At 40.5% G+C, this 53,456-nt stretch overlaps 1 protein-coding gene across 1 annotated transcript; it reads right to left on the bottom strand.

The window, feature by feature from the left end:
- Positions 1-16,324: 16,324 nt before the first annotated feature.
- LOC308050960 (cell surface glycoprotein CD200 receptor 1-A-like) lies at positions 16,325-34,969 on the bottom strand (the record flags this gene model as incomplete). Its single annotated transcript, XM_080361195.1, has 6 exons — positions 16,325-17,530; positions 18,830-18,881; positions 19,825-19,921; positions 20,732-20,983; positions 21,749-22,057; positions 34,882-34,969. 6 exons carry the CDS (start codon positions 34,967-34,969, stop codon positions 17,408-17,410), a joined length of 921 nt encoding a protein of 306 aa, XP_080217321.1. The 3' UTR covers positions 16,325-17,407.
- Between the last annotated feature and the right edge of the window lie 18,487 nt (positions 34,970-53,456).

Here is a 53,456-nt window from a genome sequence, read left to right as displayed (position 1 = left end):
GACTCTGCATGTTAATTTACTAATGTCACACTAACAAACATTGTTTGAGTTTTGTGAAAAACAGCTGAAGGCTGTATATTTATGGGTCTTATCTTTTCTCCTAAAAAAAAAGAAACACGTCCTTAAGTCAAGCCTAGCCCAAATTTACTGATGTCAAAGAAAACCTGACAACAATAATGTTGTGTTAAAGCAGCTGCATTAAAGGGAGGAATTTTTTAGCTATCGGAGTGTTTTCAAACTCAGACCTGCTATTTTAATAGGACCTTGTACATGCCATTTTGACTGAACCATACTAAAAAGCTCCACCAGTTAGCACTACCCTCTTTGGTCTGGCACTGCTCAGTGTTTCCATGATCTCTTTCATTAGAATAAATGTATCTGACCTGTAGTGGCACTTCTAAATATATTTTCAGACACTTCCTCTGCACATTACCAGACAGCCACTTCAAGATACAGCCACCTGTAGTTCTTTTGATGACCTTCAATGAGGGCAACTCAGAGCAGACAACAATTTTAAAGAATATTTAGTCAAAGATATAATGGGTGAGTGACAATGTGCATATTGCTGTCATGAGCACTGAGCTGGCCTTTTGGCAGAAAATAACTGAGGTATGTCAGAGTTTGTCTCCAGGAGGTCCCTCTAGCAATTTCAATGATGCCACCTCTCATGAAAATGGTTCTATTTCGTTGCATCTACAGGAGCAAATGTAGTGACGGGTTTCAGCAGCGATGTAGGAATCAGCTCTTTTCCATCCTAGCTTAAAACCAGCACTTTGTATGCTATTCTACCAAATGAAAATACAGCTATTTTGTCCATGCAAAGATGTGAGGAAATGAAAAACAATTGAAAAATATTCAAAAGCCATTCATTTTCACTTTTATAATGTAAATCCTACAATGGTCTCTTCTAAAACACAAAGAGTTATTTACTGAGACCGATTTCAAATTGGGAAATCCATTTGAGGCTTGTGATCAGATGTAAGCACATGAAAATCTACCTGAATTAAGATGTAAACGTAAGGTTCTTTGTATAAATCAGGCTCACAGGATTATGGTAAGATTTCCTATTATGACTTTGTTACTTTTATGAAGTAAAGAATGTTTGCTGTAAATTTAGAGTATTATAATAACTTAGCAGCGATTGCCAAAGTTCTTTTTTTTTGTAAGGAGTGAGCTTGACTTATATTCTTCTCTATTTTTTATGTAGTGTATATTTTTTTAAAATCACTCTTTTGACCTTTATCTTCCTGTCAATGTGTATTAATGAAGCTCTGCTGTATCGTGGGGATTGTTATGTAGATTGTCATGGAGCTTCTGTTACAGGTATAAATGGAACAGTTAACCTCTACCTCTGAAAAATACTCTGCAAAGGGTTTTACTCATGTACTTATATTCCTTCCTCAAGGAGGACTTCTACTGGGAATCGGTGGCTTTAACAGAACATGCCAAGTACAGATGAAATACAGGACTGTCACCCCCAATGAAATTGAATTCTACAGCAGTATCAGGCATTTGGGTTTTATTCACTGTGTTAAGCAGTTTCTATAGAGAGTCTCCATCCTGAATGTGACAAAACAAAATACTAAATGGAGAAGCATAAAGGTTTGTGAAGTGTTGGAATGATGTTTCGGCTGCCTTGAGCTGAACCAAGTTCCTAACAGATGAAAAGCATTTTTGTTCACTTGAGATAAGTGCAAGGCAGCCAAATGATTACATTCAGACTTTCCAAAGCTTGCAAAGATTTGCTCCGGAGTCAAAGCCAAACATCAGTAACTGTTGCCCAGAAGGGATATGGTTGTTTGGAAAGGGAGAGACAGCTATAACTGATCGCAGTGCTGAGCCTGGAAATTCCATCTCAACCTTATCTTCAGCATCATGCTTTTGCAGCGCTCTCATGAGCTCCGCCACTGCTGAAGCAGCAATCCAGGAGCAGCAGACCCACCTTTCTCACGAAACAAACTGCCCCAACTAAAAAATATGTTGAGTCTCTACCTCAAGAAAGATGCAGCCTAGGAAGCAGGTAGCCTGGAGAACAGAAAGCAGTCATCGATGTTCCTTCCAAAAAAACATACATGTACTGCATAACACTCAGAAACTAATTTTTTTATTTTTTTTTTTTTAATTTGAAACACCGTGTGGCCAAACAAGATGTTCTGCCAGAATTAAATACAGGTTAGCCTTTATCAAAAGGCTGTGAATAGTTGGCTACTAACAGAGAATTTGGGCCTTCAAATCTTGGCCTACAGCAATGTATTTTTGTGTGTAATGTTGTTAATGAGATTTCATCTGTTCTTTTAAAAACAGTTGCTCTTGGAGTCAGAACTAAACTTTCCAAGGAGCTGTCGTAAATTAAAAAGAAACAGGTAGAATCTCTGCAGAAACAAGTCAGCATAGGAAATGCCTTCATAACAGTTTGGTATTGGACTGAAAGGAGATACTGATTCCAGGATACTTGTGGAGAATCAAAAATGACAAACACACAATATTCAGTTCTTAACCTTACTTAAAGGCACCAACATGTCTCTACCCAATCTTCCCCAGGAGACTTTTCTGAAGACCATAGTATAATCTTCCTTTCTCAAGCATCCTGCCATTTTTAATGGGAGAAGGAATTAACATTATAAAATAGACCAAAAAAACAGTCCCACACTGAAAACAGAGCTTTTTCTGTGGTGCTTCTAGTACACATACAGATTCCACTTACCACCAACCAAAATAGTCCTTTTCTAAGAGGAAGAGGACTGACTCTTGTAAAGGACTAAGATGATTCTGGGCATCTGGAGTCGCTCCTTGCTGCCAGCTTTTCAGTCAAATACAGTTGCAGGCTCTCCGCTGTGCGTAGGGGGATAAAAAGCAGATGTCTTTCAGATCCTATGTGAAGTTTCTGTAACTGTCATTTAAAAGAAAATGCCTTTGACTTGTGCACCAGGCAAGTCTGAACTGAAACTCCAGGGAGAGAGTAAATATGATCCTCCTGGTGTCATTTTTAGAGCCTCTTTTCTGTCCGTAACTGCTCTTTAAAAGTAAATAAACACTGTTCTCTTAATATGTGAATTTGTGCCCTAAGAACACTATTAGGGGTTTGCACAAATATTACCTCAGTGTATATCCAGACATTATTAAAACAAATTACTCTGTTGCAGTACAGCTAAGGCCCATTCATTCATTCATAATGGTGGAGGACTGTGCAATGTCCCTGAGGTATGCCAGAAACAACCGCTCTGCTGTAAGCTTACACACTGAGTTATTTAAAATTGATTTATTTTCTTAATATCATATAATGGCTCCCAGGAGGAGATAAAAACAAATAGATCAGAGCTGATTATGCCTCCAGGTTATTCCCTGAGACAAGGCAGTAACTCTTGGGTCTAGAACTCACAGCTACAGAAAGATACTGCTTTGTGTGTTTTATTTTCTCCCTGCATCCCTTTGAACCTCCCTGTATTCATGTGCCTCGGGCCTCAAACCACCACAGGCCTGCATTGTACAGCTTGGCCCGCGGTCTCCAGATTGCTTGATTTGTACCTGGCAGAAGTCCAAAGGAGTCTTGTACACACAGCTAGAGTTAGTTTTAAATCACCCGTATTAACTCCCCTGTTCTTGGGTTCCTTTAGTCCTGAGCCACCCATTGGCAGGGGAGGAAACTGTCCAAAGAAAAAATCTCCAATAGCTGGGGATCCCCGGTGGACAGAGGCAACCAGTTTGCTCCCCTCAGCTTTATATTATGTGTATTGGATACATAAAAGACATGACCTATAACACAAAGATCTGTACTGGCTTTGGCTCAGCCTAGAGGTTCATGCCAGCTAGGAAATTTTCAGCCATGTTCCGATTGGGCTCCCAAGGGGAGTTTTAAGATCCAGATATGTCTCTCTTCCTCTCAAAACCATTGTTCATGTGTTGCATGTTCCCAACCCTCCCTTTTTTTCCATTTTCCTGTCAGATGCGAGTTTCTGTAGAATTTAATCTGCATGTCAGCAGTATGATTGTGCAGTAGGTTTCTCTTTAAGTGGGAGATTCATTCCTAACCTTGCTTCTGTGAGGGAGGTAGTAAACAGCCCATGAATTATTTTTGCAGGAACACAGGAAAACAGTGGAAACAGGATGGGAGCAATGTGCTATGTCCTATGCCCATACATACGCTGGAGTCCTGTGAATGCTCTCAAAATAGATTCTACTAAGCCAGATGAATATGGCTCACTAGAGACTGTGGCCACGAAGGTAATTTACTGAGTAAGACTGTCACACTAGCTACTATCACTATTGCCATAGGGTTTTCTGGCTGCAGTCACAGCTGAAGAACCTACTATAGCAGGAACTGCTTTGCTCAAAGTGGTATCATACATGCCATTCCCCATCCCAGCAAAGCCATAGATGGACTGTCAGATCTTTGCTCTAAACCTAAAATTCACACCTTAGAGCTACTTAACTGCTGATCATAATGCAACCCTAATAGAGTAAATCCTTGAGATTTTGTTGCCTGGCTGGGCTGTCCTCTGCAAGCCATTTTTCAAATTGTCCCTGAGGAGCAGAAGCTGCCTGAGCTGAAGAATGATAGATTGTTGAAAGCAAAGTATCCCCTATCTAAACTAGAATCTCAAGATTTTCTTATAATCTTGGGGCCCTGAGGCTTCATTCCCTTATTTAAATCCCTTGGCAACAATCTAGGGATCTATCTAATAAAGCAGTTATACTTCCAAATAAGATGAGGCCAGGACAAGGATACATTTCTGATTTCTTAACACCTACTTTAACTGTTGGTACTTTAACGATATGTTTGATGTCTGATTTGGGCCTCATTTAAATCTCTGAGGGCTGAGCTTTTGAGGCATAGTTGTCCATACATCTCTTTTGCAGCTGAATCTAGTTTATGTAAGTTAGACTGGCTAAGGCTGACTTAACTTTGACTCTGAGATGTACTTACATCTGTGGCCAGCATTGGATATTTCTCTGGAAAGCTGGTAAAAAGTGTTTTTTCAGCTGTTTTTAGTGGCATTGGTGTTTGTAATTTCATTGCAGAGAGTAGGAATGAAACATTTAATCTATTGCATGCAGCATAAGATTAATATACCACATTATCACTGCAGTTATTACCAATGGTGATGGTAGTTTGGGGATCTGATTGTATGCCATCAGTTTCCAGTGAACCAAGTATAACTGTCATAGTGTGTCCCTTGTTAGACTACAGAATACCCCAGGCTTCCAATTTTTGTGAGTTTTCATCCACCTTCTGTGATAGTCCCATTTCTCTCCTGTGGCCTAATATTAATATCTTCACTTGATTTAGGAGAATCTTCCAGGTTCTCAGTATGTGAACTGGCAGCTTGTAATGCTGCCTCGTAAAGAGGGAGCAAAATATTTTGCATGAAATCAGAACTTACGTTTTCTGCATCCTAATGCATCTCTGCTCCAAACTACATGTTAGCTCCCTTTGAGCTGATAGAAATGTGTTTCACATAATTCAAGTCTCCTTCTGCTTTGGAAATAGGAAGCAGTAAACTGTGATGGGAGCATGACTGTATGAGAGCTGAAGACACTGAGTAAACACTTCTAAATGAGGCACATTCAGAGAAGGCCCAGACAGCATCTCCACACTGAAAAACTGTTGGGAATCTCTGCATAGTCTGAGGTCTGCCCACCCCTAGTTAGAACCTTAGTTTGTTTTAATTATGATCTTCCTTGCATGGGTGCAGGGGCCAGGATGCATTAAAACTATTGCAAGCTCCTAATGCAGATGTGTCACGCTGTGCTTACAATGGCTTCATTTTTTGGGCCCTGCCCTTTACAGCTGTTGTTTTTGAGGTTCTTTGGTTGGTTGGTTGGCTAGTTTGGCTTGGTTTTTTTCACTGATGGGTATAAACCCCACTGTGTTATTTAATATGTAAGTTCCTTTTGAGATGCATGAAAGGAATGAGGTAAAGAGGATTGAAAATATACATCTGTCATGAAGACCTGAAGTTATTTTCTTCCACACTGTGCCTATTTTGACTATTCAGAACGTAAACTCTACAGGGAAGAGGCTTTTATCCCTGGTTTTCACTAGGATCTCTAAGTTTTCCAGTTAAGTAATTAAATAGTAATGTTACATACATACATTTATAAATATATAGAGTACATATACAGTACCAATCCATTTTGTACATATTGACTTAGGATTCTGCTTTTTTATTTAGAGCTTTGTATCAAGGCAATCCTTCGGAATAATTTAAAAATACATAAAATTTCCAATAGAAGACAAACCCCAGAAAAATAATGGAGCGGGGATAGGGACAGAAAGGATGAGCAAATAACGAAGTTTATATGTGGAGTATGGGTCAAATTTCAAAAGCAAATGGAATAAAATTAAGCAACACAGCATGTATTCGAAACTGGAATCAGGTATAATACTATGAGAAATCTGTGTACCTCCTATTGTAAATATTTATACTTTCGAATTTCCTTAGTAAACTGCCAGATATGATTCCCCAAAGAACATTATTTACTCATTTTAGGTTTTAGCTAATCTGCCCTTCAATTCTCCTGTGAGATCAAATTCTCATATTACTCAGACATGGAGTTTTTTTAATTACAGATCAAGGAGGAATACAATTTGTACATGCATTACACCATCATCTATGAATATCTAGTAGGCCATAGTGACTAAAATTTGACCTCATAGAGTGTTAAAATCTGAATACGATGCCAGAAAAAGTGCCATAAACCTCCCCAGAGCTGAAATCCACAACGTATCCTCACATAAGTAACTTCAGCACAGTCTTCTCTATCTCAAATCACTGCCTGTACCTCAACACAACTTCAAAGGGAGAACTTCATGCACTCAAAGATCAGGTGATTACTAGTGAAGAAATTATTCTACTCAGATTTACATGTAACTTCCTGTTCTGTCTCAATGTACATGCAATTCTTAGATTTCTGACAATATGCAGTCTGTTGATCAGTCTTGCTCAAGCTGGTGAGACAGACCCTGATTTCTGTCCCACCAATCTAATCTTGAGTTATTGTCCATCTGTAGTTAATTCCTGTCTTTCATGCTTTAAATTCCATCTGCTTCCTACTTTCTCCACTTCACAATAGGAATACAGTAAGGATTAAGCATCTTCGGTTTAACTGCCTTGATGCCTGCCCAAGAAAAGTCCTTGTAACACTTAGGTTGCTGTTGTTGCTTTGAGCTATTAAATGGCAAACACACAATTAACTTCAAGGCATGAGAGTTATTATAGCATTTGTTTCTGCAGGATGTTGCAACGGAAATGGAAACTATCAGTGAAGAACGTATCGGCTCGCAGAGTTAGTAATTTCAGCTGAGCTTTCTCAATGCGTTTGTGTATCTTACACCCTTTTTGAAAATCTTAACTTTGATCCAGGAATGTGTAACTGGACATTTAAATACTGAACATGCTGCTACAATTGCATGTGCTTTCAGACATCACTGACAATATCCTGTTCTGTCATGTTTGGTATGTCTATTTAAATTGTAAGTTCTTTAGGTTGAGGACTATCTACAGCTCCCTGTTTGTATAGTGATTACTAATTCTTTGTCCATGTATAGTGATTACTAATTATTTGTCCATCTTGATTAGTCCCTAGATATTACAATAATAAACAAGGGTATTAACAAAGTAGTTAAGAATCCTCAATCACCTCAGATTTGACCCAGTAGTATAAAGACAAGGCCTCATTATCTCTTGTGCCATTCATTCAGTCGTCTGAAGGCAAGTTCTTGAACAGGACCAGTCGTTTCTCCTCTTCTCCCTTCCTCACCCCCTTTTTCTTTCTGTAGTTCAGAAGCAGGTAAGAGAAGAACCTCAAAAGTTTTGGGAAAAATTTGTCTCCTGAGCCCCTCTGGGTCCCAACAACACCACAAAAACAGAAAACTAGGGAAAAAAAAAAACAGTTTCTAGTTTGACAAAAGAGTTTTGATCAAAGCAGTGGCAGTTTGCAAGGATTAGATTTGGTCTACTGTCTTGCAGAGGTAAGAATTGGACAGTGGCTCTTTATGATTTCACAGCCCTCTGTGCAGGCTGCCAAAGTAAGCATGTTTTGATGAAAGTCTGAAACGGGGGAAAAAAGATCTGGCACCAAAAAAAGTTCTGGTGTCCACCTCCAGCCCTTATAGTTTTCTTTTAATCTTTAGCCAGGGCATTGGAAATACAATTCTCCTATATTAAAAGCAATCAAGTGATCTTATGTTGGACCGTATGGGACTTGAGATTTGCCCCCTTTGTGTGATGAATAAGGTTCATGGAATCTGGTTATAAGCTGAAAAGTGACCATGGAAATTTTTACAGACTTTCCCTCTTTACCCTCTAAAAGTAGCCTGTTCTTTTCTAGAATGTTTTTTTTTTGTTCTTTTGATAACACGTGAGGTGTAAAGCAAGGAGGGCATACATCTACCTGGAATAATATCTAAGAATTCTTTCAAGTTATCTAGCTGTATTTTAGTTCCTTAAAGCTCTCTTTCACTGTCATGCGGTCATCTAAGTGATTTTATGTGCCCTGTTCTATGGTTACAGACAAAAAATTTAAAAAGGAAAAAAAGTGTTTACTTTCAGCTGGTGCAATAGGGCTTGAAGTGGTAATAAACGGAAGGAGATGACAGATAACCAAAGTCCCAATGCTATGCATTGTTTTTGCAGTTTTTTTCCTATTTTTTTTTTTAATCTGTCCTCCCACCCCCACATACACGTGGCAGTGTTTGTAGAGTTTCAGCCTTGGGAATGTTAGCAGCTGAGTCTTGTGTAACCTTTCCGCTTCAGGGCATGAGCTCATCAGCTTGTACAGCTAAACCACTGCTGGGCACTGGTCAGTGTGAAGTGAGGAGACCATGGGTAAACAAACCACCACACAACAACTGGTGTACTGTGGAAAGCATTACCTAATAAACAGGCAAAAGACAGCGATTAATTTGCTGCTGGTTGACAAATTAAATACCAAATGACATTAACATTTTGTCCCTTAAAAGCTCAGTATTATTCTCTGCAAGGATGTTATCACACTTCTATGACATGGTACAAATACGGGGGGTGAAGGAGAGCTTGCACATTTTAAATAAATTTACCAGTTCCAACTTGATGTTACAATTTTCACTTTCTATTCAGTAACTCTTAAATAAATTCACAGTTTTCATAGCTTTCTGTGTTCAGGCTCAGAAGTGACTCCACTTCGATGATAAAAGTAATATTTAGTTTTTACACAGTATCTATCAAAAGTAGAAAACCAAGCCCTTGACAAGGTAGGTTGGTATCACTACCCAGTTTTACCTAAGGGAAAGGTGAGGCTACTAGAGGTGAAAAAATTTACCTGTCTTTATTAAAGTATTGCTAGCTTTTTCTTTTTTTTTTTTCTTTTTTTTTTTTTTTAAAAGAAAGGAAAACTAGAGGGTGCTGAATTTTATAATTATTTTTCCTTATTGTTGTAGTTGATCTGTCCTGACTTTTTAATAGGAAAAATGTGTTTCTTGGTGATTGCACACAAATAACTGAATCCTTCTTTCCCTTCATATTCTTATCTATTTAAAGTATTGATGATATTTTGATATATTAGAGCATAATTCAGAGGGGATTAACAAGGTTTAAATTTGCAAGTAAATGTTAAGTGCTGTAAGATCTTTGGCTAGGAAGTGTTTATTGACAGGCAAAGTAGTATTATTATTTTGCTACAATATTCTGGACTGCTCTTGAAATATTGATACTACACTCGGAGAGCCATGACTGCCAACTTCCATCAGCCTCATTGGATCAACAAATAAAAGAGTACTATTTAAAAAACCCCTCACTTTATTATATCCAATGCTGCTCTTCTATGGCACTGGTAGCTCCTACCTTTACAACATCCTCTTGGTTTGGATATCCCCTACAGCAGATTCAGCTTGATAGCAGCTCTGTGATGTGCTGAGCTGCTTTCCTGCAATGGGAGTCCTGGAGCTGGAAAGAGGCAGCTGAACTGTACTTCAGCCAGTGATGAATGCTCCTAAAAAGCATGTTCCTACAGTCGTTCATCTATAAGACACCATCACATGATCTCTCCTAAGGTTCCTACTGCAGATCTATGCTGGTCCTACCAGAGAAAGGACTATCTAGCCCACATGTCCCTGTTCTTTGCTGGGACCTCATACCCACCTACTTCCCCTTCCTGAAATAGCATGTCAAGGAGCATGTTGGATTGCACAAGTCCACATCCAGCCATCTGTCTGTTTTGTGTTTGGATAAACAGCTTTTCACATCATACCACCTAGTGTGCACATCTTCAGACCCTTGCAATGTATATGCAATGCAACTTGATACAAGAGCCTTATTGTGGCTGTGTTCAATATTTTCATGAGCACTTCAGTATTAAGAGGTCTGAGTTCTTGCAGAGAAGTGGAGAGGGAGAAAAAAAGCAGAGATGGTTAAGTTGACCAGAGGATGGAAGGTGGTTACTCATCAGAAATGTGAAGGGGATTAAGGTGTGTGACTACGATGGGTTGGCAAACTTTTAAAAAGTATATGGTCTCTGGTTCTCACTGTGAAAGAGCCACAAAGGTAAAGGGGGAGGGGTGAAGGGTTGGTGAAATAAATATTAATGAAAGGTGTGTATGCCTGTGTTTCCCTGTAATCAAAAATTCTTGGCCATGTTTCAAAGAGTTTTCTCAAGAAAGAAAGGCCCCACATTACAGAGTGGTAACACACAGGTCCTACATTTAAAAGGCAGGGTCAGGATCAACTATCCTTAGTTTACAAGCCCCTACCCAGCTTGGTCCTTCATGGGAGCTGAAAATGTGGCCACTGTATGCTTTCTCCATCACGTTTTTCATCAGGTTTTGATCATTCTTACCCACTGGGCTGCTATGCAATGATCTCTCACCCCTTTCCTGTTCTTCTCTCCTAACTGAAAGATGGAGATTAAGCCTGCTATCAACTCTCATGTGATGCCAATGGATCCCATAAAAGAATCGCACCTTGTCAAGAGCTGAGTAATTTTCTGAGTTACAGGTGAGTGGTATACAAGAGAGAAGAGTAGGAAATTTGGACAAATCTGACTTCAGATGTTTATTTTGCCTAGAATATAAGGACCAGTTTTCTGAATAGACCAACCACTGGAGCAGATGGTATTCTGCTCTGCTGCTATTCGTACTGAGGCCAGGGGTCTGTGGAAGTGATGGGATGGCTTTTACTGAAGGTGTGGGACCTATCCTAAAGTTTCTAGTGCAAATGTGTAGGTTTTGTCCTTCCAGCAGCAGGACTAACTAGCCCAGACATCCCAGTCCTTTGCTGGCTGTCTGCTGGAACCTTGTACCCTCCTACGTCATTACTTGAAACAACAGCCCAGGAGGTATGGGAACAGTAGGGGCTACAGGAGGGAGTTAGCTGCTCTGTGGACCTCAGGTAGCAGATAGATTTTGATTCAGATAATAATGAGAAGAATGAGCCTTCCCACAGAGAAGCTGGAGTGCTGAAAAAGGAGAGTCCTTTAAATTCTCATTAATCACTCCCTAATCTTCTTCCCAGTTTGCTATTTACTACCCCAGCCTCAGATATCCCACTGGCTTTTCCCTGTTCTTTCTCCACAGCCTCAGAACCTACTTACTGTTGCACATTTGAGTGTTGCATATACCATGGAGATATCACCAAAAATTTCTGAATGAGTTTGTTGGTGCATAGTATGTTATTTTTCTTGATTTTCTTTAGCATTGCCTTATTACTTGATGGTGTCATGCATGGGAAAATGTGGTTTTTTTTTTTTTGTGAGAACATCCTGTCACAAATGAAGCTCTACATGTAAGAAAATAAGTCACTAGAATCCCAAATCTAATAAGAAAATACATGGAGAATGAATGCTCCTCCTATGTCAGTGTTTTTCATAGGGTGAGGTGAAACTGTCATCTAGTGGTCATAATAGGTGTTCCTGAATTACCATTTTCATTTGGATATAGCCAGAACATTTCCTATTCCCAGGATGTATCACCTGAAAATACTAAGCTAAAAAAACATATATATCTATATCTATGAGGCTTTGGGATGAAGGGAAAAGCCCCAGAATCTTTGATCAAGAATAAACAAATGTATATCTTTGTGCAGCAAGGCTGTGAACTCCCTTTTTCCTCTCTCTCCCACAATTTACCACAGTGACATATTAACTTCTGCCGTACTGAGCAGCTGTGGGAGGTTGAAGATCAAGATAACTGAAGCTAAAATAGGGCATCAAAAGAACCTATCTTGTTAGTTATCCTACTAGAATCACTTAACAGGTCAGCCTCAATTTCAAATTTCCCCTTAAAAATGGTAGCAACACTTCACCCTAACTCATCCTAGAAGTCAGGTTTTGTCACAGCATCAGTGCAACACCAGTGTTTTCAGTTGGACAAGAAGGTTGTAAGGTAGAATAACCTTCAGCCTAAAGGTGTAAATCTGCTGTGCATTGACTCCAGCAAGTTGTGGTAAACCTGCAGAGATATATTAAGAAAAAAACAGGCACCATGAGTGAGCACAGCTTCAAGCTTCTAGGTCTTCGAATACAGACCTCTTTATATAACAGCTACTCTGCAGCAAGTATATTGGCAGTCAGAAGAGGGCTGACTATGTGCATCTCCTCACTACGGGCTTCTTAATGTATTAGTGCTCTACAGCTGACTGATCAGTAAAGCTAATACTAACACCTAGACAATAATGAGGAGAGATCAGAGAATAAATGTGAAAAACAGCAGGACCGGTACAGAGTGTCATAAGAATATGCTCTTACAAAGAGGAAAGTTGGCAGAGCAAAATGCATTGTCATGAGTTTGATGACTCAGGCTAGAATACTGCTGCATAGCGTTAGCACCTGCATCTAGTACCTGCAATACTGTGGACACAAGCAGGTGTGATTGCCAGTTTTTTATATGGAGAGATTCACGAGTACTGATCAGTGAGGAAGCTTTTATGCAAGCCATATCTCCTGGAGTAAATTGACTAACGTAAGCTGTAATCCTTGGCAAACAAGCTTCCCATCTAGCTCAGTTTGCAGATTCTGTGTATTATTTATATTTTCACAAGGTATTGGAGCCCCAGTTTTGGATTAGGATCGCTTTATTCAAGGTGCTTGCAAGCTCAGAACCTCAAGATAGCACCTACCTTGTAATGCCTACCGCTTTACGCATATATCAAGGGGCAATGCTGAGAGAAGCAGATGATGGAGACCATAAGGGAATTACAAGACAATCTGATCTGTGTAATTAGCAGGAATTCCAGTATGCCTGCACCCTAAAAAATGTTATTTTTATTGAACAGGTGTCATTACAGAAGTCAAGCAAAGATACTGAAGAAAAATAATGAGATACCTTTGTGGAAGTTTACAGTGTTTCCTAAACAAGGAGTTTCCTATCTGAATTAAATGACAAAAAGCACATGGTGAATTATTTTTAAGCTTAATATGTGGTCAAAGATAGCTCGCATCTTTAGTCCAACAGAGAGAAATGATTTCTCAACAGTGAATGTAAGGGAGGACAGGTTAGGCTATAGAACCCTTTCTTATAATACATATTCATTAGTGAAATATATTCAGTAGTGAAAATTACTTGCTCAGTATTTTCTGCAAATAGGTTTTGGTCTGACTGCATAGCTTCTTTCTGTGAAAATCTATTTTTTGATCTTCCTTTCCAGTTATGACTAAATGCATTGCACGCTTCTTTCCCTACCACTTAAATATGAATCAGTTTTTACTCCATTTATAAAGACTTCAGATTTTTTTCTTTTAATTAATGTTTTTTTTAAATATTTCTTTAACATTCCCTTTCCAATACACTCATTCTCTAGATTTTTGTAAGGAAATGCACTCATTCCCTGTATTTGTTTGAGGAAGTCCCTGTTACATCGAGAGTTAGGTGGCTATGTCAAAGCTCATGTGAAAGTCATCCAGCTCTAATATGAAAATTTAAATTTCTGTTCCCAGTAGGATGAAAATTGAAAGTACTGAATCAACTTTAATTCGTAACTGGAAGTCAGCTGAGCAGAATTACAGAGCAGTCACACACTGAACCAGAAGGTCTATGATGAACAGCAGGATTACCAACTGGACTGTAAGTAGTAAACCACAAATCTGAGTAGGTGATACTAGCAGGACAACGTAGTTGTAAGTCTTGAAACCTCTTGTGTAGCAGAGACAGGGTAATATCTGAAACACTACTTGTAATGGAATCTGTTGTTAGTAAAGCTGTTTGAAGCAGTTAAGTAGAGGGAGTGGAGCATCTCCCTTATGAGGAAAGGCTGAGGGAGCTGGGTCTTTTTAACTTGGAGGAGACTGAGGAGTGACCTCATTCATGTTTATAAATATGCAAAGGGTGAGTGTCACGAAGATGAAACCAGGCTCTTCCCGGTGACAACCAACGGTAAGACAAGGGGTAATGGGTTCAAACTGGAACACAAGAGGTTCCACTTAAATTTGAGAAGAAACTTCTTCTCAGTGAGGGTGACAGAGCACTGGAACAGGCTGCCCAGGGGGTTGTGGAGTCTCCTTCTCTGGAGACATTCAAAACCCACCTGGACACATTCCTGTGTAACCCCATCTAGGTGTTCCTGCTCCGGCAGGGGGGATTGGACTAGATGATCTTTTGAGGTCCCTTCCAATTCATAACATTCACTGATTCTGTGTGATTCTATGAAGTGGTGATATAATTACCTTTCTGCTAAAATCTGTGGTTTAACAAAATCTTACATGCTACTGTAATGGGTGACGAGGGGCTTGACTTTGTTCGCATTAAATAATTTGTAGTTAGAGAGGCCCAAGAACTGATGTATGTACAGAAGCTCTGTTCAGTCTCAGGGTTTGTGGTGCATCCATTTTTTAGTACTGCCAGCGCCATCTTAAAGAACAGGCCCTGAATCTGAAGGTGGCCTGCTGCGCTTGCCGTACGTGTGAGCTCCACGCTCAGGACTTTCTACAGTCATAAGGTAACCGTGACTATTAACTGCCTGATTAGAGCAGGAACGGCTGTTGTAAACTGTCAAGAGACTGGATTGTGTGTTTGAAGATAAAATATAGCGGTGAAGGCGGGAGATATAAATTCAGCAAAATTAAATGTTCCAGCAAGAGATGGAATTGGTCAATGTGGTTAAAGCCAGAACATCTTTTTACGGGAGGAGCTGAAAAGCTGCTGGCTTTCTTCCTGTGACTCTGAAACATGCTGGGGAGTTTAGAGGGCAGGCTTGCCTAAGTGCTAAGAGACAGTCAACACAGCAGTTTTGCATGGAGGATGACTGCAGCACAGTAGCAGCACGTTGCAAAGAGAAGTAGATAGTACCCTGGTGGAGAAAGAGGAGTGCAGGAAGGGACTTTCTGCTCTAGATCTCTGCTGCCAGGGACAAAGAGCGTATTTGTATATGCACGTATACATAAGACTCTTAACTCATATTATTTATCATAGTCACAACTAAAATCTTACTTTCTGCCCATAGTAGGCCTAAATGTGGAACAAAGTGGAGGATGAAGGAAATAATCAACCCGTTAGTAACTTAGCAATGCCCAAGTCCTGAACATACCTGATTCAGTCCAGTGTAACAGGCCTGTAAAGGATCATAAAACCTTACATCTAGACAGCAGGTTAGCAGGTATTATACTTCTGTAAATATATTACATATAAACTGTCAAGAATCTGCCTTCCAGAGCCGCTGTCTCATAGGATGAGTCCCACTTTATGGACACTGAACAACACAAATGACTTCCCAGTCCACAGAAAAAAGTCTAAGAAGTGGTGGCACTCTGGTTTTGGGTGGGAAGAAAGATCATTGCACAGTATCACACCTATTTTAAGGGGCGGGGGGGGATTTCAGAGGATTATGACCGAGTTGACTATCTCTCTTCCTTGATAAGTCACTGGAAACCGAGATTCCTTCAAAACTTGTTTATAGCTGATTGGTATTCAGCTTTAATCCCCTCCATCCTAAAATTACATACAGAAACAGAGAAAAACAATATGTGCATGCAGAGAGCACCTGGACAAATGTGGTTGTTTCACAGCTGCTGGAGTGAGAATAAATAACCAGTTGTATCAGTTTACATGAGTAATACATTTAGGAACTGCAATCAATTTAGAAATCTGTTTTCCAAGCACAGGGTCATAGCCCTCAGGGGGCTGTCTCAAAAGAAAGCTCTACCTATGTGTGGCAAAGACATTTCTACAGTCTAAAGGAGAAATCTAGTTCTGATCCTACCATCAGACCAATTATCCAGTCAATCTTTTAAAATACTGAAGGGTAGTAAACAGAGGTTTACAAATGGATTTCTTTACTCTTTTTTTTTTTAAGCCGGTTTGTACTGTAGCTAGTAAGGCATCAATCCAAAAAGTGTGAGAACTGCTAATATATAGGGGACATTTTATTCAACTTATTCCCAAAGAACGTTATGGGAAGGTGAGAAGAAGTCACCTCAACATGAGACACATTAAGAAATATAGGCAAATTTACATACAAAAAAGTGAACTTGAGAGTATATTTAAAAGAATATCAATAAAATATCTAGACATATGAATGAAAAAATCTTCAGTTGTGGTAGTTAAAATAAATATGACTAGAATTAGCAAGCATTTTATCCTTTTTGTACATTATTGCACATTTACAGAAGAGATACTTGAACTTGTTTTGTTTTGTGAAATATTTGATGTTTCTTTCTATTAAAAGTAGCTTCCCAAATTTGAGTTACATTATACTTTTACAATATCTTAATGCAAATACTCTTAAGATTAAGAGAGGAATATCATATCTTCAGAGAATCTTATGGAAAAGTAATCATAACAATAATTTGAAATACAGAATTAACACATTTAGTGGAAAGACTGAATATGAACGTAACAAGTTGATTTATCATGCTAGTGAAGTCTCTTTCTTAGTGGATGACCTTCTAAATTCATCACTTGCTTCCATTTTCAGAACTGGAGGATTAAAGGTCTTCCCTACCAATATCTTCTGTCATTTGAGCTGTTCTGTGATGATCAGTACTCAGGCCACTATGTTAGTAATTCGTGAATTAGAAAAAAGTGGCTGTTGATTGTTGTTGTGTTTCATTTTAGTTCAGACATAACACTCCTCCCATCTCCCAAATGTGTGCAACATAGTGTCAAGTGCATCAAAGTAATGCCTAGAAGTGACTGACAGAACTAGGATCTCCAAGGCAAGAACAGCAAAGGGAAGACTGGTCACAGCAGCTTTTCCAGGAAAAACTGTGGCATGGCGTCAATCGCATGTTCCCATGGAATAACAGGAAACCTATTTCCTTTCCCAAGGAAGAAGGTAAAACTGGGGGAAAAAAGAGCTATATAGACTCATCAGAAAGTACAGATGTTTGAACAGACCTAGTGAGTTATGTTGCTCCAAAATCTGAAGAAATCCTCTGAAAAGTTTCTTTCTATATCCATTCTTTTATAAAGTGTCTCTCTCCCTTTCCAGTGTTGCTGAATCATTCATGTTGCTTGCGACAGTCCTTGTGGAAGATTCTGCCCCACTGTCAGATCAGACACTGAGTTGTAAATTACATTTTCCTTCTGCACATAAGTAGTATAAGGTTCCACTTCCGTTGTGTCATCCTAGCAAAACAAAACCAAAAACTGTAAACACAAGGAGTAGTTTAGTTTGGCAAGAGTCTGCAAGCCTTTCATCTGTGCTGAAGACTATAACTGGGAAAGAGTGCTCCTGTATTTATTCCTCTTGGACTCAAGAAGAAAAACTTTATTGCTTTTTCTACCAAAGAGCATATATTGCTGTTTCTGGATTTGGAGGGTAAAGCTGAGGTATTGGTTCACCTTTTCCTACCCTTCTACCTCACTTATTTTGGCCTGAAAAAAAAAAAAAAGGTATTGGGGTATAATTCTCTTGAAACAGCAAATAACATGCTAGAGTCTTGAACATGGTTGATTCCTCCATCAGTCTTCAGTTTCAATCTACAGACAAGCTAGTGAAAGCTGCATGATGTGACAGCGAGTACACCGCTACTTAACCCGTTATTTTGCATTAATGTGTGTCTGTCAGCAACAACTGAGACAGATGGCAGCAGAAGCAGAGGAATAATAATAACTAGAATTGACTACGTCTTTTCAGAAATTGAAATTGAAGCCTCTTTTTAAATTGCTGACATAATTTGAGCCTAATATCTATTGCATGTGGACAGATATGTACAATATAGATATAGCACATCTTACCTGCACAGAAGTGCAGTTATTCGTATTTGGAAGCAGAGAACAGAAACAAGGAGCTGATGGGTGGATTGCTCAGCCACACAGTAAGCTTTTAACAGTATAGGGAATTCAGGAATACCTCTCAGCCTGCAGTACAGCACTACTTCCTTTGTTTTATAAAATGTTTTGTCTTGAATATGGTTGGTTCTTTGATTGTGGATTGACCATACCAGATAAAGAGTGGCCTTCAAAACTTATGCATTATCATTCTAAACGCCAAGAGGGATATTCTTTTTTCCACTATGTCTGTTAATTTTGTCATTTAAGTCTCTTGTTTACTAATAGCTTTCTTAATATTCCCCAACCCATGATATTGCCTCCTTCCCAAGTACTGTTTGTACAGCAGTTGGGGTCAGTGTATCTGATATGACCAGGGAGATGTGGTGGGACTCACTCCTTGCTAAGACAAAGGATGGTAGCTGCTGAGCCTTTGCTATTGGAACATGCCTCTGATATTTGCTCCAAGTCAAAATTATAGTGATCGTAGGCTTTGTTTGCCCTGAGATACAGCTAAGAGCAAACATATCAGACACAATAGCACCTGCAGAGAGTAGGGTAAAAATCTAATGGTTTCCCTTTACTAACCATGTTTTCAGGGCTACCAGAAGATCCCTGATTTGGTGATGGTCCAATCTGCATCATTCTCCTTACCTGTGGGGAATGTGTGAGATCAGTTTCAGGAGGATCGAGTTTGTGACACAGTCTGTGAAAAAGAAAACAAGTATTAAAACAAATTCCTTACTCAGTCCTAAATTTGGCTGGATCACAGCCTGGTTTCTTTGATCATCAAATTATCAAATATTTCGTTTTCTTGTCATCAAGAGTAAAGCCAAAAATCCTTCTCATGTCTCTCTCTTCTTGACTTTTGGCCCCAAAATTATGGCATCCTGACTTTCTTTAGAGGTCTTTTCTCATGTTTGTGGGAGCTTAAGCACAAAGTGGGAGCAGAATATTAAAATGAAAGTCCTGTGGAAAGATGCACAGTTTCTGCTTAGTGTTGAACTAATTCTTCTCCTCTGAAGGAGCAGGTTTGGGAGAGAAACTGGTTTGGAACAGGAGAAGGAGGGAACATTGCTGAGGTTTTCAATACAGGTGCTAATTCAGCCTTTCTCTGCACAAATGACTTAGCTAGATTTTCCTTTGAACTGCTTTTTTTCTCCACAACAAATCCTGAAGGGGCTAGAGTTCAGCTTCCCCCAGGGAGCTTTTTCATAAATACAAATGCAATCTGCTGTCCTCTCTGTTGATATGGCAGGATAGCCATGGTCAGTCCTCTGGCACTTACTAGACATTATTAGGCAGCAGAACCAACCCCCTGATTTAAACAAGAGAGACACTGACAAACTATCACAGTATCTGAAGAGCAGCTTTACTCTCCCAGTTTTGTATTAGAATGAAGAGCTCCCCTTTAGTGTAGCAGGCAATGCAATGAGGATACTCTGCCAACTTCTGCCCATTTATATTTTTCTCAGGTGCATTATTCAGTGAAGATGTGTGCAATGCACAGTGTCTGCGGTATAGAAACATTTGATGTAGTTAATTCAGCAGCACAGACTGACAGAATCATGTGATTTCAAGACATAGACACTACTTAAAGATTTATTCTACCGCTAGATGATCTTTTCTTAGCATCCTATCATACATACCTGTCATTGTGGAGCTTAAAATAGCAAATGGCAGCCATGAAGGTGATAATGATCAGGACACAAAGAATGATGGTGACTTGCCGGTAAAAGCCGTTCTCTAAACATAAAGAGTTAGTTATATTTTCTTGATGCTCAGTTTCTTTGTTATTTCACTAAAAGATTAAAGTTGCTTTATAGAATACACACATTTTCAGCATGCCCGTAAAATAAATATAATCCCCTTCAGCAGAAGAGAAAGTCAGTAATGAAACTTATACGAGAAACACAGTTGGAGTCTGTGTCAGAGACAGAAGCAGATCCTGCAAATCCCACTGTAGTCACTCATGATGTCTGTTCACTAAGCCGTACCTGAGCTCCCTTCAAGAACTCGGCATATCTCAGTACTGCAACTCATGTATAGTTCTCAAAAGCAACAAAAAAAGTGAAAACCAGAAACCAAATGTCATACAGTGTTAGACATTCACAGCTTGGAAGTAAGTGATTTAATTTGTTTCTGCTGGCCACATAAGACTTGATTCTCTTTCATTCTCTTACCATGATCTGAACAAGAGACTTTATATTTGCATCTGAAAAATCTTTGCTGATGTTCTGCTTCCAAGTGATATTGTTACAATAAGATCATGAGTGCCTTGTCTCTGTTTCCAACAATATTTCCACTACCAAAATAATTCTACCACACTTATGCATATCCCTCCTAGGGAAGAAACTATTTAGGGCATAGTGTCTACAACAGAAATAAGCTGGTGATATTTCTGGGTAAAGGCAGTTGGACATGGTACCCTTGTTTATATAGGACTTCACTGGAGGATTTTATACCTTTTATAGTCTTCCCTTCCTAGAAGAAACAAGAGTGTGCATGGGACGCTAAGCAGGATTTTGATTGCCAAATGCACAAAGGAAGGCTTACTTGAGGGACGACAGGTTATGGACTTGCTCTGGTTCCTAGCCGGGTGGGACGCAATGCAGATCGTATTAGTTACATTGGTGCCATGTGCTGTGAACGTGCTGACAACAGTCACCGTCCCGTCATCGTGGACTTCTTCCCTGCGGGTGGAGTTGCTCTCTAGGTCCCACGAGATCTGAGCAGGTGGCTTCCCTGCCTCTGCCTCGCATACGGGGTTCCCGTGGTCATCACAGTGCAGGGTCAGCCTGGGGGGCACTGCAAAGTGACAGGAAGAGGAGATACATGGAGTTAGTTTGCCACAGATGGGATAGAATGTTCTTGTTCTCCACCTAGAATTAACACAGTGAAAACAAGAGGGTAAAGTGGGAGACAGCATCCTGTTACAGCGACATGGGCCAAAGCTGCAAAAGACAAAGAGTGTGCCTCTTTTTTTTCCTTTTGGACAACTCTTCTCCATTCAGGTGGGTTACCACGGCCATATACCAGTAGAGGAGGTACCCCTAGACATTGTGGTAGGGAATTATCCCAAATGCAGGGCTGAACTGGACTTTTGTCCTAAGCAGTCATTGTACACGTGCTTTAAAATGTATTTGAATGCCAGCATAAGAGGAAATGGGTCCATTCTTACTGTCTGGATAAGGACAGCCTGTGTTTGATAAAATATCTCAGCACTTGAAAGTGTTACTTTCACATGCTTTCATTCTCTTAGTGTATTATTGACTGATTGTACAGGAAAACGGGATGCGTATGCAGAATCCTTTATTAGCATATTGGAAATTGCTTCACACCTGTCATTTCTGACTAGGCGGTGGAAAAGAGGGTAGGAGAAGGGAGAAGAGTTTTGGGAAATAAGGGGGAGGGAGACACAGAGCTAGCATCAATGAAACGCATGACAGTTTATCCCAGCAAGAAAGCTCCTCTTGTTACTGCATGCTTCCCCCAGTGTATGGGGACAGGAGCTTTGTATGTCTAGGTCCAGACACGGTCCTTTGGAGAACTGTAAAATGAGGTGTCCCTTACCCAGCACAGTCAGGTGGTACGTTTTGTGGAAATTCCCTTCTGTTGCTACTACTTCGCAGGTGTAATTTCCCTCATGGACTATTCCCACTTGCCGTATCTCCAGGGCAGGATCCTGATCTGGTCTGAATTTCCAGTTCACGCTGTCACTGCAGTTTGTTCTGTCTGTCTTGTTCTGATCAGCCCTGTATCCTAAAGTGCAGGAGCCTCCAGTCTTGGGACTTATTTTCCATGTTACCAGGGTTGTGTTTGATTTGAGAGAGCAGACGAGCACAGAGCTGTTACCTACTGTCGCTGACACTCTGTTGTTACCTGAAGGCAAGAAAAAGAGAGAAGGACATGTGAGAAAGTGCCCAGGGATGTCACTCACAGCCTCGGAGTTCTGGTCTGTGCTTCACCAAGAAATGTCTGCGTTGCCCTGCCTATGCTGATCTGTAAATTGTCTGTCACCTTGTATTAGAGCTGTACTTAATGGAGTCAGTGGCCTGTCACAGCCTGTCCTCTCCATATTATCAACAAATTTCCCGCTGTGGCTCATCTTAGTGGATAAGACAAATACTGAAGGAAGACCCCATCCGTACCTATTGCCTTAAGCAGTTCAGTATCTGAATAGCGTGTTTCTGTTTGCAAAGCCTCCAGTGGGCTAATGTTTACAGGCTGAAATGACAGAAATTTGGCTGTTGCATTCAGGCACATGATAATGACTTTTCTCTGGAGCTGTTTCTACCAGTGAAGTAGACAACTTTTCCTTCTGCATTCACTCAAAATCCAACACTGTGCGCGAAGGCCTTGTCTACGCCTCTCAGACATGACCACAACGTAAATAACAGTGGTGGAGCTTTGTGTAGGAGGAAAGGTTTTTGCCTTTTGTCTCTGCAGTGTCTTCATTTTCTGAATCTTCATGAACATGTACATTCACACGAGAAATGTACACTATGTGTACACATACATCCACACTGTGACTGTACTTATTTTACTGCAGTGGTCCCCATAAGACATAATTGTAAGTCCTGCCCATCTTTGTGCCAGGCACACAGCTGCAAAAGTATACAATATGCCCATATCCCTGTGCCTCTTGCTTGTGAGGCTGAGAGTGCAGAGAAACTTTATTCAGTTGATGTTATGAACTGTGTCATCTTCTTGAATTGTTTTGCATTTACTTGGAAATGTTCTATTTCATATTTTTTCTTTCTATGACACTGACTCTTCTTTTGTTTTTTAAAAGATGTCTCTTGCTTGCAGTCAGGCACAGTACCTCCTCTTTTTATCTTTCCATGATCCATGAACTTGAAGCTAGATGTCTGTATGGGAAAGCTTGGAGCTCTTGTCCTTTTCGGAAGCTGTCATGTTGGCCATTGAACAGTGGAGAGGCAGACCACTATTACAGCTCCTGTGTGTGCTATGTTTGTTCAAGATAAGCTACACCCTCAGGATTGCCTTAATTTTTTTTTTTTTAAATTTTTTTAAATTTTTTTCTTGCTTATGGACCCCTGAATTTCTTCTTAGCCAAGAAACTAATTTGCCTGAGTGAGTTTTCTTCTTCCACAGCCTTTCAGGACTGATTCTTTTTTGCACATCTTGAACATGAGTGATGCTTGCTCACTTTATATTGACCAGATCTAGGACCCTTCATCTGCTTATGTCTTCAGCTGACACATCCAAGAGGTCAGGCTTCTAACCCCAAGATTCATTTCACTGTTTCCCTGATCATTAAAGCCTCTCAACATGATGCCATCTTTGTGACAGTCAGTTCTTATGCTTTTTTTCAACTAGTTACATTGGGACCTTTTTTCTTTATATTCTGTGATGGACCTTGTTCACAGTCAATGTACATGTGGGCAAGCACTCAGAGATGAAAGAAAGGTTACCTGGAGCTGTTCTTCAAGAGGAGTTGCTTATATGTGCGTTACTGTTGCCTACATTTACATATGCAGCCCACTCTTCTTTGTGAGGCACTTTTGCGACTGAGAGAAAACAAGAGTCTGAGGCACAAGTTGTCAACAACTGTGAAGAGTAGGTGGGGGAATCAGACTTTAGTATTCTTTGGGTCCTGCTAAAATTAAAAGCAAACCACCCACAAAATCCATAATGCATGTTTATGTATAAATAGACACCTGAAGAAGACCTGTTACAGATAAATATCCTTTCTTTTTCAAAATCTCATGGTTTAACAATTAATGAGTTCACAGGAATAATACCCACAGCTGTTGTCCAAGCCAGTCTGTATTTACCACCTCATTCATTTCCTCTTTTCATAGGTGACCATTAAACTTTGGGACTGTAAGCCACCGAGCTCTGAGTGCTCTGTGTCTCTGGTGGAACCCAGAATTGCCCTTTCCTTGGGCTGAGTAACGGATTTAGTGGCATTCTAAGGGAGCTGTGTGTGAGGAGAAAATCAGAGTACCACTTTCAAACCATGGATTCATCCAGAAGTACAGCAAAAGTTAACAAACCTAATTTGTACTGACAAATCAGTTTTTCACAAATTCTTCCAAAAATTTTAAACTCCTTCCCAAACTTTTCAAGCACATGTACTAAAGAAGCAAGTGAAAGTTCAGGTGAAATATGCAAAGAATTAGAACACTCCTAGTCTTGCATGATTAATCAAACCTTTGTGGAAGACCCAACTGTTGTGTTTCTCTATCCCCTACCCAGAGCTGGAATTCTGTTACCTCTGCTGAATGGTGCAATGTGAAGCCAGTTCCTGAACATTCACAACTCTGTAAGAACTGGTCTTAATGAGCATCAACTTCAAGTTATCAGTCAACTTCAAGTTATTAGTCAACTTGTTACTATTAGCCTCTTTGAAAAAATTACAGTTGTTTTTACCTTAATAATATTGTCTGAAATCTCATTATCTTCTGGAATCACAGTGAATGAACCATTCCAGTTCAACCACTTTTCCTTCTCTTTAACTATTCTTGGGAAGTTATTTCTAACTTGCAAATGAACACAGCTCACTGCATTTTAATGACTTACAGATTCCTTTAAAGTTTTTTGTCTTTTCATTTTGAGGTTGAAGTATTCTTTGGGTGAAGAAATATCCAAACCTAGACCTAGCTCCTGCAGATTGATGGAAGGTATAGCTGCAATATTGCCACACACTATGCTACAGCATAGAGTGTTGTAATGTGTGTTACTCCAGCTGTTTAACATAGAAGTCAGAGCATAATTCTGAGAAGCTTGGGGTTTTTTTGCTGGTAGAAGAGGAAAAATTAGGTGAGGATAGGATTTTACTGAAGCCATCCACTTCCCATTTTTATTAAATAAAGGAAAGAATACTTAGCTTCTTGCTTCTCAATACTGCCAGGATTCATTGATTAATGTTTCCAAGCATGACTGAAAAAGTGCTATCAACTCACACCATTTTCTGATACACGAACTACCCACCAGCGTCATAAATGCTTGTTTTCTTAATTCAGTTGTCAACAGTGTTCTGTGATACATTGTTACACTAGAAGTGATTTTAAATGACAAGGGGGTTTTTTCTGCTTTAATGGCATTTCAAGAAAATGTGAGGTTTGCATTTTAAACTCAGATGATTTTACCAGGAGAGGAACTGACAGAAGCCTTTTGTTTCATGATGGTTTCTGGGTGCAAGTTTGGTGAATGTGTCTGAAAATTGGAGAACAAAGTCTTTCACGTCCCAGTTTAACGCCACCAAGAGCCTCAGAGCTCTGAGTCATGTTGCCAGTATGGCTGACTTCATCTGAATATGACTAAGCAAACCTAAGCATTCAAAGAGCCTGTGTGTTGGGGCTGGGGTTTCTTTGGATAACGTTCACAAATGTTGTGCAGGAGTGACAATGTTGTGCATTATTTCACTGTGTATACTTTCATTAGGGCAGCATCATTTTATCTGTCTTTCAAATCTGCATCTCCTAAGCAGCCTATTGCAATGTACAAGTTCCCCCATATAACATCTTGTGTATCACAGAATCACAGAATCGACTGGGTTGGAAAAGACCTCAGAGATCGTCGAGTCCAACCCTTGGTCCAACTCTAGTCTGTTTACTAGATCATGGCACTAAGTGCCATGTCCAACCTCACTTTAAAAACCTCCAGGGACAGCGAGTCCACCACCTCCCTGGGCAGGCCGTTCATCAAGTCTGTAAAGAAAGAGGGAGTGAAAGTGGTGCTTTCTGCTATGCCTTTCTGGCATATTCTCCCCTGAATGAATCTGGTACCATTCACTTTAAACAATAAGCCACATCAATCAACTTAAAATCTGATGAATCATATTTAAGTACAATTTTAGTTCTACAATAAGCTTGTAGAAGGATTCTAAATTCCCCTCTGTATCTTGTTATTAATCTAGAAGGCTTTTAGCAAGGCAGAGTTTTTCCCCAGATGGTAAATTAATTAGTAAATATCTTCTTGTTCATCCTATCCTTGTAAAGGGCTCACTCACATTATATAAACATAATAAAATCAAACTTCTATCACTTTACTGTCCTCTTTCATTGCTAGACTGCAGGTAAGTGGCATTAGTGTGAATATGAATTGTGTATTTTCTTCCTTGCATTGCTTCTTTCTCATGTGTGCTACTAGAAACGTGATCTTAAGACTTCATTTACAGAAGGAGAATGCATATGCCGGAAATCCTGAAGGGCTTGGTAAATTTGTATTTCTGAAATGACTTTGAAGACCTCTTCTTAAGGTGGAATAGGGAATAAGTTTTTATCTCCGTAGAAGAGACACATACTATTAGAAGGGAGTTTTTATCCTATATTATGACACTGTTAACCTGTTAATATTCTTCCAAGAACTGTCTAAAACTCTGTCAGTCTTTATGTTGAAGGCAGATAAAGAAAAAAAATGGTAAGGATGTAACTACAGAGCCTGCACCTATTTTGATGGTATTCTGGTTGAAAGTGGTATGGAAGCACGTCGTGGTGGCCGAGTGCTGTGGATACCTACTACACGGAGTGCCAACCTGAGCTGATAGTTCTACAAGGAATTGGATCCTTAGCCCTGCGTGTCAGCCGTGTGGATGGTTATAGTGCTTCTGTCTCTATAGGTGCTCACTCACATTATCATGTGGTGCAGAAATTTTCCAGCGTGCTTGCTGTTCTCCCAAGTAAGCATATGCAAATAGAGAGATCTGTTTCATTTTACCACAGAGCATAGTACTGGGGTTCAGGTAATTGAAGGTTTTGAACTGTGTGAGCTGAAATCTTGTCTCTCATAATAAAAATAGAACTGGGCCTGGGTAATACTTGTGAGAAGCTTTCAAGTCATAAACAATAGTATCCGTCATTTTCATAGCATGATGAAAACAGGATTTGCCTTTCTTTTCTTATTTCAATCTAAAATGTAGACTAATGAGATGTCAAGACATGCTGTTCTTTACCATACAGTTAGCTTTGTTTAAAAACAGTTCAAAATGTGTATTCTCAGGAATTAATCTGTAAAGAGCTAAGGGATCAACCAGTGCAAAGGCAGATCTGTAAGTAGAAATTATCCTCATCTCTGTCCTGTCCTTCCTGGGCAGCCAAAGCATTTCCTTCAATTTGGAAATTTTGATAGGACCTCATGTTGGTCTGGAGTTGGACATGCCCTACTTTTTCTTTCTAGTAAGCATACCAAAAGCCATCTAGTTTCTAAAAGTATGTTTTATTAGAACATAGACCAAGATGTTAGAAAGTGATAGCTCTTTAGGGAATTTCAAGTTGATAGCTATACTCATGAAAGAAAAAAGAAAAAGAAAAAAGAAGGGCTGAAAATAAATCTACCCTGTTTTCTGTGCCTTTACAGAACAGGTTCTTTGCCCCAGTCCTCTCTTCTACTCCACCAGCTTACCAGCTTTCAGTGACTTGTCAGGCTGCACAGACTCCACATCATCTCTTCTGAGCTCCTGTTTCCATCGCTCCCAGGACTTCTGTGGGTCTGCTCCAGCTGAGCCCTTTGCCAGGGTCTCCCATCTGCTTTCTTTGCCCTCCTTATTCTGCCTTCCTCAGCTCGCATCTTGGGTATATACTTTGCAGCTCTGAGGGAAGGCATAGTCCTCACTTCCCTCCAGGAATTTCACTGAACCTAAAGGGTGTGTGTCTGCACTGGAGGAGAACTAAACAGAGAGAAGTATTCTGCTCTGCTAAAGAGGGAAGGTTTAGTGCTGCTAGTGAGTTAATTCAGACCTGTCACTCCACCACGTTTTTCGGGAATGGTGCTTTCATACTGTAAAATGGCTAAAAGTCAGTTGCTAAAGTTTCCTCTCTGATAGCTGATTGGTTTATGACCAATATCTCAGGTCATATATACCATACACGTCAGCACTTATCTAGTCAAATGAAGGCTCAGAAACAAGTCAATGTGTTACACTGCTACTTTTCTCAAGGTGAAATCCCATGTTAGTGCTGAGCTGACCTGACAGCTTGCTGTAGCTGAAAAAGGGGATAACCAGTGCAGCAGAGGCCTCACTGTGAGTCTGCACAGAACAAGAAATTTGAAGAGGTGTGAGCTATCAAGCTGATCTCAGTGCAGCGATAACGAAAGGATGATAATTAAATGTCAGTACTGTTATGCAAGAGAGATAAGATGAAATGAAGGATCACATAGCTACACATTTATAGTAAATAACTTCTCATTTTAAGTCTTATTCTTCACAAACAAGTGGACTCTGGAAAATGGAATAATTTTTTCTGTTAGCCGGAAGGACCAGACCTCAGGAGCCCAGGAGTTTGTGTTGTCATACTGATGTGGCAAATAGGCAGGTCAGTTTCTGAGAGTTCTGTACAGCTCACAGCTGAATCATCCCATTTTGGTTGCTGACACAAATCCATCATGAGAAGCTTTCACTTTGAAGACTTATCTGACAGGTGTGTAGGCTAGGAGGTCTTTAGACTGAGGTCCTCCAGTTTGACTCCAACCTCTGAAGGTCATCTAATTATAACAGCAACAATACTATGCCCTTCCTCATTGCCTCTCCTTGACTGTTGAAGAAGATTTTAAGCCATGTCTGAGGAGGTTCTCAAGCTCTATTCCAGTGCACTGAGTGCACATTCCAATGCACTGGCAGATTCCACTGTTCTGTATGAAAATGGACATATCCTCTCCCAGGAAAAAAAAATGCTCAGTTGAGGAGTTTGTGTTTCAAAAATGTGCTTATTACTGTAATTGAAAAAGATCAGGGAAAAGACTTTGCTCTGTTTCTTTTTAACATGGTTTATGTAGTGTGTTTGACAGCTCTCGTGGGCAATTAGTTGCACCAGTTCCTTTGTAGAGACACTTATTTAGTCATTTCTCCTGTTTCTGAGTCTTTCTCATAGTACAAGGAGCTAGAAAGATTTTAAAAACAGGAAAATTTTATTGTGAAGCCACCGAAATTTTCAGGGCAGTCACTGTGATATCAGAGACAGCTGCACAGCTTGAAAGTGCTTTTGATTGCTTTCAAATAGGAAAGATTTCAAGCTTTTGTTATTCTCTAGAACAGGTTTTAACCCACAGTAGAACCTTTTCTTGCCCCCCAGATGACTCAAGTTCCATGACACCCTGTTCTCAAATGTAGCTGTTAAAGAGGTTTTCACACTGTAAAGAGACGGCTTTACTTTGTCAGACATAATCCTGTTGTGTCTTTATTTCTTACAGTAGCAATCTACCACAATGTTCTGGTGCATCTCCCCCCGACTCTGCAGATCATGACGTATTAAACTTAGAGGTATAATGAACTGAAACAATGATCATGCCACAAACAAATGACTAACTGTATCTTGGAATGAATATATTATGTGACTCATAGAGGCCACATACAACAGGCTTAGCTCTGTATTTAGTTTCCCCTTCTGCTGCCACAGAGTGCCTGTGACACTTAGCAAGGCTTATTTGGAATGACATGAAAGATGAACAAATACAAGTGCTTGGTACTAGGGTAGGGGTTGCTCGAGTACCAACACTGTTTTGCATATGATAGATTTGTGACTCTGAAATGTAGCTACAGCAGCACCGTACAGAGCACAGGCTGAGTAACAGCCCTGGGTGTTGGCTGAGTAGTAAGTAGTTTGACTACTCTAATTTCCATTATAGAAATACAGGAACTAGCCAGCCTGAGCTGCTGTGGCTCTTTTTTAGGAAGCTGAAATCACAGCCTTTTCAGCATGGGCATATCTTTAAAAGGTCACTGTTAGAGACTTATACCTTTTTTGTTAGTTTCCCACTCACGCTCTTTTATCCATGCTCATCATTACTCCATTAAAATATCTCCTATTCACATGTTGTTCTATTTAGGCTCTTTTCCTGTCTTCAGAAATCCCTTTCTTATACTCAAATTCTTCTTTTGTTCTCCTTTTGACACATTGTTTGTTTTTTGCCACCATTACTGTGTCACTTGCAGTATGAGTCTCTTTTTCTGCTGTCTCATACAAGATGAAATATCAACCTTAAAACACTGCCAGAAAAATACACTTTGTCATTGTAAACTGTGGTTTTCCAGTATGAAGTGTCTGCAGTGTGGCTGGAATTCTTTCAGATGCCAAATTGTTATTAGGAAGTGACATTGTATGTTACAGAGAAGTGAGCACACTGACAGAACTTAATAATGAAATCAAGGTTTCAGTCTTCACATTCAAGGTGGAATATACCTTGGCAATTGCCAGTTCCTAGTTTTAATTTGTCCATGATCTTTTCATTCTCTCTAGCTTTCTGCGGTATCCTTTCAAGCAGTTACTCAAGACAGATGATTTGGAAGGCAAAGATGTTAAACCTCACCTAGTTAGAGATGCAGGTTGATAATGTGTCCTCTTGAAAATCATGAATTAAGCTGAAGAACACAGGGACAATAGGAGGGAAACATGATGGAAAAATAACTGGATTAAGGAAAGCAAAAGGTAGCATTAAAAGGAGGTGTCAGGTCGAAAGTAGCTTGCTAATAATGTTTCTCAGTAGGCGATTTTTACGGTAATTCTGTTTGACGGATTTACTCATGGGATTGGCATTTGTCTCAGGAATGTGTGAGGAAATCTGTTGAAAGCAGGAAGAATATACGATTATTAATATAAAAAATGGAAATATCATGCAAAAAGAACTAGAAGATGGTAGATGGATGCTGAAATTTAGCAGCCTAAAATGTAATAACAATAAAAATAGGTAGTACAAGAAATTTAGGCTGAAAATTACAACAGAGAATCTTGCCTCAATCATAATTAAAACCAGCCTTTCAATAAGGTGGGTGCTTTTTTGTGTTTCTGAAAAGTGTTTCATGATACACCACCTGCCAAAAAAAGGCAATTTGATGCAGTGATATAGGAGTCCTTTCTGAGGTTTGGTTTCTACCCTTGCGTAAATAGCCTATGTCTCAACAGAGACATGACTTTGTAGAAAAAAGGATGGGTACCCTTCTTTAATTAAGGAATTAGTTGGTGTTTGAACGATGTGTTAGAATCATCCAGCTTGCCAAGCAAACACTCCAGGCCAAATCCTCAATTGATCATAAATCATCACTGAACTTGACAAGCTATCACATATTATATCAGTCTGGCTGTAAATTTTAAACTTGGTGTAGCAATTTCTGTGTTCAAAGTAAGTAGATCTTCATCCTTGCAGAATGTGAGCTGGAACGGATGAGGGGAAAAGGGATTTACACTGGATGCCAAAGGGTCTTGGGTAGTATTTCCTTCAGAGTATCACCGTGACACCATGTGTAACCAAGTGGAAAGGCCCCTCACTTCGCCATATAGAAACAGATACAGAATGTGTGCTAAGCTTTTATTCTCTTCCTTGTGACAACAATAAAATAAGTGCTTCAGTTTATTTATGCTTAAGTGCAATTTTTCTGCTATTCTAAACAAAAATAGATCATTGATTGCAAGCAGTAGGTTGTATGCCCTATTTTTAACACGTTGCAGAGAGCAGATAAGGGGCTGCTGTGAAAACATGCTTATGACCTCACCTTTATATGGTTAAAATCTCAGTTTTATCTTGTTTAATGCTTAGCTTTAGCATAGTACTTTTTTCCAAGCATTTTATTACTAAATACAAAGATAAGGCAGCATAAGAAGATTCCCTACACTTTTTTCTTATGAATGATTGTACCTCTAAATACAAAATACATCAACTGCAAGTTTTAAGTGGCATGTACTTCTATGAGGGACTTCTCAATTAAAGAAAATATACTTTTTGGTCATGGAGTATGTGGTAAACTTGCAAGACTGAACATCCTTGTTTCCATGGTTTTGAAACCAGACACATTCAGACACTGTGTTGGGACCACAGCAAAGTCGTAATGTCACAAAGAAGTGCTTTAAAGATTGTCGTAGAGCAATTGAGATGTCTTCTGAGAAAATTTTTACTTAATTTAATAGTACAGAATTCCATTTTAAGCATTTGGTAGGAAAACCAGGTTGCTTGGATTCAGGCATTTTTATGGTAAAAGAAGTCAGACTTATTCCAGCATGTAGACCCAAAGGATCAGCAAAAAATAGTGAAATGGAGACAAATGTAAGTTTACCAGAATAGTTTTTTAGGCTATGATTTTTTCGCCTCTGGAGCAAGGTTCCACAATATACTACAATAGGAGGCAACAGAGACAGGAGCCCTGAAACACACCAGGACAGAGAAAGTAAGAAGACAACAGAACACCACTACACTAGTGAAAGAGATTTTACAAATTATATTAAGGAAAGAAACTAAATGAAAGCAGTAGCATTCAAGAAAATTATCTATGCAGGTAAACTCGAACTTTAGCCAAGTTGCTTTGTGAACTTACTTCATGTGTATTCACCCCGTACGCTCTAATTCCAGCATTGATGCAATGCCACTTAGTTCAGTTTTTTAGTTTCGATAAAATGGAACTAACTATAAAGAGTCACATCTCACTACTGACAATGGATTTCTTTCAACCTCTCTCTATTGTCACAGGATACTACTGCAGATGCAGGACTTACACAGTCCAACATTGCAAATATTAATCCAACAAAAAGAGATTTGTTGCACAAACCTCTCACAGAAGATCTTGCCCTTCTTTATCCCCTTTCCTTTGGAGTATGTACACAACCACCTGAGGTGTCCTGTCTGCTTAGTTAAACTAGAGAAGTCTTCAAAGTGTCACCAAAAAGATTTTAATTTTGAATCTTTTCCACCGCTGCTACTACGAGGATTGTCACAGAAGGATTGTTAGTACAGATCATGCACAGGCATCTTCAGCAGCACGTTATCCAGCTCTGTTTGGGAGCAGATCTAGATACCACAGTCACAAAGTGACCCAGCCTTGCTTCTGAGCTGCCCTTTCTGTGGTTGTAAAAATTGACCAAACCACACAAAACAACATGCTAAGGAAATGTCAAGGAAAATGCTAACACAGATAAAGCCTTGTTACACACGACAGTTTTTGCCTGACCTTATTTCATTCAGAGTAGCTTGCTCTAGCCTTCACAAGAGGGACATATTTCCTTCTGAGCTTCATACAACAATAAAATTCTCTGGATAGAACACACATTAGATCAACTTGACACGTTTTGCCTGTGCTCTCTGAAGAAGAAAACCTTGTAACTACATCTTGCTCAGAAAAGCAACCCTAATATTGAAGGAAACAAATCTAAGAAGAGTGTTAGCTGAAAACTCCCCATCAAATGTGGGCTGCTTTTTATTTGGGGGGGATGGAATAGTTGGGAGGGAAGGTTCAACATGAAATTAGATTTTAACTGAACATCTTTTTCTGTGTTCTTTGAAGGAGAATATAATTAATTCACCAAGACATTAAGAAGTTTAAATCCTGTTACCTTTTGGGGAAAAAAACAAAACAAAACACAATTTTTTGGCATTTTATTTTTTTTCATATTTCCAGCAAAGTCAATTTTTAAAAAGAGGTTTTGCCAGTGGGATTTCCCTTTCCCTGCTCTATTTTCTTCAGCATTTTGTGACATGTCCATATTCCTTTACTTTTTGAGCAGCTGTATTCAAAAATGTAGACTGTCTCTGATGCTATCACAATCTGCCTGTATGACCCTGAGCAGGTTCCTCAGTATTCTTCTGAGATGATAGAAGAATTACCTACAGAATAGGGACATGTCTTTTTTTTTCTTTTACCTCCAGTGTGCCTGTTGGGAAGTTACAAATGCAAAGTTTAATATTGTTTGTGAAGTATTTAAACTTTTTCCAATGGGTAGCACTGAGGGTAACCATTTTGGACCCCTCATTTTATCAGTCGAACACATTACAGACAGCTATTCCCTCACTGCCAACAATGATTGCAACCATTCTGCTTTAAAAGATCATCAAGGAGCCATTTTTATTTTATGGCCAAGTGGAATGGAATAAGTCAAGTCCGTGCAGTTTAGTTCTACCTGTCCATAATAGGAATGGACACACACATGATCCATATTATTTGGAGATGTCCTTAGTTTAATTTGGATCCCACAGACCTGTATGCCTTCTCCCTCTAGACAGAGACAGTTTAGGTTTCCAGAACTGCTGCTGAAATCCCTAGTTCCATTACCAAGTCCATGGACTGCTATGCGGTGTTTGGAAGAGCACAAGCTCTAGCAATGCAAATGAAGAGAATGTGGAAGACATTAACTGCTGTAGCTAGACTCTATTAAAACTAAGACAACTACACTAAAAGGTGGGTTTAGAAAGGCTTAGGAATGCCACTCTCTTTGGCACAAAAGCCTTTCCCACTCTTGATTGTGATCATGTCTGATAGCCTCAGAACAAAATTCCAGAAACTGCTCCCTACTGTCAATGCATCAGTGATGTGTCACTCCTCAGAAAGACATGAGAGATCTCTGCCCTGTTTCAGAGTATCTGCAGCCTCTCTTCAGCAGAAACAACATGGCCAAAAGCTTCAAGTTCACAAACACTTTCTCAGGCATATTTTTAATACGTAAAATGGATCAGTTTCTCAGATGATGTGGATTTAGAGGTCTGAGTAAAAAGGCTGTCTGTGACAAATGGTACCTTCCCAGCTAAGGGTCACTAAATAATTGCCTACATGGAAGTCACAGGGATAATGATTGGCAGCCTTGTGACCACTAAGAGAAGAAGAGCGGGAGTGGATATTCAGGAAGCATGTTTTAGTTGTATCCTATAATTTTTAGCAATTAAAGAAAGTCACAGCATGATTAATAGCTTTTATGGAAAGCAACTATCTGTGCACATTTCCCTTTCTTCCTTCCCAGTGGCTGATTCATCCCAGTTAGACTCACCTACTGTTCTCGTGACCTTGGTGATGGTGAGCAGTACAAAGACACACACCGTCTTCCCAGCAATCTTCATGTCGGCTCCTGCTTTCATGGCTCAGGCAGCTCTGTCACTTCATCCATCCCGCCGCCAACTTGGCTGTGGTCATGGGGAGTGTTTCTTGCCTGCCAGTGGACCCTCAGCAGCCAATGCCAGTGTTTTGTCTCCCCTATCTCCACTCGTCTCCTCCAGCTGTGCCTGCTCCTGCTCGACTGGCTCCTCAAAGCTGGAGAGGTTCCTCCTTCTGACTTTTCAGAGCACCAAGGCTTCCTGTGCTGAGAGCCTGGGTGAACACTGAGGAAACAGATTCAACAGCTCTGCCTTCTGTTCATTGGCTCTGCTCAGGAGGCTGATGAGTGAAGATAAACTCTGCAGCAGAGCTCAGTCAGGGTAAAAGCCGAGGAGATTATTTGAGGCTGATTTTAACATCGAAAAGGAAAACTCAGTCTTGGGAAGCAAGAGGGAAACTTATTCTTCATATTTGCCACTACTACTACTGCTGCTACTTGTTTGTCACTTCTTTGGCACTGCATCTGAAAAAATTCCTCCTCATGTCTCCCTCAAAAAAAAAAAAGCAGTCTCAAGTCTTCTCTGTAAGTGACATTTTTAATGATTTCTCCCTTCAGTAGCCACTTAGCTACTGACAGCATAGTTCTCATCTTGAACAAGGCTTTCCAGACCCTGAGGGGAGAAACTGAGTCTTGATGGGAAAGAAAAGCCTATTTTACACACTTTTCAACAGAAATAGTATAAAAATTGAAGCTTGCCCACATCTTTCACTTCAAAACTCTACGGGTTTTTTCAGAACACTGTTGTATAGGGTTTTTTCCAAATAATACTGTACTTGTTTCAAACTGCCTCATTGACCTACTAATTTCATATGCAGGGTTTCTTTTCCTTTCTTAAGCCACAGCATTTCCCCAGCACAGTTCTGCAGACCAGCAGTAGAGAAAAGGCCTCAGCTGCTGAAGGCTACAAGTCCAAATGATTACCACTGAATACTAAGACATAAGAGTAAAGACTCAAAAGAGATCAAAGGCGGCAGGAAATTGAACTGCTTGGGAGCTAGGACTGCACATCACGTTTGAACATCAGCAAGATGTACAGATTACTGTAGTCTGATGCTCTGGTAATTTTGTTTGATCGGACTGGTGTTCAAAAATGGTCTGCATGGATGTTCACTCTAACAGAGTAGAGTGAATTAAGGTCCTGTGTAAATAAGAAAAAAAAAAAGGCTGATAATTATCATATAAAGAAAGTCAGGTAAGACAGAACTTCAGCTGGATCGTTTTGGTCCTATAACCATCTTATTGACTGCAGTTTTGGGTGAGAGGTTGTTCTGTATATTTTTCCCCACTTGATTTTGACACTCCTCCTCACTGCTCTGGGGTTTTTTATATGCTGTTCACAGTAACACTCTAGTTTGTTTTCTGAGTTTTTACCATTGATCTAGGAATTAGTAATCCTTGTGCATAGATATCATAGGTATATTTTAGACAAGGGCATGGAGAGGAAGAAGAGGTATTTAGGTAAGTAGAGATTGAGATCCAAGGCTGGAGAGACAACTAGGCAACATGTAAGCATTATGAGGCTTCAAATGCAAAAGAAGTAGTGCTCAAAAGCAAAGGCAAGAGGAAACTAAGATGGTGCAAATGTGCAGATGTGGTGTATTGGATAAGAAAATGCTGCATGAACGTGAAAAAATGAAGAGATGCAATGGGATAAAGGAGATTTTGGAAGAGAGCAACCTATCTTTTGAATAAGAAAAGTCCTACTTTAAATTGCCACAATGAAAGGACTCTGCCATTCCTATAGGAATTCATTTGGAACCAGAAGTTAGGTGGCTTTTGGTACACAGATATTACTTAAGATATCATTAAGGCACTTTGGGAGCAACTTTCTGGTTGAAGCCTGGGTTTCTAGGAACAATGAAGGGCTGATATGAGAAGGTGTGGTGGGCTGACTTTGGCTGGTTGCCAGGTGTCCACCAAGCTGCTCTATCACTCCTCAACTGGATGGGAGGAAAAATACCCAGCAACAGTCCTGTGGGTCAAGATAAGGAAAGGGAGGTCATCCAGCAATTACTGTCATGGGCAAAACAAGGTGGTCTTTTGGGCAGTGGCATGGTGTACAGGGTATGCTTCTAGCCAACCAGTAGTTGCTTCCAACACAGTATGCAGCACTTACAATGGTGTGTTTGTGGCAGTGATCCAATGCAGTCAGTTTGCCAGGCCTTGCCATACCAAAACCCCAGCAACTGCCCTCTATTCCAGGGAGACCTTACTCATGTGGGTCACTGGATTGTGGCATGTGTTTCCCATTCATGAGTGACCTGTGAGATGGCCTCCATGGTCAGGTCCACCCCTTGATCATGAGCCCATCTGTTTGTTGTCTCTCTCCCTAGATGCCCCAATGTTTCATAAGCCTGTCAAGCTACAGATAACTCACTCTTACACTCCCAGTCCAGGTCCACCTGAGCTATTTGATTTTGACATCCTTGTCTACCTGTTCATTGTTTCAGTGTTCTTCAATGACACAGTTTTGGGCATGTGAGCATCTACACAATATACCTTTAGAGTGATGTTTTCTACCTGGGCAACTATTTCTTGCCACAATACAGCAGTCCAGATGGGTTTACCTCTGCACTGCAAATGGGTCTTCCACTGCTGCTGTAACCACCCCTGTAGGTCATTAGCCAACATCCATGAATCACTATAGAGTACTGGCTGCTTTTCTTACTCAGCAGACTCTAGGGTTAGTTGGGTGGCTTTCACTTCTGCAAATTGACTTGACTCACCTTCTCCTTCAGTGGCTTCAATGACTTGCCGTGTGGGACTCCACACGGTAGCTTTCCACTTCTGATGGTTTTACTGCAACACAATAGGATCCATCGATAAACAGAGCATAATGTCTTCCGTCTTCTGATAACTCCTTTTAAGGTTCTTCTTTTAAGGTGCTTCTTGGGCACCAGCCACCTCCTCAAAAAACGCTCCAAAATCTCTGCCTTTTGGCCAGTCCATGATTTCTTCCAGGATTCCTGGGTGTTTGTGTTTCCCCAGTCAAGTCCCCACTTACTCCATGTAGTGCTGGTTGTGTCATGTGTAAAGAGGATGTTTCTTTGGAACATGGGCAATCATGGTGCCAAGAGGAGATATGCTTCTGTACAAACAACTTCTGAAGCAGCTTGAACCCCACCATATACTGCTAGTTTCTCTGTTTCATTTGGGGCAAAGTGGTCTGGTCCTTGATACTCCTGGCTCCAAAACACTAGCATTCAACTTTGGTTTCCTCCTCCTGTTTTCTGCCAGAGGCTCCAGGTGAGACCATGCTTCCGGGCTGCAGTCTAGAGTACATTTTGCACAGCTGGTCCTGTTTTAGCTGCTTAAAGGCTTGTTGTTGCTCAAAGCCCCACTCAAAATAGTTCTTCTTTCAGGTTACTCTACAGAGAAGGCTCACGATCTGATGATAACCTGGAATACACATTCTGCAGAATTCCACCAGACCTAAGAAAGCTCATGAGACTTTCTTGTTAGCTGGTACAGACATAGCTGCTATCTTGTTGAACACATCCCTAGGGACACGACAACATCTTGAAATCTGAGGAGGACCGAGTCTGGAAAGTACTGCAACAGTTCCTTCTTCTTTCTTGTGAAAGTTCTGCTACAGGCAACAGTACTTGGGAAGTGAGATATGAGAAGTCTGTGGTGAGACACAACTGAAAACATAAATTTACTACGAGGAGTGACAAGTACTTTATCTCTAATTCACTGGAGCCTGTTCTCTCAGTTACACATTGAGAGCCAGGATCCCATGACAGAGGAACTGACCCTAAGAAAGGCCAGAGTGGGGCAGAGGTTGACCTAGACACAGAAATAATGCATGTAGAGGGAGAAAATTTATCAGGATTTGCTGGCTGCATCAGTCAGAAAGGTAGTGTGCATTTGATGGAAAGGTGGAGAAGGAGAGGGATAAATTGGTTGTGACAGCTGAAGCCTGAGACACAGCTGAAGATGAAGACATTGCCAACAAGGTGCGATTAAAGACATACTTTCAGCAAGTGCACTTCTCCACACAGCAGCAGAGAAAACTCAAGCATTATTGGTTTAAGGTGCAGTGCAGAGCCATCACGGCCTTCCTGGAGACTGAATTTTCCTTGTCTTCTGTGTTCTGAGAGCACAGATCTGGGCTCTGCCTGTGGTTTCTAGTGTGGGTTATTGCAGACCCATTTTATGTTAAGTATCATAATGTCATCAGATATTATTTGACAAAGGCACAGTCTGTGATCTGCTCTGTTTGAAGTGGTTTTACTCAGACTTAAAGTCCTTGCTGACAGCTGATTCCATGCTAATAGCTGAAAGTTCAACAAGAGGTGCAGGAGCTGTAGAGCTGGATTTTAATTACTGAGGTGCAGACAGAAATTAAATTATTTCCAGGAACTTCATTTCCAAAGATACCATGAATATCAGAGTGCTGGAACCTCAGCTGGTGTAAACTTCTAAGCTGGCCTGCTTCTGTTGATTTCTCATGTAGCTACCATGACTTTCTCCTTGTGAGAATTATCGCTGCTCTCTCTTTCTGTCAGTTGAGGATCCTAAATCTTGGGACCATACAGGTTGCTCAACAGGCTGCACATAAATGAGTAAACTCCATTGCCTCTGAAGCTGTGAATGGTTCTGGAAAAGCATCATGATTCTCTCTGTACTGATATATCTGTTTGACTCCCTGAGTATGTGCTCACCCCAGCAATGACATACAATGGTTTTGTCTAATAGTTCGGCAAGAAAGGTAGATTAGGGATGGATTACATTATGCAATGGCCTCATCCAATGTACTGGGCATTAAAACCACTTTAATTCTTTCAGAGATAGCAGAGTATGTCACACTCGTCAGCGAATTTCCTGCCTTTTGATGACCTATCTTAGCGTGTAGAACTTGTTTCATTTATGATTAAAAAAAATAATTTCACAAGTTTTATTTGCATACGCTGTAACAAAATACATTAATTTTGCATATGTGAGTATGTGAAAGAGAAAGCAAAAGTATTGGATTGTGTCACTTCTTGTGTGGGCAGATGCAAAGCTTCCTTGCTGATGCACTTTACTCTCAGGTACCTTGCTGATGCACTTTACTCTGACTGGCTGTTCCTCCAACTATTTCAGTTCTTAACTCTAACAGAGTTCATCCAGTCTACCTGGAATATGATTGACAGGTCTGCTCAAAATTTGATTGTCTGAATGGCTGCAATATCCAGACTCTGTAACTTCCTCTCTTGCTTTCAGCATGCCATGAAGGGCAGGGTGCAGTGGTCATTTCCTAGGCTGTTGGTCCCACCACATGGTAAGTCCCCTAGTAGAATGGCATAATGCAGTAGGCTGGCTATGGAGATAAAACTTATAAACTTTGTGGCAGTAAAGTGACACAGTATGCTTATAAGTCTGCTTCCTGGTTGTTCTGTGGTTGCATGTTGTTTATTCCTGGAAACACCCACACACCTGAAAGTCCTGATGAGAACATGGTTTCTTTTGCACAACTCCTACTGGAGGCTAGGTAAGGCCAAGGCGAAGCCCATATTCCCAGAGTCCCTCTCCCTTCAGGGAAATTTGCATTTAATACCAAGACCAATTGGAGGACCTGACTTCAAATTCAGAGCTGTTGTGCACCCTTTTTATGCACATGCTTAGGTTACTAAAATATTACTCATGTTCCAAAGCATGTCTGGGGTGCTGGGTGCAGGGGCTAAATGTATTAAACACCTCCCTGCAGCCTAGTTGGAAATCTGCTTCCCATCACTCCCTGGATTCCTGTCTCACCAGCTTCTGCAGGCCATGCCTATGCTGTGTCTCTGCTGACAGTGCAGAGCTTCCTGAGCTGGCTTTGAGCTAGCTTCAGAAATAGAAGTGGTACTGTCGAGTCAGCACGGCACTGCACCAAGCCAGGGCACAGCAACTTCTTCATGCACCTACCTGCTGCTCAGAGGGGATGAGAGATTCCACCCAGTGCAATGCAATGACATAATCAGCACTAATTCTGGAGCCACTGATATATGCAGAAGGCACACAGCTTCTGATGGTATGAAACGTTCTGGTTCTCTTGAAATCAGCGCTAAAATCACTAAATGGCATGATGTTCACCTGCCCCAAACCCCTGCACAGGCCACAGTGCCTAGGAGCTCCACCTTGTGATTACCTTGTGGTTACATTCTAGCCTGCCTTCCAACAAGGCTTCCCTTGAACCCTGCTCCAGATTGAGCAAAAACGACTGGGCTCACTTGGAGAAGTGCACTGAGAGCAGATGACTGAAAAGTGGGGAGGAAGTGACTCAGAGGACCGGATGATCTGAGGCATATGTTTGGTGGAGGAAAGGGGCAGGAACCTCCAGATGGGTCCTAGATCCCCTCTGTGCTGGAGATCCAAAGCACTGGAGTCAGCCCTCTTTTCTTTGGTCAGGAGGTTGCACAGAAATAAGTTGCTGTTAAGGCTTGAACAATAGGAAGAAGATGCTTCACTTCTCTGATTCCTTAAAAAGCTGAAATCCTTGGCTTGAGGAAAGAATAGGGTATTTTCACATGACACACTAACCTGAGGCTATTTTTTTTTCCAAAGGACATGCTTCTCAGCAATCTCCCAGTTGAGAATGGGCAAGCTAAGGAGATGAAGGAGGAAGTTCTGCATTTGAACACCACTTGTAGCACTTCTAATGATGTGGCCTGGAAATCCACTAGCTCAGCTAGGTTGGGACTAGTCTCTGCACTACCCTGCATGTCGTCCTGTTTCTATTATCACCAGCATGGCTGCACAGAATACTGAGGCTGTACGTGATATGCCCCATATTATTTGAAGCAGCTGGATCAAGGAAACATGAGAAATCTGTGGGAAATTCTTCCCTAACATAAATCAATGGAAGTTAGTGGAAAGAAGCTGGTGTATGGAGACATTTGCAGGGTGTAGAGGCATTTATGTCATTTTCTGCAACAGATGCTACACATGCAAGCAGAAGCAGGAGATTCTTTTGCCTGATTTGGCATTTGGACAGTTATTTCTGTCTTGTTTTGCTTAGAAAATAGCAGTAAGACAGAGAGAAGATTATTCTAATAGAATGAACATTTCTAGTGAAGAAATTGAAGTCCAGCATCAGATCATTTACAGAAAGGTACAAGACACTTTCTAATCTTCAGGAGATAGGCATTGGTTTAAATGACAGCACACAAGCATCAGATCATTTACAGAAAGGTGCAAGACACTTTCTAATCTTCAGGAGATAGGCATTGGTTTAAATGACAGCACACAAAGCTTAATATCTGTTTCTGTACTGTCTCTGCATTGTTATAATTTCTAATGTTTCCACAGTTCATGACCATCTGATGTTTTCTGGAGTCTTGCTTGTTTTCTTATTACAGCAATATCTGGGGATAAGGACGTATACAGCCCATTTACCCGGTGAATGAAAAGTTACTTCCTTTTCTTGCCTTGAAGCTGGGATGAGGTGAGGTGAGGCATCCTGCTCTTCTTGCATTGTGGGGATCAAGGGAAACAGAAGCTAATTTCTAGTCCTAATAGTAATAATTACTAATTGAAGCTTGACTACTAATCTTTCTGCTTTTCTTCCAAAAATTCAGGTTTCTTTGCCTTTCTATTCAGACTGCATTTCACATCATCTGAAGAAAAAACACAAGGAAGTAAAGAGAAGCAATATGATTCAAGTCTGAAATACCTGATGGTAGTACGATTTGCTAACGTATGACCAGGGTTTTAAGGCCACTATGAAATGATAGACTGTGGTTTAGGAGGGATTTTTTTGCAAAACATTCCCCACTACACTTGGAGAAAGACATGGAACTGAAAGTGTTGCCAGGTCTAAATGTTTCCTATAACTTTTGTGTACACATACGCAGGCACGTCTCAAGAAGAGCCAGAGGCCACGAATACATTGCAAAGAGGAAGTTTTATTTTAGTTACCTCTCTACTGAGGGATCTCCGAAGCCACACCTGAGCTCCCAGGCAGAGGTGACACCAGTGGGGACACAGGCGCTGGTCAGTTCAGCCCTGCTGGAAGATCGCTGGGCCTGCTGAGCTCGCCTGTATTTCAAGGCTTTAGGCAGATGCAGCCCCCCGCTCTTTCTCACAACAAAGCAGGAATCTCAGACACAGTGATAAGGTGCCCAGAGTTTCTCACAGGCCTATGTTATCTAACACAGAGGTTCTGCTCATCAAGCACACAAGGCCAGTGAAACAATTAGTGTGATGTATGTGCTTTTCCTACAGACAGGTGCAAGTCACTTGAGCATATTTACATTTAACTAATCTCCTCACCAAATCTTCCGTTATATTCCCATACATTTTTAAAAGCTGCAGTCTTTCCAAAGGGTGGTCAAGAAATCCAGTAATGAGCCTTGTATGTATGGGTGGGTGTATTGCTCTGGTTCCTGTCTACAGATAACTCCAGTCAATCATGGACCTTTTATGTGCAGGAAGGTCACAACATTGATTAAAAATATATGCTAGGCTCAGTGTAGGTTTCTGCACCTGCATCAAAAGGGTTTCCCAAAGACAATTATACTTCCATCAAGAATTAGCGAAGCCTCAAGTTGGCCACATAAAATTATTATTTTCAGCATCTTACTTTTGGAGACTTGAGATGAAACCTCTCTCAGTTCCTCTGGTTTATTAGCATTGCCTGTTTTCTCTGTGAAGTTCAGCTTACCACAGAGACATCCACAGGAATCTCACAGCTCAAGATAAATGGTACAAATTACATTGAGATCCACCACAACATTTATTTCTCAGGAACACAGCAGTCACAAAGGGTTGAACTTAGTCTTCCTTTTGTAAAAGAGAAAGCCAAAGATAGCCATGCTAAATCAGCAGTATATTAAAACTTTTGGACAGTGGTATGTGGAACTTCAGGGGCCAGGAGATGAAGGCAGACTTCTTTCCTCCAGCCTCACTAACCCTTTCCTCTTGTCCAAGTGATCTGATCTCGCAAGCAGGGTATGGGGCTGCAGGACTGTGCTAGTTTGACTGGAAATGAGTTATTTTTCTAGAACCTTTTTTTTTTTTTTTTTTTTTTTTTTAGAACTAGCACAGTTGTTGTTTGAATTTAGCTTGAGAACAAGAAGATAACACTCCAGGACAGAGTTAATGTTTTTAATTGCTCTGGTCTGAGAACCAAGGTTGTTCTGAGCGCTTTGCCCCTGGGTGTGAGGAGAGGATAGGCAGGACAGACATTTACTGACATCCAGACTGATCGGTAAGAATATTCCATCCCATTAGCGTCATGCTTTATATTTAAAGAGAGTCAGGATCTTCCAGTTTCTTCTTCACTCTCTTTGTTGAAGCCAGGGGAGTTCTGTTTGGGAGTTTCTTTAGTTCGGCTTTTTGCCATCCTGCCATTTTGCAGAGGCCTCTGGGGCTTTCTGCCTTTTTTCCTCTTTTCTCTCTCTGGCATCAGCTGTTGGGACCCGGTGCTGTTTCCTGGGACTGGCTGCTCAGTGTGGACAGAGTTCATAGGCAATTGCACTGAGTATCTTTTATTTTATATTCTATTTATATTTTTATATCTATATTTTCTAGTAGTGTATCCATATTTTGTTATTTTATTAAACTGTGTTTATCTCAATCCAAATTTCTCCCTTCTGATTCTCTCCCCTATTTGGGGTGTGGGGTGGGAGTGAGTGAGAGGCTATTGTGGTTATATTGCTAGCTTGGGTTAAACCACAACAAGGACTTTTTCCTGGAGGACTTATCTCCACAGCTAAAGCAAGTAGTGTAGAAGTTGCTGTGACTCCTTCCTTCTCTCTGACTCCCTCTCCTTGGCAAAACCCCATTCCTGCTCCTCTCTACCCCTGTGACCCACTGACATGACAGCTCTGCTCTCCTACATTGCTTGGAAAATACCACCAGCTGGGATATAGGACTCTCTACCTTCTTTTGCAGTGGTGGAGCAGAGAAGACAAGAGAGAGAGAGATGGCATCCCATTTCAGAAGATAGGATGTTGAGATGAAAGACAAGAGGGGCTGAGTAGAGCACACAGTGAGGCACGGTGTGCAGAGCAGGACACTGAGACAGTATTGTCTATACAACATGATACTCAATTAATGTTAGCAGATAATGGCTGCAAGCAGGACATGGTTGTATTGCGCACCTGTTTCCCAGGAGTATGGAGTGCAGCTTTGTGGAATCTGGTTAAGCAGTGGGAATAGAAATGGGAAAGAAAGCTTTTCTTCTTAGGTTCACCACCATCAAATTGGCCAAGAGCATTCAGTGATATACCTTGTTCTGAAGAGGACAAACTTTTCAAGTTAAATGGGGGCAAATTCATTAGTTTCAATGCCATTTTGCCTGAAGGTTTGAAGCACCTTCTGTGAAATAAACTGACAGGTTATCTTGATTTGCACACATTCATTTCCTCAACCATATCAAGAAATCCCTTTTGGAAAGCTCTAATCCTTTGGTTAGATAGCTATAGTAGCATATAAACAAACAAGCAAATGGAAATATGGGAGATTAAAAACGTGATCTGATCACCACATGCAAATACGTGTACAGGAAAAAATGCAGGTGGTAAAGAACTTTTTCACTCAGTGGAAAAGGTATAACACCCACCAAGCTACAGACAGTCAAATTCAAACTATAAATCAGGCAAATATTTTCAACAGTGAGCATGACTAAGTGCTGGAACAAACTACTGTAGGAAGTGATGATTCCCATGCCTTGTTTCCTTCAGGTAAAGACTAGCTGCCTTCTTAGAAAAAACACTTTACTTGAGCCTGAGTTATCTCACCACAGAGAAGTACTGTACCACTAATGAGGTGAAGAACAGGATACACATGAAATTTGAAACACTCTTTCTTCATACCTACTCTCTTCTCTCAGGATCGATCTTAAGCACCTTAATGAATTGTACAGCAGTAATGAACCTAATCTGTAGGTGATTAAAGGAACTTACGGCCTGTCAGGTTTAGGCTTTTACCCTGCACTACTCTTGATTTTTCCAGTGAAAGACAGGTAGCTATATTGGGGAAAGGAGACAAAACTGGAAAAAAAATTACAAAACTCAACATTTCCTCAAGGCTACAAAACATCTGAATGAGGACATAATCTCTGGACTTTGTACCACGCTTTGCCTTACCTCATTTCTGTGTGACTCCTTTCAAAGGGGGCTGAAAAAGTCTTCAGCAACCTCTAAAATGGAGTGCAGGATTTGTTGTCTCCATTATTGTGGCATATATCTCGTTATCCAAATAAAACGTTTTACCATGAAAGAGGGCTTTCCTAGCAAAGGATCTATGTTGTGACTCAGATCACACTGAAATTATTTTCTCTGTATTGGGCTGGCAGACAGAAATTTGGGAGGTTTGGAAATAATCCATGTTATTCAGATAACATCTGTGCTGCATTTATCTCTAATACAATCAACTCCTGTGCAATCAACTCCTGTGCAATCAACTTTCAGAAAAAAAAGACACAATTTACATTTAATAGAGGAGAATCATGATCCAGATGAAAAATATTTAGCATTTGAGGGGTTTCCCATAATGGGATTTTTCCTTAGACTTATTGTACTGGGTGTATGCAGCAAGGTTTGGTAGAGGGGTAGACACAGCTGAGCCCAACAGCAAAACTGCTGGTGCCTCTGTGAAAACACATTTAAGAAAAGGCTGTAAACACCACGGAGGGAACGAAAAGAGTGAGAAACAGCTGAGGAAACACCAAAGCCAGAAGAAGGGGGGAGGGTGTTACATGGTTCCAGATCAGATATTTCACTGCAGCCCATGGAGGACCCATGTGAAGCAGAGGAAAGGTGCAAGGAGGAAGAAGTGGCAGAGAGGAACTGCTTGGTATTGTAACCCCACATCTCCCCTGCCATCCCCCCATGCTTCTAGGGAGCGTAGAGGAGCTGGGAATCAAGTTTAACATAGAAAAGGAGAGAGGAAATTGTTTTAATATTCGTCTTCTTGTTTCCCAATACCCAAATCACTAATGAAATGCTTATTTTAATTGTCAATAAATTAATTTTTCCCCAAGTCAAGCCTGTTTTGCCCATGAGAGTAATTAATAAGCAGTGTCCTTGTTTTTATCTTGACCCATGAGTTTTCTCATTCCTATTCTTCCTGTTTTCTACCTCTCTGCTTCTGAGGGTGTGGGTAGGAAGTGAGCAGCTGGGTGAGCATTTGGTTGTTAGCCAAGTCAAGTCCATCCCAGTTGTGTTAAGTGTAAAATATAATTGGTTTAAATGAGATGTGCAGAATCCAAAAGAATCTCTAGGATAACTCCAGAAAAGTCAGTTTACTCATTAACCCTTGATTTTTCCTTAGAGTCTCAGTGTTTCGGAATTTCCTGATTTCATGGTGCTGTTCTTGTCACATTCTGAGGAAGATGGGAGACCTGACCTGGTGGGACAGCATAGGCCAGAGGTAAATATCTCTCCTTCGGTTTTGCTGTTGGCTCATTCTGTCACCTTCACTTTTTATAAATTAATTGCAAAAACTGCTTCTGTCACAGTGAAGCTCAACTCCCAAAGCTACATATATGCATACAGAGTGTATGTTATGATAGGGATGCATGTATTAGGACTTTTGTAAGCAGACTTGTTAACCTAAACAGTTCATTGTTTCTGATACTAATATATGACTAGGAATCAACCTGGCTTGCTGCACCAGAACAAGCAAGGCCTCTACAGCATAGGGAAATACCAGCCTACAGTTGTTAGCAATAAACGACTAAGAAGAGCATGGGGTGAGTATGGCATTTATATGATGTGGAAAATAGAGCCTTGTCAGCCCTGAAGGCTGAAAAATCATTTCTCAACTTGCTGGCCACAAATCATATGACCACAAAAGAAATGCATTTGCTTGGGTGGTTTCACACTGTAGCAACAATGGCTAAAATATGAGATCTCAGAATCACGTGATTCCAGAAGCTGCGGCAGAAGAACTCTAAATTTCACTTAATTTTGGAATTTGGCAATACTGAGAACATTTCAGGTGAAGAAAATAACATGATGATAAAATTCCAGTAGTTACAATAAATTTGGCTTTTTGTGTTTCGATCAGGTCAGAGTATCCTAACTAGATATTGGTGAATACAAATGATGACATTTGAAATTCGCATCTCTCCAGTGCTTGGCAAGCTTTTCTGAACAGTGATAACAAAGAGACAGTGAGTCAGAAGCTCAGAAATTGTTATTTGGGGACTAGCAATGACATGTTGCCTCACACTGCTCTGTGCTTTCTTTAGAAACTGCTGCAGCTGCTCTTTGGGCTGAAAATGCTGAAAGTAGAATGAAACAGCACTAAAATCCAGGAAACATTGCAACTTGAATTTTGATGAGACAAAAGGGTGGTACAGAGCAGAGTGTTTCAAGCTTCCCAGTTTGGGGTGGTTTGCTGAATCCTGTGCCCTTTGATTGTGATGGCAAATTACAACTTGAGCTCTGTAAAGAGCAACTGCTTGCCCTGATAAGCTATAAATATCACCAGCCACTTACTAATGAGTTTGGCGCTGTTGTCAGTGAGTGTGCAGTGGGAGTACAACAGCTTTTTTTCTCCCCAAATCACTTGGTCAATATATTGTTGTGATCCGAATAACTACCTAAACTGAGTACAATCTCAGATTAAGTCTTCTGTGATTAAATATTCCTCTTGCTTTCAAGGTAGGTTTGGATACATATATTGTTTATGTTATTATCTAGACCAGCTGAAGTTTTCCAACTTTTCTCTGTCAAGACTTGGTTCAGTCAGACCATCTAGAAGATAGCACGACTATATATGAAATGGTATACACAATTAATGCATTGAAATTGCAGAGGCTTTTTGGCACATACTAATGTTTGATTTTTGTGAGAATCAATGATCTAAATCTAAGTCAAGAAGGATCAGAACAAACAGAAAAGGCAGTGGAGAATACTTTGCATCATGGAGTTCAGCCCAGGCTCTGCACCGTACAGATACTTCAAATCTTTTCACAGGTTCTGTCTTGGTGAGTAAAAATAATGATCTGAGAACTCAGATCATGTGACCATCTTAAAAATAACTGTCTTTCAGACAGCTGAAGTAACTAAGATTTCTTGCATTGCTATCCACATCCAGCACGAGCTTACTCAATAGGGCTGGCCATCTGAACCATCTGTGAGAATAATTCTTCTGCAAACTTACCAGACGCCTTTCTCTGCTGGTAAACATCTTATGAGGTCCTGTTTCACCAGAAATACTGAAAGACCAGAAGCTATTTTAGAAGGAGCATCTCATGTATGTTGCATGGTTCTTCCGTTGTATTTATTTACATTCCACACGATTTTTCAGCTATTCTAGCAGCGGGATCTTAGAGATGGGTATTACATTTCTCCCAGAGGAGACAACTGTCTGGTTTTCTCCATTCTGTTCCACAGGTTTGGCTGAAATGTGTTGTAATCTCTTTCCCAGCCATTTCGAAATGTGGTGCCTGGTAGTCATTGTTTTTCTCATCGTCCAGTGCACAAGACTAAGCAGTTGGGATAATGTGCATTTGACTCGCGGGTGATTTCAATAGATTAAAAAAAGCCACTTGAGCTGCCCTTTTATCCCCACCTTGTGGTCAAACCAGACAATGCTGCCCTCTTTCAGAAACACGTTTTTAGATGGAATGAAATACTTTATTCAACAAGAAGCAAAAGATTTTATTTTTTCAAAGGAGTGGGATCAGGGAGTGGAGGGAGACATTAAAGTATTTTTGGATTTCTTCTTTATATGAAACTTTAGGAGATAAAAAAATCACACTGTATGATTTTTAACTAATGCAATTGCTTGAATAGGTATGGCATGATTGGTCATCATTATATGTAGGTTTGTTTTAAAACATTTAAATTTAAAAGTTTTATTATAATTTTTTAATCCATCCTGACATTCATCTGCATTTAGATTTTTGTGAAGATTCATCTTTGTTTAAGAAAAGTAAGTTCATTCTTCTGTACATTTGAGAATAAGAAACATGAGAAAAAACAATGTAATGAGATTTTCTCACTTAATCTAAAGATTTAAGAATTTAAGTATCGTAAGAATTGCTGCTTGAGCCCCGTGGCATAAAACCTGAAATAAGTGGAACTGAGTTTGTTATCGAGAACATTGCCTCAGATGTACTTGATAGCTGTGATTTAACTCATTGTTTTCAAACACAGGATTGAGTTTATCGTTACCTTTCAATGCAGTGAATAAGAACGGGCCAGTTCTACAGAATACAGACACAGTTTTTATTGTGACGTGGTACATCTAAGAAGGAGTTTCATAATTAAATGTTTTTCTAGGTGGAATGGGCTAACTGACTGCAAGAGCTGAGACTCACTGGTTTAGAAGATTGTTTGTGCTTGTGCCGCCTCATAACACGTTGCATTTTGATGACACTCTCAGGAAACACGTGAAATGAATAAACTATATTTGGTATAATGTGAGATAACCTCCTGATGTATAGATGTTAAGCAAATTACTTAATAGGAAACAGTTCATATGTGTGAGTGGAAATACCACATGCAGTAAAAAAAAAAAACAAGGGCCAACCAGCCTGCTGATGGAAAGACAGATAGCAATAAATGAAGATTAGACAGGCACCTCTTATTTTTGCACAGTTACAGTAACGACACTGTGGACATTTGCAATCTTATCCTGAGGATTTATCACCAGACAGCCCCCTATCACTGAGATAGTCCCAACTAGGAGATCCTTTTGCACTTTTGGTCAAACTAGAACTTGTAGATTTTGAATTCATTTTGCCCACAGATGAATAGAGCTCTCTTCAGGCTGATCCTAGGAATGAACAAACCAAAGCAATACACAACTCTGATTGTGGAGAAAAGCTTGGATGCTAACAAAACCTATATGAAGCCTTAGCATCATGTTCAGTTTAAGCTCAGCCCTCTGGAGCAAGACTGTCATGCTCAGTGGTAGCTATGAGTGACACACAGTCTACTTTGCAATCCTATAAGGAGCAACCCATTTTGTGGCTGCTGCACTGATGCAGGATTCACAGTAGCGAGTCTCTCCCCTGTTTCTGTGGCTATATCTATAGTACAGTCCTCAAGAATGACCATGCTCTGTGTAACTCTAGATGCAGCAGCAAAGGCATCAGCAACTAAAACCCATTTCTGGGTAAACTTACAAAGCTCATCCCCAGACAGCTAGTTTGCCCTTTGTAGGGGTTAGGTTCCTACTGTCAGGTGCTTTAAAAAGCCTTAATGGCCCTGACTGGCTTCACCTGGGCCTCCACTCAAACTCTATGTCCACAGGCCCAGGAACCCCAGGTGTGGCTCTTTGCTTCTTACTTGAGCTGCCTTCTAGGAGTGCTGATCTCTGCCCCTTCCTCAGCCTTGCTCTGGACTGATTTCAAAGCTTGACCTGAGGCATATCTTGTGGTTCTGAAGATGCCTGATGGTTGCTGGCCTGTGTCTGACCCTGGTTACCTTCACCAAACCTGACCTTGACTTGTGGATTGACTTCCCAGCATGATCTTAGAACAGACTTATCACCACAAGCTTGTCTAATCATCTACAGTCCCCTGAACTGCCCCCCAGGAAGAGGAAGTCTTCTTCTAAAGGCTTCTAAACCTGCTTTTCTCTGATGGAAAAATAGTGAGGTAGTAACTTCAGTTGTACCCCTGATAGTCACTGCACCTGATACGTGGGTATTCCTCAGCCCCACACTGCTGCTGTTCTGTCTGTGGCCAATGTGGAGTTTCTATATTGTACTGGATAAAAGATCAATAAGGCAGAGCCTTTGCTTTAGTTCAGCTTAAGTCTTAGACTGGCATAGGTGGGGGAGGATGATACTTTTTTACTTATTAGAATGTTATTAACTATGTAAATGTCATCCTGAATTATGCTGGCAAGAATACTCAATTTATTATTAACTCCTTGTTATTGCATCTTCCTGTAGCAGAAGTTCTCCCCTTTTACTCTGTTGTAAATAGGAACTAACTCTGACTCCAGTAGTTTTGTTAGGTTTTCAATCTCATTACTGAGAGAAACCTGGACGAAGGCATGTCTGCAGACCCGGATAGATGCCTCATAGCCATAGTCTTGCTAAGCTGGGTATTATAAGCATTTTTTTTAAATGATGCTAAAATCTTTAGTGATGGTGGGATAAAATACAGTGATCTCAACTGCTTTCTTACATCATGATTTCTTTAGCGTATCTTCTTCATTCTAAATAAAAGAGTATCCAAATCACTGATAATAATGGTAGGAGAAAAAAATTACATCAACTCCCAGAATTGCATGTCTGAATGGGTCATTAAAGCTTCCATGCAATGGTGCTGTGAGCAAAAATCATCAATAAGTGGTGACACTATCTATTTTCATTTAAATATCATGTTCAGAAAAACCTGTAATGTTTTCAGCACTGAGCAGAAGACACATTACAAATGCATGCAGTTCCTAGAACTAATTTTTAAGCATTTACAAAAAAACCTATGTGTACACTTTGGCTCCTCAGTGATATTTATTTGGTATTTAGTTTTCATAGGTTTGTTTCGTTCATAAGATAGGTTGTAAGATTTGTAAGTTTGCCACTTAGTCCTCAGAAGTTTTTTCTCCTCTGTAAAGTTTGTTGTCCCAATGCCAGCATGAGGATGGTTAAATTCCAGAGGACCTGTGTCTCTGGACAGTTCCTTCTGTCATATTCAGTAATGTTGGAGCATGTTTACCTTTGGAAGAGATTGTGACTCTATTGAAACATTGGGTTAATGCAGCACTTATTCCCTGGCCAGTTGGGATAGACATCTGGCCCACATGCCATTTCAGGAAGCAATGTAACCCCTCCTCACCTGGCCTTTCCCATACTTCATTTGAACTCCTGGGGTTCTGACCTGGTCTCTGCAATCTCTGTGTCTGGCTGAGACCATGACAAAGTTAGAAAGGAACAGCCTGGACACAGAGGCCTGGCTCTGGTGTGTAACAGTGCCATATTCTAAAGAAGGATCTGAGCCACCCGTTGCACTTGTGGTCTCCTGACATGAGGCACAAGCAGTTTTTACATTCTACATTCAAGTCTGCTCTTATCTCTGTCTCAGGTGGGTCTTCCATACAGTCCGGTTTGTGCCAGATTCCTGTTGTGCCAGTACCTCTTCAGCAGCCAGAGCCAGTGTGCCCTCCTCACTTCTGTGCCATTACTCCCCATTATTCTGCTGCGAGGGGTCCCTGAAGATGGAGAGCTTCCACCCCCTGCCTTTTTGCAGAGCTGGGCTTCCTGTACCTTTTTTGCCTTGCCTCTCCTCATGGGGCTGATTTGTGGCTGATAAACTCCACAGCAGAGCTCAAATTGGGTAGGAGTCCCTTCTTGTCTGTGTTTCATATCAGAGATAGTTTTCTTATTCTGAGCTAGTGGAAGAAACCTATTCTTCCTGTAGCACTGAAAATGCTAAAATTATTTGGTCCCTCCCTAGCTCTTCCACGAAGTGATAACAGTAAGTGTCTTTTTACATTCATGTTGTTGATGCTCCTTCCAGTGAAGAGATGCTCAGGCATTAGCAGGAGTCCATGTCCAAAGAGGCCTCTCCCAGGTACCTGGAATGGAGCAGA

Source organism: Nesoenas mayeri (genome assembly GCF_963082525.1).
Source record: "Nesoenas mayeri genome assembly, chromosome: 1".
NCBI lineage: Eukaryota > Metazoa > Chordata > Aves > Columbiformes > Columbidae > Nesoenas > Nesoenas mayeri.
Note: the sequence above shows the minus strand (reverse complement) of the source record. Positions and strands in the feature narration are given on the sequence as shown.